The 72089-nt window shown below is 36.5% G+C and overlaps 1 protein-coding gene and 1 long non-coding RNA gene across 2 annotated transcripts; one reads left to right on the top strand and one right to left on the bottom strand.

The window, feature by feature from the left end:
* Positions 1–13597: 13597 nt before the first annotated feature.
* LOC136843730 (tigger transposable element-derived protein 1-like) lies at positions 13598–15116 on the top strand. The gene is made up of 3 exons (XM_067112369.1): positions 13598–14064; positions 14258–14879; positions 15048–15116. The coding sequence occupies exons 1-3, from the start codon at positions 13598–13600 to the stop codon at positions 15114–15116; spliced, it is 1158 nt and encodes a 385-aa protein (XP_066968470.1).
* A 27359-nt stretch (positions 15117–42475) lies between these two features.
* Positions 42476–43756, bottom strand: LOC136849239 (uncharacterized). Its single transcript, XR_010856278.1, has 3 exons — positions 43271–43756; positions 43026–43115; positions 42476–42541 (listed from the first exon to the last, which is right to left on the bottom strand). It is a non-coding gene; the product is annotated as an uncharacterized lncRNA (long non-coding RNA).
* Between the last annotated feature and the right edge of the window lie 28333 nt (positions 43757–72089).

Below are 72089 nucleotides of genomic sequence, written 5' to 3'. Positions count from 1 at the left end.
TTTAAAAGCTTATTTAAATAGAACTTCTAATAGAATGTCTGGCCCTCTTTGTTAGGGAGAATGGAGGAACTATTTCTTTAAAGGCCATCAGGCAACAAATACTGTATTTCATAAAGCAAGCAAACTCGGATTCAGTACCTAGGGTACATGATATTCGGGCAGTGGCCTCCTCCACTAATTATTTCCAAAATATGAAATTGATGACCTTAAAAAGTATACGGGCTGGAAATCACCAACAGTGTTCAAACGCCAGTATCTTAAATCTCTAGAGGCTCTTAAATACTCCACAGTGGCTGCAGGAAGTATTGTTCCTCCTGCCCTAGACTAGCTTATGTAACCTTAGTTTATCCTGTTCTTTATTCCTCTCGCCTGCTGCCTGGTTTACTCGCCATGCCTTCTAACCTTTAGGTCAGGCTCTGTCACAGCCTGACTCCTGACCATTTACATATTATGTTGTACCCCTTTTTGTTAGCCTTAAGTGTCTTGGTGTAATTAATTTTGTCTGTGCCCTATATTGTTAATCATGTTTTATTATTAATGCTTTGGGTTATTAAACACAGTAATTTTCTTATAGTTTTATTTAGCTCCATTAAGGTAATTCTTAGAGGGCTCTGGAGTTTTTTGTATGGCTGATCCTCAGTTATAATTTCACAGGGTGACACAGGTCAAGCCCAGAAAAGGGATTTTGACAAAGGAAAAAATCTATTTCTGGGGAAGACCTGTCATCTGTGACCATCCCCAGATCTCTTCCCCTTGAGTGGCATAACAAGCTTGGGGTGCTAACTGGAATGTTTACAAGATGGCGGCCGGGGTGGTGGTTGGCTGGGAGAAGAGGATGAGGTTTGCAACGGCTCCTCACTTTTCGGGGTTTTGAGATTGGAGAGCTTCATAGGGCGGAGGTCTGTGGTAGTGGCAACCACTCACCCTTTGTGTATACCGACACCATATAATGGCATTCGATCCGGGGTCGAACCCTGGCATTGTGTTTAGCTTTTTCTCTGGTATATTTAGCAATTTTATACCTAGAAATATGTGCTAAAAGGATATTTCACCCGGGTGACACAGGTCTTCCCCAAGAAATAGATTTTTCCTTTGTCAAAATCCCTTTTATGGGCCTTTAAATATATATATATATATATATATATATATATATATATATATATATATATATATATATATATATATATATATATATATATATTTATTATATATATATATATATATATATATATATATATATATATATATATATATATATATATATATATATATATATATATATATATATATATATATATATAAAGATAAAATCCACTTAAGGAAACAGAAACACTGGAGTGCTGCAAGGCCTTTTTGACGCTAGGTCCTTTACTTAGCGGACTGAAGAATTATAAAAGTATATTTGCAAAGAAAGCTCATATAAATGACAGACGGGGATTATAAAGGAAACAGATGTACCTGGAATCCAACACAATTGAAGAATTAGTAGATCTGCCAAAAACAGGATTAAATATTTAAGAGGTTTTACAAAGGATTAGGATCAACCGCTCAGAAGCAGGACAGGACAATTAAAAGATTATACAGGGTCGTGACTGACCACCTAAAAAATTTTAGTACAACAAAATAATTCTCTTTCTCTTTTTTTTTAAACAATAATAACTTTTGCAACATGAACATTTTTACAAAATAAAAATAATATTAAACATACGGATATACAGAAAATATATATCAAGTAACTAACTTGTAATTAAGTCAGTGACAGTGTTATAAATTTATCAGGTAAACAAATAAGTGAAAATGTTGTGAATGCGCCGGATATGGTTTATCCTTCTTTGTATCTAACAGACCCTCTGCTTTTAACGATTATGGAAGCGTCCCTATGTATATTTGAAAACATTGTGACATTCCTCAAAATCATATTGATATAGTTAAAGGTATCATTTATGGAGCTGCGAATGTTAGGCATGAAAGCAATTCCCTGCTCGCTATAAGAAAAGCTTGACCAACCTTAAAAAGACATAACAATCCACATCACAAAAGCTGATAAATCGAATAGTATTGTAATTTTAGATAAAGTTGACTACATATCACGTATGCAAGCCCTACCGGATGATGATACGACATACAAAAAACTAACAAAAAATCCCCTTGATCAAGTCATAAAAAGTTTCAACAGCACAGTGAAAAAAATCAAAGATAAAAAAGAACGAATAGGTCAGTTGTCGGTAAAATTTCCCTCGTTACCTTACTTGTACGGATTAGTAAAAACACACAAAGAAAACAATCCTTTGTGGCCTATTATCAGTACTTTTGGCTCAATATCATATAAACTTTCGAAATATATTACCAAACTCTTGTCTCCGTTACTTGGAACTATCTCAGATTCTCAAGTATATAATAGTCTAGATTTAGTTGATAAATTAAACAAAATCACTTTTTGCCCCACTGATAGATTCGTTAGTTTCGATGTTTGTTCTCTTTTACTAAAGTCCCTATAGATTCTATTTTAGAGTATCTTAGTAATGAATTAATCCATCATGAATTACCTCTACCTGTACGTCATATCATTTCTCTCACTAGGTTGTGCATTTGTGATTGTAAGTTTATATTCAATGGTGCATTTTACCAACAAATATTTGGTATGGCAATGGGCAACCCTTTATCCCCACTCCTCTCAAGCTTGTACATGGAATTCATTGAAAAACGAAATATACCTAATATCATTTATACTCCTTTAAAGTGGTATAGGTATGTTGATGACATTTTAGCTGTTTTGCCTGCTGGTATTGATGTAAATGATTTACTCTGTAATTTGAATAACCAGGTACCATCCATTAAGTTTACATTAGAATTAGAAAAAGACAATTGCCCCCTTTCTTAGATGTTTTAATACATAGAGAACCATTTCAATGTAAATTCAGTATTTATAGGAAACCAACCAACAACTTAACTTATGTCCATTTTTATTCAGGCCATCACCTCAACATCAAAATATCAATATTTTCCTCTATGTTTTACGAGCCTTGTGCATTGTCAGTCCCCAGTATTTGGATAAAGAAATTGAATACATAAGAAAATAGGGACAGATTTATATTATCCTTCATATATACTAGACATATGTTATAACAAAGCCTACAAAAAGTCTTATAGTGAAAGTAACATGAAGAAAGAAACCCTAAGAACATTCTTAGCTTGCCTTATTTTAGTGGTTTTGAAAACATTAAAATCATTGTTAAAACCTTTAACTGTAAACCTCGTTTTTTCTTATAATAACACACTCAAAAGAATGTTAATAAAAAATAGCGCTAAAGAAAACAACATAATATATAAAATTCCATGTTTGGACTGCCCCTGTTTTTATACTGGCCAATCTAGCAAAGATTTATATGTATGTATTAAGCAACATAAGTATTCAGTCAAAACTGGACAAGCATCCAATGCTATATTCATTCCTTTAAGTGAAAACTCTCACAAGATAAATTGGATTGAAAGTTCAGTGATCGCTATCGAAAGATTTCTCTTCAAGAAATCTATTGAGTCTGCTATTATCCAGCTTACTTCCAGTTGTAATTTTAATCTTAGCCCTGGCACATATTATTTGGACCCTTGTATTAGAAAAATGTTCAAGAATGACCTAAAAGATAAAATCACTAACTTAATTACAAGTTAGTTATTCATATATATTTTCTATATATCTGTATGTTTAATATAATTTTTTATTTTGTAACAATGTTCATCTTGCAGAAAGTTATTATTGCTTAAAAAAAAAAAAGAGAGAGAGAGAATTATTTTGTTGTACTAAAATTTTTTAGGTGGTCAGTCACGAGCCTGCATAATCTTTTAACCCTTTCATATCTGTATAGTTATCACATCACTGAGGGCACATGAGCCCCGATGTGTCTGGGAGCGCCGACAGTGAGAAAAATAATTATTTCGAAAATTCAGCAAAAATATAAATTTTATGCCAACAACGTTCATTTTGCTGTCCTTTTTTTCTAAATGTTTATATTTTATGGTGGAATAGTCAGAATAAGAGTCCCAGCCCTCTAAATACAAAAAAATGTGAGTTATTTAGAATAACGAAAAAAAATCTTTATTTATTTTTATATTTTCGTTCAGAACCCAAAAACTATGAATGTCAGGCGAATGAATTATTTTTTATGAGAAAGCCAACAAAATTCTCTAAATATCGACATATAAAAGAATGGAAAACGAATAAGTCCAGCTGGTGAAAAATTGATAGAAAAAGGGGAAGAAACAGAGCGCTCTGCCCGGCGATGGTGAGAATTATCGCTAGAAAAAGATTTTTTGAAGAGCCCTATCTCGGTTATTTTTCATAGAAATTACTTTGTAAATATACGAAAATGTAGAGGAAAAGTTGAAGAATAATGTGAGAGTCAAGAAAAAATGGCTTTGGTAACGACAACAGTTTCATTTTGACGTTATAAATTGATTGAAACGAAAAAAATGTTACCGTTGTCAACATTATCGTTCGTAGCTCAAAAGCTATAACAGTTAGGCGAATGGATTATTTTTATGAGAAAAGCCAACAAAATTCTCTAAATATTGATATATAAAACAATGAAAAACAAATAAGTCCAGTTGGTGAAAAAATTTATAGAAAAGAGGTAAGAAACAGAGCGATTTGCCCAGCGTATGGTGAGAATTATCGCTAGAAAAAGTTTTTTTTGAAGAGCCTATCTCGGTTATTTTTCATAGAAATTACTTTGTAAATATACGAAAATGTAGAGGAAAAGTCGTAGAATAAAGTGAGAGTCAAGAAAATGGTTTTGGTAAAAGCAACAGTTTTATTTTGACGTTATAAATTGATTGAAACGAAAAAAATGTTACCGTTGTCAACATTATCGTTCGAGCTCAAAACTATAACAGTTAGGCGAATGAATTATTTTTTTATGAGAAAGCCAACAAAATTCTCTAAATATTGATATATAAAACAATGAAAAACGAATAAGTCCAGTTGGTGAAAAATTTATAGAAAAGAGGTAAGAAACAGAGCGAAGAAACAGGCATATGGTGAGAATTATCGCTAGAAAAAGTTTTTTGAAGAGCCCTATCTCGGTTATTTTTCATAGAAATTACTTTGTAAATATACGAAAATGTAGAGGAAAAGTTGTAGAATAAAGTGAGAGTCAAGAAAATGGCTTTGTAACGGCAACAGTTTCATTTTGACGTTATAAATTGATTGAAACGAAAAAAATGTTACAGTTATCAACATTATCGTCAGAAGCTCAAAAGCTATAACAGTTAGGCGAATGGATTATTTTTATGAGAAAGCCAACAAAATTCTCTAAATATTGATATATAAACAATGAAAACGAATAAGTTCAGTTGGTGAAAAAAGATTATAGAAAAGAGGGTAAGAAACAGAACGCGATTTGCCCACCTATGGTGAAAATTATCGCAGAAAAAAACTTTTTTTGAAGAGCACTATCTCGGTTATTTTCATAGAAATTACTTTGTAAATATAAGAAAATGTAGAGGAAAAGTTGTAGAATAAAGTGAGAGTCAAGAAAAATGGCTTTGGTAACGGCAACAGTTTCATTTTGACGTTATAATTTGATTGAAACGAAAAAAACAGAGTTGTCAACACTATATCACATTTTAGCTCAAAACTATAACAGTTAGGAGAAATGAATAATTTTTTATAGAAAGCCAATAAAATTCCCTAAATATTGACATATAAAAAATGGAAAACGAATAAGTCCAGTTGGTGAAAAAATTGATAGAAAAGAGGGTGAGAAACAGAGCGCTCTGCCAACTGCCTATGGTGAGAATTAAAAAAAAATTTTTTTTTGAAGAGCCTCGTATCTCGGTTATTTTTCATAGAAATTACTTTGTAAATATACGAAAAGTAGAGGAAAGTGTTGAAGAATAAAAGGGAAAGTCAAGAAAATGGCTTTATATAACGGCAAAATTTCATTTTGACATTATACAAGATCAAACAAAAAAAAATGTTACCGTTTTCAACATTATTGTTCGTAGCTCAAAACTATGGTAACAGTTAGGCAAAATTATTTTTTATGAGAAAGCCAAGAAAACTTTATAAATATCGACATATAAAAAATCAAAAACACTTTTATAAGTCCAGCTGGTGAAAATTGATAGAAAAGTGGGTAAGAAACAGAGACGCAATACTATAAGGTGAGAATTATCGCTTATTAACATTTTTTTTGAAGAGCCCTTCCTCGGATTTTTTCATAGAAATTACTTTGTAAATAGAGACAAAAAGTGTAGAGGAAAGGTTGAGGAATAAAGTGAGTCAAGAAAAATGGCTTTGGTAACAGCAACAGTTTCATTTTTTGGGAACGATTATAAGCTGTTTTTGAAACAAAAAAAAATGTTACCGTTGTCAACATTATCGTCGTAGCTCAAAAGCTATAACAGTTTGGTGAATGAATTATTTTTATGAAAAGTTAACAAAATTTCTAAATATCGATATATATGATAATGAAAAATGAGATTTGAGCCTGCCTAAAATCCAGACATCTCTTATGTGATGCACTAACAAATTTCCGCTAGTTTTACCGTAAAAACTTTGCGAAGCATGTTGGAGACTGTTCTCGATTGAATTCATAAAACTGTATGTAAATAATTTCACACGTGTTTACCAGCTCATTATGCATGGTCTCTGACAAAGTGTGGCCTGTCAGGCCTGACGAATTCGATCAGCTGATGTCATTGGTGAGAATTTTACTACGCCATGGATTTGATAGAAAATGCGCAGTAATGGAACTAAAAAATTTATAGAAAATAGAGGATACCAAACAGAGTGTTTCCATTAATATAATCCTACATTTTATAAAAAAATAAGATACGAGAGAGAAACGTGAAAGGATCAGCTGATTTCATTGTGAAATTTACTATGCCATGTGATTGCGCATGCGCGTCCATATAGGCACTGCTTGCCTGGCGTGTCGATGCCTAGTTACACGGTCCAAGGTATCCTTTAAATATTTATTGAAACCACCAACTGTCCGAAAATAAAAAAATTCACCCTACCACAAATTTTAATTTAAAAAATGTCGGTGTATTTTACGTTCAATTACGTCAGTCAGACAAGAAGGGGGTAGGGGTTGCTCGAATATGACGCCAATTGGGAGAGGAAAGGGTTAATTGTCCTGTCCAGCTTCTGAACATGTTGATCCTAATCCTTTGCAAAAACTTCTAAAATATTTAACCCTGTTTTGGCAGATCTACTAATTCTTCAATTGTGTTGGATTCAGGTACATATGTTTCCTTTATAATCCCCATCTGTCATTTATATGAGCTTTCTTTGTATCAATACTTTTATATTTCTTCAGTCTGCCAAACATAAATTGTTTAGCGATCACAAAGGCCTTGGAGTACTCCAGTGTTTCCGTTTCTTCGTGGATTTTATCTTTATTTATATATTCATCAGCGTTCCATATTTTCAATGATTCAGTTAATATATATATATATATATATTTATATATTTTTATATATATATATTATTTCCCTATATATATATAACATATATATATATATATATATGTATATAAATATATATATTTATATATATGTATATATATATATTTTATATAAATATATATATATGTATATATATATACATATATTTATATATATGTATATATGGCCGATATATATATATATATATAATATATATATATATATATGTATATATATATATATACGTAATATATAATATAATTATATATATATATATATAATATATATAAATATATTATATAAAACCCTATATGTATATATATATAATATATATATATATATATATAACATATATATAATACTGTAGCATTCATGTATAAATATACATATGCATATCTAAATATATATGTACCCTAGCTGCCAAGGAAGACACTGAAAGATAAACATCCAATCTCTCTCTCTGTCATTCTGTCCTACTCTCTCCAACTTTCCCTCACTCTTTCCCTCTTTCTCCTCCCCTAACACCCCTCTACTCTCACTCTCTCTCCCTTTCCTGTTAAGATAGTTCCTTCAATTACATTGCCCAGTATTTCTGACATTTTATATGTTCACCCCTTCTCACACCCAAAATTCCAATCAGGGCTGAACTTTGACTTAAAATGGCATCAGGAGTGTCACTATTCATCTCAACAATCTTATAAACTATGGATTAGACACTAATATCTTTTGATTGTTTTCAATTATTTTTAAAAACACACTTCCCACCCCTAACTCCCTTTTTGTGCTAGGGATATCATACCACCAAAACCAGTATTCTTATCCAGTTACATGAAGTCCCGGTTATCGGGGGTTCCGTTCCAGTTTAGTGTGATCGACAACCGAGAAAATTAACCGAAAAAATCGGCAATAATAGCACTGGTCCCTGAAATAGTGGCGCCGATAAATCGGTGATCAGCGCTTTTAAGAGGCGATCAACCTGCCGATAACGATCAATGCCGATAACCGTTATCAGCGCTGAAAATCTTTACATTCTCGTTAGACAAGCACTGTAAAACCAAACTTCATTTTGCAACAAACTGCCAATAACCGGGACTGCCTGTAGTAAGTCACATAGTATACCAAGAAGTTTAACATGAAATTAAAAAAAAAAGTGTTTCAGAGTTATGCTGGAACACACACACATACATACATCCATTTTTATATAGGCAGTCCGGTTACAACGGGCTCAGTCAAGTACAACATTCGAACTTACGACGCCTTTCAAATATACAATATTCGTTAAAAGTTATTTCTTGGAAAACAACCCATGTTCTGGGTTACAACACCGAATGAACTGAAGAAATCACGATACTCTAAAATGGCATAATGGTCAAAATTTGGAGGTTTTTTTATGAAAAACTCAAAACAATGGTTTACATTGTTTACAAGACCCCAAATGATTAAAATTAAGGTTTTCTTACCATTATCGAATATTATTAAAAGTCTCCATTTTCAGCTTAGATTTATGGGAACAGAATCTTCATCGTAAAAAACGGACTGCCTTAGGTCCGGCCAACGTTTTATGGAGGGTTCTGTTCCTACACCTCAGAAATATTGTCAGCCAAAAAATCGTAGATGTTTGCAGCTGTTTTATATTAGTAGTAAACTTTTAAAAATCGAAAATGTGCGAAAATCATAAGAAATCAAATCAGAAAACCTTACTTTTAATGCTTTTTAACTGCATTGAAAACAATGTCAACTGCGCTTTGTTCAATTTTTCATAAAAAAAGCTCTAGCAAATTTTATTATTCTTAATTTTTAGAAAATATTTCTTACTGTCAGATCGGTGTTGTAACCCCGAACGTGCATTTTAAATTGGGAAATAATTTCTGATGATTATATTAGAAAGGCGTTTTAACCTTTGTTGTCAGCTGGACCAAAATCATTGCAAAGGGTAGAAAGTTAATGGTGTTTATTTCAGAGACAAAATAACCCTTAGTTTTAAGTCATTGCTTGCCTGTATGTTGTGAAAGTTGTCTCCGATATATATTGAATTAACTTTTCTACCTTTGGCATTTATATGGTCTTATTATTAGATGGAATTTTGCTTTTTTTCTATATATATATATATATATATAAATATATATATATAATATAAAATACAGGTTGACCATCAATCTAAAAAAGCGGCATCACTGGGACCTGGAGGGTGCTGGATTAGCCATTTATTAGGCTAGAATACACGAAACCCAGTAGCTAAGGGACCTCATCTTTTGAATTAAAATATCCCATAAATCAGTACAAGCTGGTTAATAAAGAAAGACAATTATTAAATATGCATAGTGCTCATGGTTATGATAATTCGATTCGCACAATATTTTTGAGTTTACGATGGGGTTAAATTAATAAACCGATGACACCCTCTAAAAACATTTAGGAAATATTTTTAGATTTCAAACACCTCAAGCAGCGAAGAGACCAACTTACAATAGACCAACTTCTTTTCCTCCATCTCTTTATTCCATCTTAGTTAAAAAATTAAAGAGAATGATAAAGTATTGTTAAAAATACCGTTATACTATTGCAAATGTGTACAGCCATGAACAACCGAATGTAACTGTTTTGCTATTATATATTTCAACCATTGTACAGTAATACACAATTACTGACTTATATTCAAAATGATGGTTAAGTACTGTACAATAGGACTGATATATTTTTACACTATACCTCTTCTCATTTGCTTTGGAAAAAGATCGGCAAAAATATACTGCTAAAATAACTTTAAGCTGTAATTGTAGCTGAAGCTGAGAAAACAATGTTCAAGCTGCTAACGACTATAAATTATCGTGCATCGGCAACATGGATGAAACTGACCGTAAATAAAACTCGAGAGAATTGTATTTTAATCAAAACTACGGGCATGAAAGAATACAAATTACTACTGTTTTCACGCCGATAAAAGATAAATGACGTAAATTCAATACATTATGATGAAATCAAGAGAAAAAGCGACTGGAATCTTGATTTTTTGTTACACAAAACAAACATTCCCCAAACAGCCAGCCGCGATTCCCACGAAATGTACATATATTAACGGAAAAAAAAGCTAAATTAATTTCACAATGAGACATAGCATAAAAAATATATTTTGAAAAAAACACTTCATGTATAACTTAAAATATCCTTGTCCCAAATAAATAAAGTATCCATATTCATTTATGCTAACTAGCAGCAAGAAAAGCACTTTGAACTTAGTTAAATCACGTGGATCTGAATAAACACTCACGAATCGATTCCAAAACAAAACATTGATCGCAAATTTACAATACAAAAGCAATATGAGAATATACCAACTGAAACAATGTACAAAGCATAACTTTTTAAAAGATCCATGAAAAAGATGCACATTCGTTATGTTGATGTTTGTATAATACTGTTAATATGTGAACAGAGTTCAGTATAATGTAGGCTAGACTACCAGTTTGTTGATGCAGCATACTGCGCCACCGAATCGTAGGCAGTTTTCCATTTAGCCTTTCCCAGGAAATTCTGAAAATTAGTGCGGAAACATTGGAAATTACTCTAGTCAAAATTTGTGCCGGATTACAATTGTTCCGGACTACTGATTGCCGGATTAGTGATGGTTAACCTGTGTGTGTATATATAGCTGTATATATATATATATATATAACTATATATATATATATATAAATATATATATATATATATATATATATATGTATTTGAACCCCAACACTATATATATATGTATATATATATATATATAAGATAATCGATATATATATATATGGAACATATGTATATATCATCTATATGCATATATATATATATATGTATATCCCCCTATATATATATATATAATATATATTATATATGATATATATATATATATATGGATGATATATATATATATATATATATATATATATATGTATATATATAATATATATATATAAATATGATATATATATATACCGTATAAACATATTTATATATATATATATATAATATATATATATATATATATATATATATATATATATATAATGTAATAATCTATGATCACTTTTACCAGACAAACATTAATTGTAATAGCCACAATGCCCTCTAACTTTTCAAAAGCAATTCTTTGCCCTTTTTGGATATGCTTGTAACTACGGCCCATGAAAATATCCAAATGGAAGAAATTGAAGAGCCTGTGAATCACCGGTCGCGGGAAGTGAACCCAACATTACCATATTCACAAGGAGGTCAAAAGCGTCGACCTGACCACGAAAGGATAAAAGTCTATTACCTCTTGTACATACATACAGTTTTTTAAAAAAATCGTTTTCAGATATATTTATCTGAGCTGGAATAGACCCATCCTCACCATCGAGTCATTGGCAATAGTTTTTATTGCTTTTCAGGCTGAAAAAAATATATATGTAAATATTGGTCACTTTACCAGACACATGTAATTCTAATAGCCACAATGCCCTCTTAACTGTCTAGCAAAACAGTTAAAGCTTTTTTGGATATGCTTGTAACTATTGTACAAAATATCCAACCGTCTGGTAAAAGTGACCAGTAGATTCTAAATATATACTTCAGCCTAAAAAGCAATAAAAATGATTGCCCACTTGGATACAGATGGTGAGGATGGGTCTTTTCCAGCTCTAATAAATATATCTGAAAACTTGTGACAGGTATATGTATGTACAAGAGGTAATACACTTTTATCCTTCTTGTGGTCAGGTTTTTAATGCTTACCTCCATTTTGAATATGGTAATGTGAGTTCGCCCGTGACCAGCTGTTCACGGGCACTTATTTCTTCCGTTGGATATTTTATGAAAAGTTACAAGCATATCCAAAAAGCTACAAGAATTCGATATTTTTTGGGTACTTGGCTATTAGAATTACATTTTCTGTAAAAGTGACCAGTAATCTACACACACACACAAACACACACACACACACACTATATAAATATATATATTTATATATAGTTATATATATAGATAGTATATATATATTTATATATATATATATATAAATATATATATATATATTATATATGTTGCATAATATATATAAATATTGATGTTATATATATAAGAGTTTATATGTATTATATTTATATATATATATATATATATAGGTATGATATATATATATATATGTATATATAAAATATATAAATATATATATAACCATATTATATTTGTTGTATATATATATGAAATGGTATTTTCATGTACAGTGGAACCCCGGTCTTCGACCGCATCAAACTCGACAAAATCGGTTCCGACACGAAATGCCGAGAAAACTTTGCTCCGGTTCCCGAACAAAAACCGAATCCGACCGACGCCAGACGCTTGATCCGACCCGTCGATTTAAACATATGATGTTTGTAAACAAAAGTGTTTTGGTAACGCCACCGCTAGTTGGCGTTGGCGTTCTTCCCACGCATTTAAAAGCACTTAAAGCCCACTCACGCTGCCGCTGCTGTTTGAAAAAGAAGTGCAGGCTTGTACAGGTGAATTTTTTGTCTCCTGCAAAATTCTACATTCTCTCGAATCATGGGTCCCAAGCCAGCCACAGCTGATAAGCAGAAGAGGAAGACTGTGAGGACTACTATTGAACTGAAGAAGGAGGTAATTGAAAAGTATGAAAGGGGCATTAGTGTGACTGATTTAGCGTTGGAGTATAGGTTACCCAGGTCCACCATCAGCACATTTTTAAAGAACAAAGAAGCCATTAAGAGTGCTAGTGTTGCTAAGGGGTTACGTTTGATGAAGCAGAGGCCCCCCGTAATAGAGGAAATTGAGAAACTGTTATTAGTTTGGGTCAATGAAAAACAGCTTGCAGGGATAGCGTATCTGAGGCCATGATTTGTGCGAAGGCCAAAAGTTTGCACACTGACTTGATAAAAGTACACCAGGTTCGGAGTACCGATCATGAGTTTATGGCCAGTCGTGGATGGTTTGATAGGTTTAAGAAAAGAAGTGGCATCCACAGTGTTGTTAGGCATGGGAGGCAGCGAGTGCTGATAAGAAAGCTGCAGAAAAGTGCGTGACTGAATTCCAGCAGTACGTGGATGAGAATGGTTTCGTATCAAACCAAGTGTTCAATTGTGATGAGACAGGCCTCTTTTGGAAGAAAATGCCAAAGAGGACCTATATTACAAAAGAGGAGAAGAAATTGCCTGGCCATAAACCCATGAAGGATAGGTTAACTCTACTGTTGTGTGCAAACGCTAGTGGGGACCTTAAAATCAAGCCTCTGCTAGTGTATCACTCCGAAACCCCCAGAGTTTTTAAGAAACATAAAGTTCTTAAAAATAAGCTGAATGTAATGTGGAAATCAAATGCTAAGGCCTGGGTAACTAGGCAAATCTTTCGAGAGTGGGTTTCTGAAGTGTGTGCCCCCACTATCAAGGAATACCTCGAAGAGAAAGGTTTGCCACTGAAAGCACTCCTCGTCATGGACAATGCCCCTGCCCACCCCCCCGACATGGAATATGAGCTGGCTGACGAGTTCAGCTGGCTTAAGGTCAAGTTTTTGCCACCCAGAACTACCTCACTACTCCAGCCCATGGACCAGCAGATCATTGCAAACTTCAAAAAGCTGTACACCAAGGCACTCTTCCAAAGGTGTTTTGAAGTCACCAGTGAAACCAGCCTAACACTTACTGAATTTTGGAAGGAACATTTCCACATCCTCAGTTGTGTTAGGCTGATAAATAAAGCATGGGCCAAAAGTTTCTAAGAGGACCCTTACAGCAGGCTGGAGAAACCTTTGGCCTGATGGGGCTCCTCTTAGGGACTTCGAGGGTTTTGATTCCCCAAGTCAGCTTGGAGATGACCCTGAAGCTGAACCCCTTCCTCTGCCTGACGCTGATGTTGAGGAAATTGTTTCTGTGGCAAAGTCCATGGGCTTGGAGGTGAGTTCTGATGATGTAGAGGAGCTGGTGGCAGAACACAACACGGAGCTGACAACAGAGGAACTCCAGGAACTTCACAAGGAGCAGCAGAAGGTTTTGGCTGAGGAGGTGTCTGAAGAGGAGGAGAGCAAGGAGGTGCCTACTACAGGCACTAAAGAAATCAAGGAGATGCTGATGCACTGGGAGAAATTCCAGGAATTCTTCGAGAAGCATCACCATGACAAGGCTGTAGTGAACCGGGCTATTGACTATGTTGACGACAACTTAGTCAATGTGTACAGGAAACACCTGAAAAACGTCAACAGCAGACGACCCTGTACAGGTTTTTTTTCTAAAGAAGAAAACCAGCCCGGTCCCAGTGCCAAAAACAGAGAAAAGAGGAATCTCCTGAAGAGCAGCAATCAGACTGTATGGAAGGAGATTCCCTTCCAACCAGTGATGCTCTCTCCATACCTCCTCTCACATCCATCTCCACAGATCCAGATCCTCATCAATGCCAAGGTATGGGCCCTACTGTCGTGGTTAAAAACTTTTATTAGTGTTTATAAATGACCTAGAGATACAGTACAGTGAATATTTATTCATGCAAGTTAAAGCAATGAAAGGTGCCATAAATACAGTACACATTGAGTTACTAACAGTACATTTCAATTTGTGTTTAATCCACAGGTTACTGTACAGTACTGCACTCCATTGAATGAATCTCCCAAAGCCATTGAGTCTGGGCTGTTCATCTGAGCTGTTCATGAGTGTCAAGGTATGGGCCATGCCGTAATAGTTGTTAAAACCTTTTAATGTTTATAAATGACCTAAAGATGCTTGTAAGATTAAGGCTTTTGTGTATTATTACAGCTCATAACAGGAAATGATGTTTCTACATGTTATTTTGTGTTTAATCCACAGATTACTGTGCAGTAATTGAGTGAAGTTCCTGGAGGAGTTCAGTTCTTGTGTGGGGGCAACTGTTCATATTCATCAACGTCAAGGTATGGATAAAGCTGTAGCCTACTGGTTGTGAAAAAGTTTTTAATTTGATTATAAGTGACCTGGAAATGCTTGTACAGTAAGATTAAGGATTCTTTTGTAGATTAGCCTACAGCTCAAACCATTTTTACATTTGATTTTGTGTTTATTCCACAGGTTTACTCTTCGTTGAATGAAAGTCCTGGAGGAGTTCAGTGCTTGTGTGAGGGGCAACTGTACATATTCATCAACGTCAAGGTACAGTATGGATAAAGCTGTAGCCTACTGGTTGTGAAAAAGTTTTTGTGATTATAAGTGACCTGGAAATGCTTGTGCATACAGTAAGATTAAGGGTTTTTTTGTAAATTAGCCTACAGCTCAAACCATTTCTACATTTGATTTTGTGTTTATTCCACAGGTTTACACTTCGTTGCGTGCAAGTCCTGGAGAGGAGCAGCTGTGTAACAGAGTGTACAGTACAGTAAATTTAAGAGTAGCAGTAGAACGTGTACAGTAAATAGTGTACAGTAATTTCAATTTAGGTGTAGCATTAGAACGTGTACAGTACTGTACATTTCAATTTAGGTGTAAGGTGTACAGTCCATAGTCAGTAGCAACGTACGTACAGTATTAAGTAGTGTTAAGTATACAGTAGTATTAAGTCTTATGTTTGTGCTAGTATTAAGGATTCCTTTGTAGACTAGTTTTAATAATCATTAAGTACTTACAGTGCAATAATAAAATGAAAAATGAGTTAATTTCTGGTTTTCTTGTTTATCCCTTTAACATTGCATAGTAACGGGTACACGACGGGGTAGGCCTCTTAGATTTTGTGATTACTTCTCTCTCCCTCAAAACTCCATATTTTTACCAGTTTAATATTGCATAGTAACGGGTACACGGAGGTGGTAGGCCTCTTAAGATTTTGTGTTGTCTATGTTGGGTTACTGTACAGTAACTTCCTCTCTCCCTCAAAACTCCATTTTTTTACCCGTTTAATATTGCATAATAACGTGTCGGGTACACGGAGGTGGTAGGCCTCTTTAAGATTTCTACTACGGTACATAGAAAAACAAAGCATCGGAGGTTGTCCACTGCTGCCAGGTGTATGATGAAGCAAAACATTGCTGGCTGTCTACTGTAAGACATTTGACAGTGCTGTACATTCAGACATTTGGATACACATTCTGTACATATGTAACAATAATTGATGACGAAAATTTAGTACATACAGTATGGTATTACGTACATACACTAATTTGTAACAAGTGCAACTGCAGCGCATAGGCTACAGTCTCATGTTGGTGTTTTTTTTTTTTTTTTTTTTTAGACAGGCGCACGTTTGCATTTCTGTAGCGAATGCAATGTTTACATGTGCTGTTAGTTAGTGAATGCCTTACGGTTCTTCGGTAAAGAAGAGCTTAGCCTGAGGTTAACTCAGAGATTCTGCTTACATACAAGGAACAGTCTCATGCTCGATTTTTTTTTTTTTAGACAGAGGCACCCTTGTGCATTTCTGTAGCGAATGCAATGTTTACGTGTGCTGTTCGTTAGTGAATGCCGTAAGGTTCTCGGTAAAGAAGAGCTTAGCCTGAGGTTAACTCAGAGATTCTGCTTACATACAAGGAACATTTTCATGCTCGATTTTTTTTTTTTTTTTAGACAGAGGCACACTTGTGCATTTCTGTAGCGAATGCAATGTTTACGTGTGCTGTTCGTTAGTGAATGCCGTAAGGTTCTCAGTAAAGAAGAGCTTAGCCTGAGGTTAACTCGAGATTCTGCTTACAAGGAATAGTCTCATGCTCGATTTTTTTAGACAGAGGCGCACTTGTGCATTTCTGTAGCGAATGCAATGTTTACGTGTGCTGTCCGTTAGTGAATGCCGTAATATTCTCGGTAAAGAAGGGGTTAGCCTAAGGTTAACTCGGGGATTCTGCTTACAAGGATATTTTATTGAAAAATACTTGTTAGGGTATCATAACATTTATTGAAAGATGTTTTTTCAGTGATTTTATACATTACAGTAGACTCTGAATGGAATTTACCATAAATTAATACAATCCTGAACGACACAATGTTTATGTAATTACAGTAGTAGCGATACGCCACCAGGACGGCGCCCTGGTTTGTTTACATTCGCGCTTTTTTCAAGCTGCCGATGCCGACGTAACTTAAGACTTTTTCTTAATTTTTATAACAGACTCTACAGTACATTCGAGCTTATTTTTAATATTATATTATTAATTTAATGTAATGACCAGGCTTGTTTTTCATTGTATCTATCATTAACAACAGTTTTGTTTGCACCGTTACAGTACAGTACTGTACATTCTGGAGTGCATATGGGCTGCCTAGCCTAGCCTGCAGCGCTCGGTCTACCACTGGTAGGCCAATTTTTTTATACAGTATGCATTTAAAACTGTAAGAAGACTTTTAATAAGGTAAGTTATTTAACTCTGAACTTATTTAATTGTAACGTGTGTAGTGTTTTTGTATAAAAGACAAGGTTGGAGTAGTGACTGGTGGTCAGAACGGATTAATCCATTTTCAGTTATTTCTTAAAATCGAAATTGATTCGAATTCGATAAAATCGAATCTCGACATTCCTTCTAGAACGGATTAGCGCCGAAACCGGGTACCACTGTATATATAAAAGCGGTCCCGGTTTACGACTAATATAAACAGATGCTTCTTTACTTATAACGTCAAAGAATTTCGAAAAATCGTCGTAAGCGGAAAATCGTCAAAAAATCGCCAAAAATCATAAGAAACCTTACTTTTAATGCTCTGGGTGCATTGAAAACGATGTAAACTGCATTATTATTGAGTTTTTACATAAAAACCTTCAAATTATGATTATTCTGCCGTTTTGGGGCCATATTTCTTCCGTCGGATCGTTTTTGACGACGCATTTTTCGTAACCCGAACATGCGTTAAATTTTGAAATAATTTCTGATGAATATATTTGAAAATATTTAAAACTCGGGAACGTCGTAAGTCGGAACTGAGTTATTTTCTACCTTGTATATATATATATATATATATATATATATATATATATATATATATATATATATATATATATATATATATATATATATATATATATATATATATATAAGCAGTCCCTGGGTTATGAAAAAGTTTGGAAAAATATACCGTAATCTGAGTTAAGGTGCTGTAGCTTTGGATCATCAGCCATAACCTGGAACTGATTTTTTATGAATATAATTGAAAAAGCACTGAAGTACAGATTGCCATAAGTTGGAGCCGAATTGAACCCAGGGACTACTACTACTTTATGATCTTATTAATCCCACTGTATAGCAGGGTCAGCCGCTGAGTCAACTTTCTCCATCTGTTTCTATTCCTTGCATCTTCTTCCCAGTCCCACCTCACCCATATCTCTCCTCACCACATCCATCCATCTGATCCGCTGACCCCACACCCTCCTCCCCATCACTGGCAGGTTCTTAGCTCTCTTTGATTGGTTCCCCTCCTCTCTTCTTATTACATTGCCATAGTATCTCAGATGAGCTTCCCCAGCCTTCTCCTTTACATTATATATACCACACATTCTTCTTATATCTTGACTCTCCCTCCTTTCCAGTAGTGATCCCAGTAGTGATATTTCAGTAGCCCATCTCACCAACCTCATCTCAGTTCTTTTCCAACAGTCCCTTTCTTTCCTCTTAAGTGCCCAAGTTTCTGCCCCCATATAATAGTACGGACCTGATAACAGTCTTATAAATTTTCATTTTGAGCCTTAATGGCCTTTTCTTGTCTAAAACAACTCCAGTTACTTCCTCCATTTTCACCATGCTTCTTTCACTCTCTGTCACTACTTTCAATACCTCCCTCCTCTGCTTCTATTGATCCCAAGTAGTTAAATTCATCGTTCTGTGTTAGCACTACCATCTTCCACTTGAATGTTACTTTTTCATGCCTTCCTTACTACTAATCATTAACTCTGTCTTTCCAATGTTCACTTTCAACCCTTTCTTTTCTAGGACTCCTTTCCATGCTAAAAACCTTTCTTGCAGTTCTTTTTCTGTGTCTTGTATAATGACTAAATCATCAGCAAACATCAGTTCCCTACAGTTCTTTGTTGTTCCCTAAATTTGATGTCAAAGTGTCTATAATGATGAGGAACAAGAATGGATTCAGAGCTGATCCCTGATGGAGGCCAAGCTCCACAAGGAATGCCTCAGTCTTCCCATATTTTGTCTGTACACTGGTTCTTGCCCCCTCATACATCATCTTCACTAACCTTACCAACTTCTCTGGTCCTCCTCTCTTTTTCAAACACCAATAAGCTACTCTTTTGTGGTGCATCACTATATTGTGATTGAAAATAATGAGTAAAATCGCCACAATAATGTAACTGATAAACTGTATTTTTCAAGATACAAAAAAATACAAAAAAGGGATAAAAACAAGGGAGCTTTCGACCGTTGGCTGAAGAGGACCGTTGCGCAAACGGTCGAAAGCTCCTTTGTTTTTATCCCTTTTTTGTATCTTGAAAAATAGTTTATCAATTACATTATTGTGGCTTTTTTACTCAAACTATTCTTCTCGGTACCCGGTCATACACCTTTTCAAGATCCACAGAACACATGTAAACTCTCCTGTTTCCTTCTAAATGTTTCTCTTGGACTTGTCTTACTATAAAAATAGCATCCACTGTGCTCTTTCCTTTCATAAACCCAAACTGCTGCTCATGTGTATCTATCAACTCTCTCAACCTCCCTTCTACTATTCTTTCTACAATAAACCCCTTATTCAATCTCATAATTCAAGGGATTTTCTGTGGAACATATCTGTAAATTATTCGTGAAAAATTCAGCAATTTTTTTACTTTTTTGTTGAGAAATATTCACTAATTAGTGTATTTTGATGTCATTTTCATGACTAAATACATTTAAAAAAAATTATTTACTAATTCTCAAATATTATTAAGATTAACCCTTAAACGCCTATTGGACATATCATACGCCGACTAAAATTGTCTGTTGGGTGCCAAGTGACGATAATACGCCGACTACAAAAATTTCAACCTTCGTCAACTTTGACTTGACCAAAATGGTCAAAAACGCAATTGTAAGCTAAAACTCTTACATTCTAGTAATATTCAATCATGTACCTTCATTTTGCAACAAATTGAAGTCTCTAGCACAATATTTCGATTTATGGTGAATTTTTGAAAAAAACATTTTTCTTATGCACGGGTGGTAACTCTGCCGAAAATTTCATAAATTCTTTCATCATTTTGTCGTAATTTTTGCACTGTTCTATATTAGCCGTTACATAAAGTTTTATATATGAAAATGTGCGCAATTTCATGTAAAATACAGCAAAATACAACCCATGGTTGTAGCTTTTATCAGTTTGGAAACATTTTCATATAAACCATGATAACTGCCAAAATTTCAACCTTCGGTCAACTTTGACTCGACCCAAAATGGTAAAAAACGCAATTTTAAGCTAAAACTCTTACGATCTAGTAATATTCAATCATTTACCTTCATTTTGCAACCAATTGGAAGTCTCTAGCACAATATTTCGATTTATGGTGAATTTTGAAAAACTTTTTCCTTACGCCAGCGCCAGAAATTCTTTCACACGTTGTCGTAATGTTTGCACTGTTTTCATATTAGTCGTTACATAAAGTTTTACATATGGAAATGTGCGCAATTTCATGTAGAATACAACAGAAAATAACTCATGGTTATAGCTTTTATCAGTTTTGAAATATTTTCATATAAATCACGATAACTGCCAAAATTTCAAGCTTGGTCAACTTTAACTTGACCGAAATGGTCAAAAATGCAATTATAAGCTAAAAACTCTTACATTCTAGTAATATTCAATCATGTACCTTCATTTTGCAACAAACTGGAAGTCTCTAGCACAATATTTCGATTTATGGTGAATTTCTGAAAAAAAAAAAAAAAATATGCTCTGCGCTGCGGTAAACTCGCCGAACATCTCAGAAATTCTTTCGTCATGTTGTCGTAATGTTTGCATCGTTTTACATAAGTCGTTACATAAACTTTTATATATGAAAATGTGTGCAATTTCATGTAGAATACAACAGAAAATAGCTCATGGTTGTAGCTTTTATCGGTTTTGAAATATTTTCACATAAATCACGATAACTAGCCAAAATTTCAACCTTCGGTCAACTTTAACTCGACTTAAATGGTAAACAACGCAATTGTAAGCTAAACCTCTTACATTCTAGTAATATTCAATCGTTTAACTTCATTTGGCAATAAATTGGAAGTCTCTAGCACAATATTTCCATTTATGGTGAATTTTGAAAAAAAACATTTTCCTTCGTCTCATGCTGGTAACTCGGCCGAACATCTCAGAAATTCTTTCGTCTCGTTGTCGTAATATTTGCAACGCTTTATATTAGTCGTTACATAAAGTTTTATATATGAAAATGTGCGCAATTTCATGTAGAATACAACAGAAAATAACTCATGGTTGTAGCATTTATCAGTTTTGAAATATTTCCATATAAATCACAATAGAAAAAATTCGACTTTTGGTCAACTTTAACTCGACCGAAATGGTCGAAAACTGCAATTGTAGGCTAAAACACTTACAGTTTAGTAATATTCAATCAATTAGCTTCATTTTTCAACAAACGGGAAGTCTCTAGCACAATATTTTCGATTTATGGTGAATTTTTTAAAAAACATTTTTTACATCCTGGCGTTACGAATTCATGCATCATTTTGTGATAATATTTTCTCTGTGTTGCTTTGATCGTTTTAAAATTTGTTATATACCAAAATCATCGCAATTTAGTGTAAAATTAAACTAAAAAAATATTAACCCATTAGCTTTAACCACTTTGCTTACAGCGCGATTTGTATACAATTATATAAATCGTATACAATTATATGAGTTTTTTTTTTGCTGTCATATATTCCAATATTTATATATGATAATGATATTTTTTTTCATTTCTGATGGTTGCATACTAAACTTCAGGCAATGACAAAAAAAGGAGGCAAAATGAACTCTTAATCTTAAAAACTAAGCGTGCTCACGATTTTTGAAAAACTTTTTTCCGCTTCGGCGCTAACTCACCTGACACCGCTGGCATACGGAGACGTTTTTTAGCTAAATAGGGCTTTGGCGTTAAAGGGTTAATAAGCTTAAATAATAATACTGTAAGACACAATACGTAATTCAGAGAGAGAGAGAAACTGGTTTTCTCCCCTCCATTCAGGATGGACCTGGACCTCATTAAAAGTGAAGATAGATGCTCAGAATTGATACTATTGAAATATTAAAATTATATTAAAGTATTATTGAAATTATATCAAAATGATCATATAAATGTTTCAGGATGATAGTATAACCATTTTAGAGAGTACATTTTATGATGAAATGATGACTTACAGTACTACTTTTCAAATATTAATTATAAGTTTAATAAGATTAAATAATAACACTGAATAATAAAAATAATACTTCTCACTCTCTTATTTAGACGAGAGAATTTTTCTGACGTAATATGGACGTATGTTTCTTTTGTATGGTAAATAAATGAGTTACCTAATAAGTACTAATTTTCAAATATTAATATTAAATAATAATAATAATAATAATAATAATAATGATAATATAATAATAATAAAATAATATAATATATTTTCCATGCATTTGTGTAGTAAATTATTTAACATTTTAAACGAACAAACAGTGATTCCCAATATTTTTTCTTTTCCTCAACTTGAGAAAGGAGGGTGGAAGGTAAACGTCAATTTACTTGACAGTTTGACGTATTGGCCAGAGGAAGAAGTGAGAAGTGTTGCCCTCAGAAGCTCAAGGTTTAAACCTTTGATATTGTAACGAATTATTCTCTCTCTCTGCTAATGTGAGAAATGGATAGATAGATAAACAGATAATTAATTCAGCCCTTTCTCTCTCTCTCAGGAAAAGATAAGATACTTTTTATGTGTGTGTGTTCATAGTGTTTTAAAAGTGTGTTCACAGTGTTTTAAAAATGTGTAGTAAAGGTAGACAAAAAAGATACTGTTTGTGTTTGTGTGTTCATAGTGTTTTAAAAATGTGTAGTAAAGGTACTACACATTTGGGAGACAAAAAACAAACATATAAATTTTTTTGTTGTCAGAGAGATTAAAGAGATACTCTCCATTCTCTCTCTCTCTTTTCTTTCTTTTGCCCCAGCCAGCCTTGTTAGATATACAGTAAGTTGAAGTGGTAACTCTCTTTCTCTCTACTTTGGCTGGAAGGCTTAGAAGTATGTATGTACTGTATATACTTTTAAGGGTACTAATATTTAAGATGACTTTGAAATTATATTTTAACCCTTAAACGCTGAGCTTCTTTTTGCAAAAACGTCTCCGTATGCCAGCGAAGTTCAGTGAGTTAGCTACTGAAGAAAAAAGTTTTTTTTCAAAAAATCACAGCACGCTTAGTTTTTAAGATTAAGAGTTCCTTTTGGCTCCTTTTTTTTACCAGAATGTTGCCTGAAGTTTAGTATGCAACCATCAGAAATGAAAAATATCATCATATAAAATACTAGAATATATGACAGCAAAAAAAACTCTTATATAATTGTATACAAATTTTCTGTAAGCAAAAACGGTTAAAGCTAATGAGTTAATTTTTTTAGTTGTATTGTACACTAAATTGCGTATGATTTTGGTATATAACAAATTGTAAAACGATCAAAGCAACACAAAGAAAATATTATCACAAAATGATGCATGAATTAAATGGCGGGCGTAAAAAATGTTTTTTAAAAATTCACCATAAATCGAAATATTGTGCTAGAGACTCCCCGTTTGTTGAAAAATGAAGCTAATTGATTGAATATTACTAGACTGTAAGTGTTTTAGCTTACAATTGCAGTTTTCGACCATTTCGGTCGAGTTAAAGTTGACTGAAAGTTGAATTTTTTTCTATTTATCGTGATTTATATGAAAACATTTCAAAACTGATAAAAGCTACAACCATGAGTTATTTTCTGTTGTATTGTACATGAAATTGCGCACATTTTCATATATAAAACTTTATGTAACGACTAATATAAAACGTGCAAATATTACGACAAAATGACGAAAGAATTTCCGAGATGTTCGCCGAAAGTTACGCAAGCAGACGTAAGGAAAATGTTTTTTTTTAAAAAATTCACCATAAATCAAAATATTGTGCTAGAGACTTCCAATTTATTGCAAAATGAAGGTAAACGATTGAATATTACTAGAATGTAAGAGTTTTAGCTTACAATTGCGGTTTTTGACCATTTCGGTCGCGTTAAAGTTGACCGAAGGGTGAAATTTTGGCAGTTATCGTGATTTATGTGATAATATTTCAAAACTGATAAAAGCTACAACCATGAGCTATCTTCTGTTGTATTCTACATGAAATTGCGCACATTTTCATATATAAAAGTTTATGTAACGACTAATGTAAAACGATGCAAACATTACGACAACATGACGAAAGAATTTCTGAGATGTTAGGCCGAGTTACCACACAGCAGACGTAAGGGAAAAATTTTTTTTTTCAGAAATTCACCATAAATCGAAATATTGTGCTAGAGACTTCCAGTTTGTTGCAAAATGAAGGTACATGATTGAATATTACTAGAATGTAAGAGTTTTAGCTTAAAATTGCGTTTTTTGACAATTTCTGTCGAGTCAAAGTTGACCGAAGGTTGAAATTTTGGCAGTTATCGAGATTTATATGAAAATATTTCAAAACTGATAGAAGCTACAACCATGAGTTATTTTCTGTTGTATTGTACATGAAATTGCACACATTTTCATATATAAAGCTTTATGTAACGGCTAAAACAGAACAGTGCAAAATTTACGACAAAATGACGAAAGAATTTCTGAAATTTTCGGCCGAGTTACTGTGCGGGCGTAAGAAAAAGTTTTTTCAAAAATTCACCATAAATCGAAATATTGTGCTAGAGACTTCAATTTGTTGCAAAATGAAGGTACATGATTGAATATTACTAGAATGTAAGAGTTTTAGCTTACAATTGCGTTTTTCGACCATTTCGGTCGAAGTCAAATTTGACCGAAGGTTGAAATTTTTGTAGTCGACGACGGTACGCCCACTTGGCACCCAACAGACAATTTTAGTTTTAGACGTATGATATGTCCAGTAGGCGTTTATGGGTTAATACCATAATTTCAAAGATTAATACAGTAATAGGATAATAATTTACGGTATATTTGATGTAGGATGATACTTTAAGTATACATTTGCATTTGAACTTTCAAGATATGCAGTTGTAAGCCTTTTTAGAGGGGGAAGTATCCGCAGATTTCAACTATTCGTGCAGGGGGTGTCCGAGCGCATCTCCTGCGAATACAGGGGGTTTACTGTAGTATGCAACAGACTTCAGTAAGAAGATGGCCAGGAGTCAAGCCTCTCAGGTCATGGCAGAAGGCCATTATGAGGATACTGAGGAGTTAACATTGGTGTGGTTTCAGCAGCAGACATGCTGGCATGAACATAGCAGTGCTGAGTTGAGGCTGAAGCTATGAAGTTCGCAAGCTTGAATAAGATTGTGGACTTTGAGACATCTGAAGTTGGCTGTTTCAGTTCAAAATTCAACATGCGATCTCCAAAGAAGACTCTTGGCAAAACTTTGGATTCTTCCAAGGAGGGAATAAGAGGAATTTCACCACATGTTGCGAGAGTAGATGGAAAGAAGGCCATGTTTTAGGGCACATCTTCAATGCTGATGAAATTGGTCTATTCTATCACTCCATACCCACTAACACCTTGGCTGATAAGGAAAGAATTTACTAAGTCGAAAGCTTTCCAAAACATATGTCTGTTTTTTTATGTGCAAATGCTACAGGTGGGCATCACTGCCTAGTTTTGTAAGGAGGTTGTTTGTCATCAGACACAAGACCTCAGTATTGCTAGACTTCGTGGAAGGCTTTGCTTCTCATGGACAATACACATGCTCATCCTCACACAGCACAATTGGTTGGGAATGAAGGTCGCATTAGGGTCATGTATTTACCTCCTAATACGAATGCATTCATTCACCCAATGAACCAATGATATTGTTGCAACAAAATGGCTATACTGGAGAAGTTCCTTAAGGAGGTGATGGTATTATTGGAGGACGAGGACAGGGGAACAGACACTGGAGAATTGTCACATGTATTCGCTGAAGTTGCCATCTAAACTTTGCTGATACTTGGAATCACATCACCAAAGAGACCATCAACCATGCCTGCAACCATATGCTGAAAGGCGACGAGGCCAAGATGGACATCCAGGGGTTTGAAGTCAACTAATTCCATGCTACACTCATGTCCGGAGGCGACGAAATTCTTGAGGATAATGTACAGGTGTGGCTGGATGACAAAGGTGGTGACCCTGGCTACCAACTACTCTTCGACAGCAATATAGCAGCTGCAGAAGATGGTGAAGAGGAAGTGGTTGAAGACAACAATGGCAAGGCTGTTCCACGATTGTCTTTGTACAAAAACATGTGAATGGCCTTCGCTAAACTTTTTTTGAGATGTTGGAGAATACTAACATGACCCCATCGACTTCCCTAGGCCCTTGGACACTGCTGCTCAATTGCAAGAGTATCAAAGGGTTGTCACTGCAAAGCAGAATCATCATTCATTTCATTAAAGTACCCTCAACGGCTGCTTCACATCCAAAACCAGTGCTCCTGAAGCCCATCACCATCCTCTTCTTCAGTAACTCAGTCCTTCAGCTTGGAACCACAGCCGAGTATGTCTTTTGCTACTTTCACTAATATGTGGAGCTCCTTCAGCCAAGAATCTGATGTGTCACTGGCCCACTTCAATGAACCTGACCCCCCTAGGCACCTCTACACCTGTTCCCCTCTAATCATGTCTCCGGAACTCGCAGGAAGCAGCGGAAGATGTTAGTCTCAACAACACAGTTGCGCTGGAGGAGGGGAGAATGACTAGTAAACATCCTCATAACTCCTTAAAACGTCCGCAAGAGCAGCGCACACAAGTAAGTGACAGACAGAGTATCTTTATATTTATTAATTTGTTTCTTTTTGTATAACGTAAAGGGGAAAAAATTACAAATACTGTACTGACTGTGTAACCTATTGTATTATGAGTTGGATAAGTGACAAAAGGTATTTACTTTTTTACGTACGATTTTTTTGGCAAAAAGATAAATATTGTATAACCCATCAAATTGCGTGTTGTGTACGAAAGAAAAAAAGGGATTACTTTTTTCTGTGTAAGGTATGATGTATTTTACAGTGTTTTATTTTACAGTGTTTGAGACAAATGACAATCATTGTATAGTCTACTGTACTGTGCATTACACACAAGAGAAAAGAGGGGGCTTGCTTTTTTTTCAAAGTATTTATAGAATTTATTACAAATATGGAAAAATAAGGCAGATAATTGCTTTTTGCATCAAATTTTCAGTTTAAAGTGTGACAGCTGTTGTTCATAAGCATATTTAGCATTTAAAGTTATATGGTATTGACAAGGTAGGGGGAAGAAAGGTACAGAGTTGCCCTTGAACACCCACTGATTTTTTTTACTTACCCTTATCCAGATTTTGCCCTTATCCCATAGTCCCTAGGCTCTATTAATCTGGATAATTGACAGATTACTTAATAGCTTTACAGTATGGCTTATTTTTCAACTGTATGTAACTGAAAAAAATTTTCTGTTCTACATGATGCCAAGGAATGGTACAACACTGTACAGCAGAGTAAACTACTGTACAAGGGAAATTATTACAGGCAGTACCCGGTTTACAATGGGGGTTCTGCTCTCGAAGGTGCGCCATAGCCGGAAAAATACCGTAAACCAGAACATAATAATAATGGGAATAAATGGTGTTTACGGCAATATAAGTGCTGTAACATTGGGTTACGGCGCCGTAAATCCAGTTAATGGCGTTGTGAGCCAAGCACTATAACCTGGTGACTCCCTGTATTAGAAGTTGCTTATTGCAGGGTTTACTTGGTACAGTGTAATGTAGTACTCTACAGTACTATGGTATGTACCACTGGTTTTGAGTTACTGCTAAGTGAAAATGCATGTTTTGTAGTGCTTTAGGCATAAATTTTTACTGTTTATTGTATGCAATAACATATAACTGTACATTACAATACAACAATGTGCTCTACAAGGGTTTTGTGGCATAATTTCCATTGTTTATTGTATGTAATGTATGCATGCCTGCACAAGCACACTTGAGTGCACTACACCAAAGTACGTACAGTGTTATCATTTAACGATCAGAAGGCTGTATACAAGCATTAGTATGTGGTTTTTACATCTACACCTTTATCTTTTAAAAGTTGGTCAAACAAACATGGGGTAACACTGCAGTTACATACATATTTACTAAGATTACATTAATGGTATGATAATTAGCTGTTGATTCTAAGGTTTAATTAAGAATATAGGAATGTTGATGTTAAAGTGTAATAACTAAAAAAAGGTATGTACAAAACTGTATGAATAAAATAAGGTTGGAGAATGTGACTTAGCTCTGACTTGCTTAGCTTCACTGTAAAGTTTCCACATCATAAATTAGCTACAATGTAATGATGAGCTGTTTACGAAATTTCATTAAGTTTCATTGTTACTGTCTGTCTGTACATAAGGGTAGAATACAACAAACATATGGTACTGGCGAATAAAAAATTACTACAAGCTTTGCTTTGCAGCTTTTAATTTAGGGTGTACATAATAGGCCCTCATACAGTATTGTGTTCTGTACAGTATTATCATCATTTGGTAGATGAAACCTATTCATATGGAACAAACCCACAGGGGCCAATGACTTGAAATTCAAGCTTCCAAAGAATATGATGTTCATTAGGAAGAAGTAAGAGGAAGTAAAGGAAAAGACAGAATGAAGAGATCCCACTTGTTAAAAGAAAAAAAAAAAATTAATAAACACCTACGTACATAATCTATTAAGATGCAAGAAGAATAGTATTAGGGTAGTAATGCATTGCATTTTCACTTGAACTTTTGAAGTTCCAACTGCAAGACATCCTCTGGAAGGCTGTTGCACAGTCCAACAGTGTAAGGAATACAGGACCTCTGGAACTGAGAAGTTCAACAGAGACACATTTACTGCATGTTTGTGCTGCAGTTCAGCGAATCTGGATGCTATCGGCGGATAAAGGGGATCAAGGAACAACTGTGAATGTGAAAGATATCTTTTGAAATACAATTTATGAAAAGTAAAGATCTCTGTTGAAATAGAATTTATGAAAAAGTAACAAACAAGAGACCATTCACCAATAACCCAAGTCACAACTGCTATTATTAAGAAACAGAAACCTACCACCAATAATCTCTGGCAGAAGCAGGCATCCACACTGGAGAACAGTATTCCAGTAAAGGAAGTACAGATGACCTACTGCAGGTTGCATTGATTTTATCACTGTTATAAATATATGAGGCCTTACGAACAATACCTAACTTTCGTGTGGCATTTGCTGTTTCTAAAAAGTTAGATGTGAATCAAAAGTTACACCTAGAATAGTTAAAGCTTCAGACTTAATCAGCAAAGTTCCATCCACCTGAGGGCAGGATGGGGTAGGAAATCTGTATGAGATCTGCTAATCAATAGTATTTTCATTTTACTGGAATTCAGCCTTATACCCCACCGACTGCACCATTCCCTGATCCAGACCATGTCCTGATTGAGGCTGAGGGCGGCTTCATTTCTCATAAGTGGAAACTACTACACCCAATCACTGGCATACTGAACACTCTTGTTTTCCATGCTTACAATCATATTACTTGCATATGTTAAAAATAACAGTGGACCAAGAACACTGCCCTGTGGAACTCCAGACACAGTATGTTTTGGTTCACTCAAGATCCTGTCCACAGCAACTCGCTGCTGCCTACCTGTAAGGAAATCTTGAAGCACTCCTAAAACATATCCACCCACTCCAGATTCTAAAATTAATAATAAGTGACTTTGTGATTTACTAAATTGAAAGCAGCACTAAAATCTATTTTAATTACTCTGCACTCAAAACCCTTATCAAGGTTCTCTTGCATATGGCATGTCAAAGTCTAAAAGAGCATCACAGGTACCCATCTGCTTCCTGTATGCATACTGACTATCAGCTAACAATCCTTTAGATTCCACAAACAGTACTTACTTAGTGCCTTATAAATAAGTTTTTCAGCAACTTTGGAGAGCACAGGGAGAACAGAGACTGGCTTATAGTTACTGTGGTCTGCAGATATGCCATTCTTTGGAATAGGTACTGTATTTGTGTTCGTCCACAAAGAACTACATTGACATAAAACTTTAAAAAATCTAGTAACCTTGGGAGACAACACACTAGAAACTTTTTTATAAAACAAAGGGAAGAAACCATCAGGTTCTTCTCCACCACAGTTATCAAGATTATCCAGAATTTTCTTAACATCCCTGGAGCAAAATGCCAACTTTGTAAGAATAGGTTTAGAATGACAAGTATCAGGGAGAGGGACATCCTCAGCTGACTGCCTAGCTTTAAAAGCTTGATGAAGAAGTTAAGCCCTTTCTCTAGGGCCAGTAACCAATCTACCAACAGCTGTTAGTAGTGGTGAGATAGAAGACAAGCCTAACCCAAAGACAGATGATGCCAATTTGGTCCACCACAGATGAAGCTGAGTAATTCCTTCAAGTTTCCTCTTCAAGGAATTATTGTAGTTTCACTGTAGTTTCTCAGCTGTATGGTAAGTTCTATCCACAGCTTGGGGAGACTCAACAAAAATAACAATTTTCATTTAAATGATTTTGTCTCCATGCGTTGTATTTGGTCTGTTTGTCATGGTAGGCTTGTCTACATGCATCATCAAACCATGGCTGGTCATTTAAATTATTAACAAATCCTTCTGCAGTCTCTCAGTATACAAATACTTAAATGAGAAAACAAAGCAAAACATCTGTAACACGTTATTTCACTTAGAGAGTCCATTTATACTGTACTGATCTAATCATGATAAAAATAGTGGCCCGCCTGGTTTTACACGTTTCACATTTCCACGGTTCACTTTGTCGCTGATTTTTGTGGAACACATCGTTCACTTGTCCGCAGGGAAATCTCATTAATTTGCAGATTTTTCTTTGGAACATCTCTAAAATGATCCCTAATTAGCTTTTTTTGTAGAGCAACACTATATATTCACTAATTACTGTATTTTTTCATCAAAATATATATGTATACTGAGAGAGAGAGAGAGAGAGAGAGAGAGAGAGACTGTGGTTTTTACATCGAAGTCTAAGCACAGTATAAATGGATTCTGTAAGTGAAATAATGTTTCACTGATATTTTGCTGTTTTTTCCATTAAAGTAATGTAATGAGAGAGAGAGAGAGAGAGAGAGAGAGAGAGAGAGAGAGAGAGAGAGAGAGAGAGAGAGAGAACTTAAGTGTTTATATTACATCGAACCACAGCAACTTGCTGGGGACGAGAACTACAGGCACTTAAAATGTAAACTATGGCTGGGATGAGAATGCTGAGACTTGCCTATGTATGAAATTCAGATTTTAAACATTTTTACGGTGATTACAGATGAAACATCGACAGTGATAAAATATTCTTGTGTGTACAGTGAATGCCCCGTATTCGCGGAGGATGTGTACAGTGAACCCCCTGTATTCGCGGAGGATGTGTACAGTGAACCCCCTGTATTCGCGGAGGATGTGTACCACAACACCCGTCCCCCGCAAATAGCTATAACCCGTGAATACTTAAAACCCCTCTAAAAACACTTAGAACTGCCCATTTTGATAGTTTAAACACAAGAAAAACCCTGTAAAAATGCTTATACCTGAGTATTTTAATAGTTTTATTACAAAAAGTGCATTTGTTCATGAAAATTATATGAAAATACAGTAATTAGTGAATATTTCTCAGTGAAAAATACCGCAAATGGGCGAATTTTCCGCGAATAATGGGTAGAGATGTTCCACAGAGAAACCCGTGAATGCGTGAGTCCACGAAAACGGGGGGTTTATTGTACTGTTATATGTGTGATAATCATAGTCAACTAAACTTGTAATGAAATATGGTACAATAAATCAGCCAAAGCAAAAAATATGGCGATGCTTCCTACATCGATCTGTCGTGAATTACTGGATTTGTTTATTACCATGTTTTTTATGCTTGTGGTACAGTAATTGATATTTTCATTAAAGAATATGTACAGTACAGTGCTGAGAGAGAGAGAGAGAGAGAGAGAGAGAGAGAGAGAGAGAGAGATATTACGTCATCACAGAAAACTTGCTACTGGAGCCTACGTATGAAATTTGGGTTTTAAATATTTTAATGGTGATTAGATCAATATAGTATAAATAGATTCTGTAAGTGAAATAACCTCAATAGATATTTTGTTACTTTTTCTCAGTATAATGATACTGAGAGAGAGAGAGAGAGAGAGAGAGAGAGAGAGAGAGAGAGAGAGAGAGAGAGAGAGAGAGAGAGAGAGAGAGAGAGAGAGAATGATGGCAAACAATTTTTTTATTAAATTTATGGGAGGTGGTGGGAACTAACCAGAAAATGACGTAAACCAAGAACTTACTGTAGTAAATAATTTTTTTTATCATAAATGTATTTGTACGTAATCACAAAAGTACTAACATGATGTAACAAACCTAGTATTCTGTTTGGATGTACATGTCCCATCGTTCTAAACTACCCAGGTATTTTTGATGCTCTGTACAGTACTAGTGCTATCCTAAAATATGAACCTGTACAGTAAATATTTCAAAATCTTACAAAGCAGAAAAATATCAATATAAGTAAAATGTACGCTCATTGCATTACAGTATGCACAGATCGATGCGCAAAATTATGTAGGCCAAAGAAAACATGCGTGTCTGAATGATAGAGGATACTTAAGAGTACCAGTTATAGGCTAGTATACTTAATACTTAATTTTGCAACATGACTTTGAAATGATATTAGGGTGTTCTAGGATGATAGTTTGAGGTATATTTTTTGCTTGAACTGTAAAGCTTAGCGATGAACAGTTAAAATAGGCAGTTATAAGCATTTTAGGTGTATATACTTAAGAGTGACAGTATTAACCCTTAACGCCGACTGACGATCATACGTCGATTTAAAATTGTCTGTTGGTGCCAAGTGGACGCACCATACGTCGACTACAAAAATTTCAACCTTCGTCAACTTTGACTAACCAAATGGTCGAAAAACGCAATTGTAAGCTAAAACTCTTACATTCTAGTAATATTCAATCATTTACCTTCATTTTGCAACAAACTGGAAGTCTCTTGCACAATATTTCGATTTATGGTGAATTTTTGAAAACTTTTCACGCCCGCTGCACCTCGGCCAAAATGTCAGAAATTCTTTTCATTTTGTCGTAATTTTGCACTGTTTTATATTAGCTTACATAAAGTTTTATTTATGAAAATATGCGCAATTTCATGTAAAATACAGCAAAATACAACCCATGGTTGTAGCTTTTATCAATTTGGAAATATTTTCATATAAATCTGATAACTGCCAAAACCTTTCGGTCAACTTTGACTCGACAAACGAAATGGTAAAAATGCAATTGTAAGCTAAAAATCTTACATTCTAGTAATATTCAATCATTTACCTTCATTTTCCAACAAACTGGAAGTCTCTAGCACAATATTTTGATTTATGGTGAATTTTGAAAAAACTTTTTCCTTACGTCCGCGCAGAAATTCTTTTCGTCATGTTGTCGTAATGTTTACACTGTTTTATATTAGTCGTTACATAAAGTTTTATATATGGAAATGTGCGAATTCCATGTAGAATACAACAGACGCAATTGTAAGCTAAAAACTCTTACGATCTAGTAATATTCAATCATTTAACTTCATTTTGCAATAAATTGGAAGTCTCTAGCACAATATTTTGATTTATGGTGAATTTTTTGAAAAAACATTTTCTTACGCTCTGCCATAACTCGCCAAACATCTCAGAAATTCTTTTGCCACGTTGTCGTAATGTTTGCACCTGCTTTATATTAGTCGTTACATAAACTTTTTATATATGAAAATGTGCGCAATTTCATACAGAATACAACAAAAAATAACTCATGGTTGTAGCTTTTATCAGTTTTGAAATATTTTCATATAAATCACAATAAATGAAAAATTCAACTTTCGGTCAACTTTAACTCAACTCAATGGTCGAAAAACTGCAATTGTAAGCTAAAACACTTTACATTCTAGTAATATTCAATCAATTACCTTCATTTTTCAACAAACGAAGTCTCTAGCACAATATTTCGATTTATGGTGAATTTTTGAAAAAACATTTTTACGCCTGCGCTGCGTTGCAATTCATGCATCATTTTGTGATAATATTTTCTCTGTTGCTTGATCGCTTTACAATTTGTTATATACCAAAATCATCGCAATTTAGTGTACAATACAAAGAAAAAAATACCATGTTAGCTTTAACCGTTTTGCTCACAATGTGATTTGTATAAAATTATATATGAAAATTTTTTTGCGCTGTCATATATTTGAATATTTATATGATAATGATATTTTTTTCATTTCTGATGGTTGCATACTAAACTTCAGGCAATGACAAAAAAGGAGCCAAAATGAACTCTTAACCTTAAAAACTAAGCGTGCTGTGATTTTTGAAAAACTTTTTCAGCTTCGGCGCTAACTCCCGAACGCCGCGGCATACACGGGAGACGTTTTTGTAAATAGAGGCTCGGCGTTAGAGGTTAAGAGAGTACTGTTATGTAAGGTTACTCTGGGTGTTTTGGGATGATGGTTTGGGGTGTATTTTTGTTTGAAAGATAATTCAAGGTATATTTTTGTCTGAACTATCAAATTAAGCAGTGAAATATTAAAATAGACAGTTACAAGCATTTTAGTTTAAGGGTATCGGCAGCCTGTAATTTTGGTGATATTGGCTCAAATTCGTGAAAATGAGTTATTGTCATATTTCCACAGATCTGGGTCCTGGCCATTGCCACGCATAAGATAATGTCGATACGAAGCTTTTTAAATGGTTTAAAGGCCAATTTAAAGGCCACAACCAAGTAGAAAATTAAAAGTCTGGTTAGGGGTGGTTTTACTATTTCATTTTGCACTTATTCTTCATGTATCTGTATTTCTTTTCGTTGCATTTTGTTTCATAAGCGGTACAATATGTTTTCCTGATAGAGATGGCAACTCTTCCCATGGGTGAATAACGCAAGCCAGCTGTCCCGAGAGAGAATTCTTATATTCTTTTTTATGTATTGTATGTTTGTTATTATCAGTCAATTGCAACAATTCCTCGGACTTTTGGACATCAGTTCTTTATTATATATATTACCAACATGCCAAAAAGAAATTTAGTAAGCGAAGGAAGCAAGCTCTGTAATATCAAAACTTATCTGGAAGCTAAAAGTATAAACACAGCTAATGTTGTGGCTTCTCATGTTGCCACAACCACGTGTGCTGAGGAGATGCCAAGTACTTCCCATTCACGAAGCTCCCAGTAAAATCTATTATTCCTTGAACAAATATATCAAGATGATGATGATGATGGCAGCAGCGACTTTGTTTTGAAGTTATCTGATGATGAGGAGGAGGAGGAGGAAGATAATGGCATTTTCAAGATGTAATTGCTGTCCCTGACGTAGCAGGTGATGTCGATGTTTCATCAGGAGCCAACCTAAGAAGTTTTTTATTGAGAAGTTATATAACTGAAAAAGAAGATCTTCTAAGTGTAAGCAATGATGGAGAAAGTTTCATTACCCTTGAGAGTTCTAAAAGACGCTTTTAGTTCGACGTATTGCGGGCAGTGTGACTGCAATATAACACTCAAAACTGATAAAAACAGTTTTGATGTTGACTTGAAACTAAAGTGTCAGTGTGAGGTGCCGTCTGTTTTTCAATATACCAAAGTGTAAGCTAGTGAAAGTGTGAAAACAGAACATATCGGTGAAACAACAGCTTCATTTATATATCAAAACATGATAAATGGGGGAGGCTTGGCAGCCTTGAATAATACTCAAATTGCCTTAGGTGCCAAACCTTTAGCAAACAGCACGTATGAACGTTATAAAGAGTATATTGAACGGATTGCTGACCAGACCTTCAAGGAATCCATGAAAGAAGTTGATAGAGCAATATTTGATTATTATGAAAGACTGGGGTCAAACCAGATGAACATGGTAATTTACCTATCGAGGTAATATATGATGGCACCTGGATGAAAAGGGGACATCAATCCCTATTGGCATAGGAGTTGTTACGAGGCTTACACTGGCTTTGTTCTTGATGGTGGAAGTTTCATTAAGATATGTAATTCCTGCAGTACTTAGCATGGATCATTAAATAAGATCATTAAATAAGAAGTTAATTCATGTGATATGGCGGGATGGGGTGTCCAAAATATTTTGAAGGCCAAACACATCTGAAAAGATCAACCCTAGCCCATAAAAATTATTAAAGCAAAAGTAATTTTGTTCAGTCAAAACATCCCACCTGTAAAACTCTCGATGAACAATATCATTAAATACAGACAACCACTATTCCAACACTCGTGGATTTTTAAAATAAATAAATAAATAAAAATAGATCAATAATATATATATATATATATATATATATATATATATATATATATATATATATATATATATATATATATATATATATATTGTTGCAATCTGAAATATATCCTAGTATGTTATAAGGCCAATGGCATAGGGGCCAGACTCCAGAGCCATACTATTATTATTATTTATAACACATTGTTGTTTGTTGTCATTCTGCAGAAACTGCACACAGCAGGTGTGGCTGATAATGTCTGGCCTTATTACAGTCAATTAATTGTATTTCTAATAGCGAAGATTACTCTCCACCTCGCTTATTTATTTTTTTTTTTTCTTCAAGCTGAAGAAACCCTCCCAGGAATCTAGACCTATGTAGCCTTGGTTATAGCCTAAGCCTAAGCCTAAGTTTTATCACAAAACTACAAAAGTGAAAGGACATAATAACTTTGAATTCATACCCCAAGTGCATCAATTTTTATCATTAGACTATGCTCTCTACCTAAATTTTTTTTTTTTCACTCCATCACAACGTTCTCTTTCTCACAGTTTCACCGTATCCAGACTGAAAGGTTCCACGAATCCGGGAGTCACAGTGAGCCAAGGGATTCATGCTACAGTAACATATTTAGTTTTCGTTCTGAAATATTATTGCTGCATGAAATATTTTTTGTTTTTCACAATAATGATAAAGATTCTACAAAACAAGTGACCAACTTTTCCTCATACACAGACATGTTTAAAAACACTTGTCCAGTACAAAATATAAAAGTGGCACCAGTTTTGTTGCATACTGTACTATGAAACAACTGTTAGGAGAAGGTGGAAAGTAAGATGGAAGAAAGTTAGTATGATGGCAGAGATTTGGATGCTTCAGAGGAAGGCATCTCCTGGTTTCAGAAGCTGTTAAACTGTTGGGAGTTATCTCCCTTTTTATGTTCTTTGTTATATGTTTGTATAGATTTTAGTCTTTCTTCTTACCTTTGGTTTCTTTTCGAGTGTCCTTCTTCAGATTTTTCATGAGATGATGCCTATCTTTGTATATTTATTCCTTTCAAGTATTGATATCTCTCAGAAGGCGATATAGAGACAAGATCGGGTAATTTCTTCACTTTAATTAGTACTTAGTATTATAAAGATCAGTACAAAATTAACAAGTTACAATGATGGAAACAAATCACTCTTTGAATCAGTCTATATGGGGAACATCAGCTAGGGAGATGTGCTCTTCCTTGAAGGGACACAGTTCTGAACTCTGCTCTCCTCAGAGGTCTCTAACTCGCCTAACCCTCAGAAAACTTGTTACCTGCAATCTCCACCTCCTTCTAGCCTTATTGGGAAGGATTAATCAGCAAGGCCTCCCCTTCAAGTAGCTGATTGAAGGACTGTAGTGGGTGTGATTCAAATCCTCTTAGAGGCTTGATAGGAGGTGATCTTAGGAGGGTGTGTGAAAGACCCCTCCCAAACATAATTGACTGGAGGTTGAAGAAGTACATCACTTGAGCCAACCCCAAATTCCTGGAACTTCACAAAACACCTTCCCAAGAAGGCGGGGCTATAGAATCAGCTGTTGTAAGCATTTAGACTGTGCTGACTCATGTTTTAAGGTTAGCTTCAATCGCGAGGCCATTATTTCACTTTTACGACTGTTTTTATAGTTTCAACACGTGATACTGCAATGGTTCATGTAAAACATCCCGTATTGGTAACACACACAACAGCATTTGGGGCGTTATCACTGTGTTCTTTGCCTATTGGCTTATTTCTCTCTCCTAACTTTTTCTTTCTATCTCTCTTTTCTATCTAATTTCCTTAATTTCCCTATCTATTCTACACCACAACACTTGCATGTGAGATCTGACTTCTCAAAGCTGACCATTATACAGTACCCAAGTCGTGACAAAAACTCGAGAAGTTGATCTCTGTCCTAACAACTGCGGCAATGAGCTCATCAGGATCAGCCAATCACACTGGTACTTCTGTAGACGTACCCACGCAACCGAGCTCAAGTAGAGATAAAAAATGAACACTCGAGTGAACCCTTGGAGGAGCAGTTGAGAGTCCGACACAAGTGCCTTGAACTAGAACACCGTCCCCACCTCAAGGGTAAAGAGGAGATACTTGCAGGAGGACCAATAGGTAGGTATTTAACATGTACATCCATCAAATCCCTGAAAAGCAAGAAAATGCACTCTCTGATGGAATCAAGAACAGAATGGACCATTCCATCTAGGATTGGTTCAGTGGGAAGAGGGGTAAAGACTCCCACAGTGCCTTCCTGGAGTATCACGTTCACCTCTTCCCACAGGGAGAGGTCCTTCCATAAGCCGGACACAAATATTTGGAACCAAACCAGAAAGAGGGTGAGGGATGACCAAGACTCTAAAGGTAGCAGAACCATATCTGACAGGCATCCACTCCCCATGCTTTTGCTCCAAGTCACTGCCAAACTTGCCCAATGGCTTGACAGGCACCCACCCTTATCAGTAGCAATTGGGAAGAACTGCCACACCCCCGACGTCCTCCATCTTCTACCGGGGTAGAAGTCTGGTTACCTCTATGAGGAGTCAAGGAAGTCTGGGACTCTCTGACCAAAGGGGAAGGGCCAGCCTGACCAGAGGGTTGAGGTGCAGTGCCACGCAGACCTAAAGGTCTTAGCCACTGCCTGGTGAACAAGCTGAAGCCTGTCCATTGCCGCCTCCCCCTCCCTCTAGCAAAGAGAATTACTGTATAATTATTTAGAAGATGAAACCTTTTCATATGAAACAAGCCCAGGGCCACTGACTTGAAATTCAAGCTTCCAAAGAATATGGTGTTCATTTGAAAGAGGTAACAGAAGGTAATAGGAAATACAGGAAGAAGAGATCAGTTATTATTAGTCTAAATTAATAAATAAATAAATGTGTAAATTATTAAAATACAGGATACTGTACTTGTTTTAGGGTAGTAATGCTTTGCATCTTAACTTGAGCTTTTGAGGTTCAAATTGCACATCCTCAGGGAAACTATTCCTCAGTCCAACAGTACGAGGAATAAAGGACTTCTGGAACTGATAAGTTTGACAGCAAGGCACATTTTCTGCATATTGGTGCTGCTGTTCAGCATATCTGGTTGCTCTTGGTAGGAAAAGAGGATCAGAGATCAATTGTGAATGTGAAAGATCTGACAAAATGCAACTTATGAAAAATTAACAAACAAGAAAACCATTCGTCGAGGGTCAAGTCATGACTGCTAATGTTAGGAATCTGAAACCTGTCACCATGAACCACTCTGTCTACAAGATAAATCTCTGGCAGAGGCAGACATCCACACCAGAGAACAGTATTCAAGTAAAGGAAGGACAAATGACCTAAACAGGTTGCCCTGATTTTATAAGTGTTATAAATATATGAGGCCTTACATACATTACCTAACTTCTGTGCAGCATTTGCAGATGCTTTACCTAAATTCTGCACAGCATTTGCTGATGCTTTCATTATATGTTTCTCAAAAGTAAGATGTGAGTCAAAAGTTACACCAAGTAGAGTTAAAGCCTCAGACTCATTCAGCAGAGTCCCATCTACTGGAAGGGGAGGATGGGGGTGGGAAATCAGTATTACATCTGCTAAACTAGTGTTTTCCATTTACTGGAGTTCAGCCTCATACCTCACGGCTATGCCATTCCTTTAATCCACTCCATGTCACTCCATGTCACGATGAGACTTAAGGGCAGCTTCATTTCTATGTTGGAGACTACTACATCTACCATCTTCAGCATACTGAACAAACTTGTTTTCCATATCACTTGTGTTGTATATACTGAAAATAACAGCAGACCAGAACACTACCCTGTGGAATTCCAGGCACAATAGGTCATGGTTTGCTCAAGATCCCATCAAGAGCAACTCACTGCTGCCTACATGTAAGGAAATCTCTAAGTAATCCTAAAACATATCGACCCACTCCAGGAGTCTGAAGTTTATAAATAAGCGCTTTATGATTTAATAAGTGGAAAGCAGTACTATAATCTATTTGAATTACTCTATGATATACATATGTCTTTTATGTCGATTTGCACATTGCAATGTACCAACTGGCAACTAGGACATACCATCTGACAACTATTACAGTAGAGGACAGGATGCATACTACTTTTGGAAGAACCTGGCTCAATTATTTACCATATGGAAACTGTTAAACTAAAGGATATACCATCTTGCAACTGTAAAAATAAAGAAGAGAATTCCAAGTGGAGTAAGCAATGGGATTATTAATCTTCAAAGTGAGAAGGAAAGGATGTCCTGCAAAAACATATCTAATGACATATGCATGAGCAGTTACAGTCTCATTATTTGTGGTCTGAGAAATCAAGCTGAACAGAAAAGATCCTCATAAAATTCATGGATGCCAAAAGGAGGTACAGCCTAACATTTTGAGAACATCATTTGCTTGACGCCATCAACCTGATCTGCTATTGTCTCCACTGACATTCCATCCCAGACTACAGTACTTATAAAAACTTCACTCCTTAACAATCATCCGGTGATTTCTGATGGAGAAGCAACTTAATATATTATAATCTCGAAAAATGAGATCTTTTGAAGCAGCACAGGCTATTTTATACATACACCTCTCCAAGAGATTGAAAAGGACAACTCTGAGCTTTCTACTATAACTTCTTTTTAATTTCCACAGTTACAGTCTGTAGTCTTTCACTCAAAAAAAGTAGGCATGCTCTTGGCATGGATGCCCCAATCATGCGTCACTTTCCTTGGAGACATTTTCAATCCACTGCAAACCTAAAAATCTGACTGATGTTCAGCAATAAAGCAGTGTCACAAAAAGATTGTGGCACTTAGGGCCAGAACTGTGTGCTAGTTATTATTTGTATATTCTTCATGAAAACAGAACCTTAATGCTGATGCCTTTGTAATGCATCTATGAAGAAACTGTGCAATATATGCAAGAAATTGTGAAATCCTGGAATCATAAGAATGTGACTACATTAATCATTCACAAAATAAGTGCTATTCAGTTACCAAACCAAGGAAGGCTGTGATTCAATTATCCTATTCAAGGCAACCATTTCCTTTGAAAGGGTTAACATAAACTTGGAGAGCTCCCATGTAAAGTCTTAAGATAAGCTGCATTTTAAAACAGCAGGAACTTATATGACCTAAACTAATCTTACGCACTTAACATACAATCTAAGAAGTGCATCTCAAAATATATCATCTAAATGGTAGTACAGTAGAGCAAAAAAATAATCATAATAATGAGGCAGATCTCAAAATATATCACATCCTAAATGATAGTATAGCAAAAAAATAATCATAATAACGAGGTAGATCTCAAAATATATCACATCCTAAATGATAGTATAGCAAAAAAATAATCATAATAATGAGGCTGGTGAGTACTGAACCCCATAAGTTGAAGTGTTATTTGTACCTGAAGCAATACTTTAAATGTGATGGTTCTTGAGATATTGTGGAACAGAAGAAGCAGATGTAGTTCGTGAATTTGGTCTAGGACCAAGGCCTTCCCCAAGATCAACGTGCATATCCTCTTCATGGTGTTGTTCGCTATAGATTTGCCGACCATGCCTTTCTTCTCTAATTTTACGCATTTCATTTTCAAATAATGTCTCCTTTTCAACCTGTAGGAAAAGATTAGGAGAGAATATCTATTACAAGAATATATGAAACAGTATGAACTATGCATGACTCTTTCACAATGCTACTGCATTCTTTGCTACTTATTCTTCTCCTTCAACTAAACCTGAAAAAGCATCTTAATTTCGGTTTCACAGTTAAATAACAATGTAGCACACCAAAACAAAATACTAAAACTCATCTCTATTAACTTATGATTGCTTAAAGGACTAACAATTCTGATTTTCAGTAACAAATGAAGAGAACTACAAAACCTGTTTTTTTATCATCAATTTCATAACTTAGGCTGCTGGAATGCCTATTGTTTTTATGGTTATGCATGTTGACACATTCTTGTCATGCAACTGGTTTACCAAAAATTTCTTTTAATTTTCCTAACCTAAAATTAAAACATTTTCAAACCAAAAAGAATATAGTACAATAACTTGAACACCTTCATATTTTAGATTTACAATCTAATATCCTTACCTTCCTCTCTCTCTTCATTTGATTCTTAACCTCAATTGGTATATCAGGAATAAGCAATGCAAGAGTACCAGTAAGGAAGAAAACAACGTGCTGGAAAAATACATAAGTTTATGTGATTAATGTATTAATTCTTTACTATTTATAAATGTACATGATGTAAGAGGAAATTGTATTAAAAATTATTACTGGAAAATGTAATGTATAACTATATCTATAACAAAATGTACATGCTAAATGTAACAAACCTCAAATATTATGATGAAAGAAAGGCGAGCTGTAGCTATATGCCAAAACTGTAAGTTAAATTCATATGCTTTAATTTCAGTGGGGTCATTTCTGTAGGCTTTGTAGTGGCATTCAGCTGGCCACTTATCTCTTGTTGGTTCCGCAGGCCCCATGTCTGTTTCATAATCTTTCGTGTAAAATACTGAAAGGGTTAAGAAATTTTTTTTATTTAATAAAATCTTCAAAGTTTTTATCACAGTGAGTGGTTACTCAATTAACCACTCAAATTAGAAACTAGCATTGCTTTCAAAACAGTCCAGACTTTTTCAAACTCAAATGAATTGTGGAACCTGAAAAAGAAGCTTTTAATATTCACAGTTTTAAAGCAAACCAGAGTATGTTTAAGGAGGTAACAGGAATGTAATTCATACTAAACAGTTCAACCAGATGAGCAAAATTTTGTCCAACAAATGACACTGTAAGTACTACGTGTAGCAGTTAAAAGCCAGGCTCTATCCATCCACTACTCTGTAAGTCTGCTAAAATCGCTTTTTTTAAGGTAAAATGCATTTTTCCTAACATACAAACCCGAGGTCCTTTACATATGGGGATACTTTTGGCGTAGCTGAACATACGCCACAAAAGACTTGCGCGGCATTAGTTGGTATCACTACCAGCTGGGCATGTGTTGGTAACTGTAGAAACCCCGCGGTTTAACCGCCCAGATTCACGCATTAAGCTTTCTGGTCTAGGGCAGGTGTGGGAAGCGCTGGTGGAAGTAACCTCAGGTAAAGGACCTCAGGTTTTGTATGTTGGAAAAAATGCATTTTACCGTAAAAATGCAATTTGTTCTACAAAATATAAACCCTCGGTCTGCATATGGGGACTCAAGATTCAGGGATCTTGAGTGGAGGTCTCTGAATGACACCTGGGGTAAGAGCCAGGGGGACATGGCCACTGGACCGAGAGCACCATTATGAGAACCATCGTGCTACCAGCCAGTCTACTAGACCATCCTTGCTGTGGCGAGGTTACGGTAGTAAGCGACCGCACAGCGAGGCAAAAGCCAGGAAGAACCATTCTCGATCACACTAGAGGTGAGTAGGAAACGTTGGGGACTAAGGACCAACATGAGGAATGGGTTTGGTAATTAGCCCGCAACCCCTTTCCCCGCCTTGCAGGGGAAAGGGGGGACATTACATCTAATGAATACCTGAAAGGTAACAAAGACAGGACACTCAAGTAATGAAACTCACCTGCATCAGACGTCTGGTTCAGCTTTGTACGGCCTAACTCTCTGCCCGAGGGAAGAAGGGTAGGATGATAGGGGAGGAAGGGGGAGCCAGTCACTCACCGTTCACGCCCACTCACTTGCGTACAATAGACAAGCCGCAACTCTGTCCCTACGGGAGCTGGGTAGTTACACCACTTGTTGAGCAGCCACCACCGGACCCAAGGAAAAAGTGTCCAAGGACCGATGGGTAACGTCTCTAGGGTAAAAAAAAGGTGAATGTGGCCTAGCATGACCACACCCCTGCCCTTAGTACCTGCTGGACCGACAGGTTCTTCCGGAATGCTAGGGAGGGCACAATCCCCCCGATTTCGTGAGCACGGGGGTGTAGAGGGCTGGCAACGTCCTCGCCAGCCGCTGCATATGCCTTTTGATAACCTCACGAAGCCAGAAAGAGATCGTGTTCTTAGACACTTCCTTCTTGGGGGTCCTGGTGCTAACGAAGAGTCGCCAACACTCAGGCTTGAGGTGCAGTGTTCTCTTCAGATAGCGCCGTAGCGCCTGTACAGGACAGAGCCGTAACTCATCAGGGTCATTATTTACAAAGTCACTGAGGGATGGGATCGTAAAAGACTCAAACCGAGCATCAGGGACCGTTGAGTTTTGAGTTTTCGCTACAAATTCCGGAACAAATTCGAGCATTACTGATCCCTACCCCCTCGAGTGTTTGACTGCAAAGGAATGTCCCTTCAATTCGCTAATCCTCTTCGCCGAAGCCAGGGCTAAAAGGAAGACAGTCTTGAGGGTCAGATCCCTGTCTGTGGCTTCTCATAGCGGCTCGTAAGGGGCGAGAGTAAGGCTCCGCAATACAAGAGACACGTCCCAATCTAGGGGCCTGAGCTCCCTGGGTGGGGGCAAGACCGTTTGAAGCTCTTCATCAGCAAGAACATTTCCAGGGATGATGAAATATCGATGCCTTTCAGTTTCAGGACCAAGGCTACAACTGACCTGTATCCTTTCACCGCTGAAACCGATAAGGGCTTTTCCCGACGAAGAAAGACGAGGAAATCCACTACCTGCTGAAGAGTGGCTCCGACTGAGAATAACCATCGACACCAACCACAGAAAGATGGCCCACTTACCTGGTAAACCTCTGGAGAGACTGCAAGTATCCCACCATTTCTGTCGATGCTCAGCGAGAAAAACCTCTCGCTTGCAAGAGATGGTGGATAACCTCCAGGCAAGAAGAGACAGGGAAGCCACGACGTGGTGGTACTGTTCTACGTGAGGCTGACGAAGCAGATTGTGCCAGAGGGAGTGTTCCCTTGGAACGACGGAGAGCAGAGGACAGCAGGTCTGGATACCAAATGGCTTCCGGACGCTTCGGGGCTACTAGGATCATCCAAAGGTTTGCGGATCCCAGCACCCGACTGAGAACTGGACGAAGGAGACAGAACGGAGGAAAGGCATACACTTCGAGGTTGCCCCACTAGTGTTGGAATGTGTCCTCCGCGGCTGCCCATGGGTCCGGTACGACAGAGAAGAAGGTCGGAAGCTTTCTGTTGTACCGGGTGGCGAACAGGTCAACTACCGCACGCCCCCACAGATTGAAAAGTGTGTCCGCTACAGTCTGATGGAGAGACCACTCGGACCCTACTATCTGATCCCGACGGCTGAGCATGTCTGCCAGGACGTTCCTCTTGCTCAGAATGTACCTGGCCGACAGGACCACCGAGTGGGCGACTGCCCATTGATGCACCTGCAACGTCAACTCATGAAGGGCTTGAGAGACAAGACCCCCCTGCTTGTTGATGTATGCCACTACAGTCGTGTTGTCGCTCATCAACGCTACCGAGTGTCCCACCAAACGATCCTGGAAGCACTGGAGACCCAAGAACGCTGCTTTCATCTCCAGGACGTTGATGTGAAGGTGCCATTCGTGACAGTCCCTGCGCCGCGTCCTTAACTCCTCCAGGTAGCGCCCCAGCCTCCGATCGTCTGAGAAAGAAGTAAGTCCGGGGGCGAGAGGACAGGTGTCCCTATGCACAGGTTCCTGTCGTCCAACCATGAGGCGAGATCGTCCCTCACCTCCTGCGAGATGGGGAAGAGAACCGACTGGGGCTCCCGGGACTGATCCCAGAAATCCCTCAGCCTCCACTGGAAAGATCGAATGTGGAGTCTCCCGTGCGGAACGAGTTTCTCCAACGACGACAGGTGGCCGATTACGACCTGCCACTGTTGACGATTGTTCTGTGTGATAGGAACAGCTACCTTCCTGGGCGTGTTGATTCGAGCCTGCGAGGAAGACTCTGCTTGCTGTGCGTGATGCTTCGCATGCCCAGGTATTGAACTTTCTGCTTGGGAATTAGATCGGACTTCCGAAAGTTGATCACAACTCCCAGTTCGTGACACAATTCGAGGAGACGATCCCTGTCCTGTAGCAATTGCAAGCGGGAGTTTGCCAGGACTAACCAATCGTCGAGATACCTCAGAAGACATATCCCGCGTGAATGGGCCCAAACCGAAATGAGGGCGAATACCCTCGTGAACATCTGTGGAGCAGTCGACAGACCGAAACAGAGAACTTGAACTGGTAAACCACCCCGTCGAGGGCAAAGCAAAGGTACTGACGAGATGACATATGAACAGGTACTTGGAAGTACGCGTCCATTAAGTCGACCGTCAGCGTGAAATCGTTCTCCCTGACTGCAGACAGTACAGTCATACTCCAAACTTACGTGAGGTAAAGTTCCAGAACCCCTCACACAGGGTGAATTTTCGCGTAAGTTTGGCATGGTCTCTAAAAATGCTAATAAATGCTTATTTCTAAAGTTTAAACACTAAATATGACCCTAATAATGCTCCCAAATTATTAATTTAACGTTTAAATGAAATTAAAGAAGTTGCATAATTTCATTTAAAGTTAACTAATATTACCCTTAAAAAAGAAATAAATGGTTGACATAAAAACTGAGATTTGGAAGAGAATTTCTCTCTCTCCCCTTCCAACCGATCTATTTTTAGAATCATCTCAACCTCTTTTTAACAACTTCTTTATTCTGCGTCTCTTTCTCTTTGTTCTGAAATGCTTTTTCATGAACAAACAGTGTTTTATATTTTGACTAATACAACTCTTAGTTATTATGTCTATGTTTTAGAACGTATTCGCAACACTAGCGCATTTACACTTCGTAGACGATACAGGTAAAATTAGATCAATTTAAACTATCTACTGTACAGGTAAAGATGGTACAGACCATGAACGAGAGAGAGAGAGAGAGAGAGAGAGAGAGAGAGAGAGAGAGAGAAGATAAGGGTTGTCCTTATAAGAGTGAAATTATTTATCAATTATTAGGAGACTGAGAGAATAACACATGAGAGAGTAGAGTTATTCTTACGTTAGATATCAAAGATGGAAATTTAGTATTAAACTAACTATTAAATGAAATTAAAAAGTTACTGTATTTTCATTTAAAAGTTAACATAATATTACCATAAAAAGAAATAAATGGTGTGACTTTCTCCCCATTCCATGATCTATTTTTAGAAGTCTTCTGAACCTCATTTTAAAAACATCTTTTATTCTGTCACTCTCTTTGTTCCTGAAATATACTATGTCTATGTTTTAGAATGGCGCATTTACAGTTTGTAAACGGCACAGGTAAAATTAGATCAATTCAAAATTATCTACTGTACAGTTAAAGACATGCAGAGAAACAGTGCTGCAATACGTAGGTTGGCTAACTTTGAACGAGAGTGAGAGAGAGAGAGAGAGAGAGAGAGAGAGAGAGAGAGAGAGAGAGAGAGAGAGAGAGAGAGAGAGAGAGAGAGAGAGAGAGAGAGAGAGAGAGAGAGAGAGAGAATTACAGGAAAAATTCGACCACTGATTAGCAACACTCCCCTTCTTGTCATGTTAAATGACATGTCTGACAGTTTTTGCCTTCACCTCCTCCTTACAAAAGATGAGGGAAGAATTTGTTTGTTCAAATAATACAAATTTTGTAATTACAGTTTTATTATATTATTATTATTATTATTATTATTATTATTATTATTATTATTATTATTATTATATGAAAATTAGTACTTATTATTAGGTAAAAAGTTGATTTATCATACAAATAAACATACCTGTATACATGTACCATAAAAATTCATCTCACTAAAGGAGAGAGAGAGAGAGAATTATTACTTTTAATAATATTTAATGTTATTTAATTTACACATAAAACTTGAAAACTTATAAATTACATAAAAAAATTAAACAAACACTTTTGCTGGGTTTCTCAGTGTTTGCAAATGTTAGAGAGAGAGAGAGAAATTATTACTTTTAATAATATTTAATGTTATTTAATTTACATAAAGCTTCAAAACTTATAAAATTACATAAAAAAATTAAACGTACTTTTGCTGGGTTTCTCGAGTGTTCGCAAATGTTCGTGTGTCTGAAAAATAGGTATGACCATTAGTTAGGTTCCAATGAAGAACGTGTCTGTGAATTCGTGCAACCCAGATCACGCAGGATTCAGTGTTACTGTACGTCGCGCCATCTCCATGCGTGAACGTGTCTGGCGAACGAAATGGTTCAGGGAGGGAGGTGATGCGGTCTCCAGCCGCAAGGGCCTTCTCCACAAGGAAGATTCTGTAAGAGCCCAGGGATCGATCCTGGAAACAACCGGTAAGCCCTTGCTCAACATCGTTCCGACCTCCTGAAGAAGCACTTGTTTCTTCAGGGGGTCTTGGAAGTAAGAATGAAAATGGACTGGAGTGTCGGTGAGGGGAGGCGGGGACACGAAAGGTAGGGAATATCCCTCCCAGAGGACATCCACTACCCAGGTCTCTGCTCCGTACCGCTGCCACGCGGCCCAATGGCTGGAAAGGCACCCACCCACTGACGGCAGCGTCTGAGGGGGCTCGCCATTCCTAGTGAGCTCCTCCCCCCTTCTTCTTGCCCTTACCTTTCCTTTTGGGGGGAACAGGTTGATGAAAGGAACCCCGTGGTTCCTTCCGAAGAGACGATGAAGAAGGGGGCTGGACTTTGCCCTGAGTGACCGTCGAAGCACCAGACTTCTTTGGGGCTGGGGTGTTAGCTTAGGTCGAGGACCTGGCCGCAGGACGAGTGTTGCGTGACCCCTTTCGTCGCTGCTTGGTGGACAAGGCGGTTGCGTTCATCGGCCTTCCGTTTGTCTACCGCAGCATCCACCTCCCCCTTGGGGAGAAGAAGGGAGGTGTGGAAGTCTAGAATGGACCATTTACTTAGCGATAATGCGGCTTCCGCACCTAGAGACCTGGCGATCCAGGACAGCACTGCGTCCCTTCTCTTCAGTACTAGGTTGGCCCATAGATTTGCTGTCTGGTGGGTGAGGAAGGAAATAGCCTTAGCCCCCGACTGGCAAAGACTCCTGAAGGTCGGATCCTCACCATGAGTAGACGAGGCTGCGATCCTCAACAGAGTGAAGGCCCAGTTGTCAAGCCAAGACACCGCCTGGAGGGCCGACAGAGCCGTGCCCTCCAAAGCGCTCATCTCCGCTTGTCAGAAAAACACATCCCGCCAACAGCTGAGCCGACGTGGCACCAGATGCCAGGCGAGTCAGCCCTGGTTCCACGACCTTTGTCTGTAGTCCACCTTCAGACCGAACGTAATATTTCTTCTGTCTCGGGAGAGGGGGAGGCAACAGCTTGGTAGCTCAAGACGAGCTAAGTGATGACGACTGCCCAGAGGCTAAGTTGTTCACCTGATTGAGAACGCTGTCTGCCAGAGGAGCCCACAGGAGGCCAGTCTAGACGAATGTTCCTCCAACGGGGTTGGAAGCGGTTCCTCCAGGCCGTTGTGCTGACGGATCAGCGCCACGACCTCTACGAATGCCCTCTGCATCTCCGGAGTGTCCGAGTCTCTCAGCAGGGGGCCCTCCGAGAGGCGGTCATCCAGGAAAGCCCCACCTGCAGGTGAGCCCGGGATCGATCCCTCATGTTGTATTGTACAATAAATTGCGGTGATTTTGGTATATAAAAATTTTAAAACGATCAAAGCAACACAGAGAAAATATTATCACAAAATGATGCATGAATTAAGTAGCAGAGCGTAAAAAAATTATTTTCTAAAAATTCACCATAAATCAAAATATTGTGCTAGAGACTTCCGTTTGTTGAAAAATGAAGCTAATTGATTGAATATTACTAGACTGTAAGTGTTTTAGCTTACAATTGCAGTTTTTCGACCATTTCTGGTCGAGTTAAAGTTGACCGAAAGTCTAATTTTTTCTATTTATTGTCATTTATATGAAAATATTTCAAAACTGATAAAAGCTACAACCATGAGTTATTTTTTGCTGTATTGTACATGAAAATGCACACATTTTCATATATAAAAGTTTATGTAACGACTAATATAAAACGGTGCAAATATTACGACAACGAGACAAAAGAATTTCTGAGATGTTCGGCCAAGTTACAGCGCAGACGTAAGGAAAATTTTTTTTTAAAAATTCACCATAAATCAAAATATTGTGCTAGAGACTTCCAATTTATTGCAAAATGAAGGTAAACGATTGAATATTACTAGAATGTAAGAGTTTTAGCTTACAATTGCGTTTTTTTACCATTTCGGTCGAGTTAAAGTTGACCGAAGGTTGAAATTTTGGCAGTTATCGTGATTTATGTGAAAATATTTGAAAACTGATAAAAGCTACAACCATGAGCTATTTTCTGTTGTATTCTACATGAAATTGCGCACATTTTCATATATAAAAGTTTATGTAACGACTGATGTGAAACGATGCAAACATTCACGACAACATGACGAAAGAATTTCTGAGATGTTGGCCGAGTTACACGCAAGAGACGTAAGGAAAAAAATTTTTTTTTTAGAAATTCACCATAAATCGAAATATTGTGCTAGAGACTTCCAGTTTGTTGCAAAATGAAGGTACATGATTGAATATTACTAGAATGTAAGAGTTTTAGCTTATAATTGCGTTTTTACCATTTCGGTCGAGTTAAAGTTGACCGAAAGCTTGAAATTTTGGCAGTTATCGTGATTTATATGAAAATATTTCAAAATTGATAAAAGCTACAACCATGAGTTATTTTCTGTTGTATTCTACATGAAATTGCGCACATTTCCATATATAAAACTTTATGTAACGACTAATATAAAACAGTGCAAACATTACGACAACGTGACAAAAGAATTTCTGGCGCTGGACGTAAGGAAAAAAGTTTTTTCAAAAATTCACCATAAATCAAAATATTGTGCTAGAGACTTCCAATTGGTTGCAAAATGAAGGTAAATGATTGAATATTACTAGAATGTAAGAGTTTTAGCTACAATTGCATTTTTTTACCATTTCGGTCGAGTCAAAGTTGACCGAAGGTTGAAATTTTGGCAGTTATAGTGGTTTATATTTCCAAACTGATAAAAGCTACAACCATATGTTATTTTCTTTTGTATTCTACATGAAATTGCGCACATTTTCATATATAAAACCTTATGTAATGGCTAATATAGAAAAGTGCAAAAATTACGACAAAATGAATGAAAGAATTTATGAATTTTTTTCGGCCGAGTTACATGCTGGGCGTAAGAAAAAGTTTTTTCAAAAATTCACCATAAATCGAAATATTGTGCTAGAGACTTCCAATTTGTTGCAAAATGAAGGTACACGATTGAATATTACTAGAATGTAAGAGTTTTAGCTTACAATTGCGTTTTTCGACCATTTCGGTCGAGTCAAAGTTGACGAAGGTTGAAATTTTTTGTAGTCGACGACGGCACGCCCACTTGGCACCCAACAGACAATTTTAGTGACGAATGATACGTCCAGTAGGTGTTTAAGGGTTAATACACTGTTCATAGAATCAGACAAGAAGGAATCTACCCTCAGGCAATATGACTCAGCAGTTAAAAAGTTAGCATTATTTCTGAGGGAATCTGAAGCTCAGGAAATGACCACGAACCTTGCAATCTCTTTCTTCAGATCATTATTTGAGAAAGGACTGGCCTCTGAGTACTATTACTACAGCAAAATCTGCTTTAAGAAAAATATTTTTACATGGCTTCAATATTAACTTTACAGACTCATATTTTTCGTCAATTCCTAAAGCATGCGCTCGTCTTAGACCAACAACCTGTCCCCACACGGTTTCCTGGTTCTTAAATGACGTACTTAAATTAGCATCAGACACTGATAATGAACTGTGTTCATACTCGAGTCTGTTAAGGAAAACGTTATTTCTAATTAGCCTAGCCTCAGGTGCTAGAATTTCTGAACTGTCTGCTCTCTCTAGAGAACTTGAACCATGTTGATTTCCTCCAGTCAGGAGAAGTTCTGTTGTCTCCGGATCTCAAGTTTCTAGCAAAGAATGAGGATCCACAAAATAGATGGTCCCCTTGGAAGGTTATTCCCCTTCCACAGGATCTGTCTTTATGTCCAGTTAACACTTTAAAAGCTTATTTAAATAGAACTTCTAATAGAATGTCTGGCCCTCTTTTTGTTAGGGAGAATGGAGGAACCATTTCTTTAAAGGCCATCTGGCAACAAATGCTGTATTTCATAAAGCAAGCAAACCCGGATTCAGTACCTAGGGTACATGATATTCGGGCAGTGGCCTCCTCCACTAATTATTTCCATAATATGAAATTTGATGACCTTAAAAAGTATACGGGCTGGAAATCACCAACAGTGTTCAAACGCCAGTATCTTAAATCTCTAGAGGCTCTTAAATACTCCACAGTGGCTGCAGGAAGTATTGTTCCTCCTGCCCTAGACTAGCTTATGTAACCTTAGTTTATCCTGTTCTTTATTCCTCTCTCGCCTGCCTGTCTCGTTTACTCGCCATGCCTTCTAACCTAAATTTAGGTCAGGCCTGCTTCACAGCCTGACTCCTGACCGTTTTACATATCATGTTGTACCCCTTTTTTGTTAGCCTTAAGTGTCTTGGTGTAATTAATTTTGTCTGTGTGCCCTATATTGTTAATCATGTTTTATTATTAATGCTTTGGGTTATTAAAACACAGTAATTTTCTTATAGTTTTATTTAGCTCCATTAAGGTAATTCTTAGAGGGCTCCACCAAGCTTTTGTATGGCTGATCCTCAGTTATAATTTCACAGGGTGACACAGGTCAAGCCCAGAAAAGGGATTTTGACAAAGGAAAAATCTATTTCTGGGGGAAGACCTGTGTCACCCGGTGACCCATCCCTGTATCTCCTTTCCCCTGAGTGGCATACCAAGCTTGGGGGTGCTAACTTGGAATGTTTACAAGATGGCGGCGGGGTGGTGGTTGGCTGGGAGAAGAGGATGAGGTTTGCAATGGCTCCTCACTTTTCGGGGTTTTGAGATTGAGAGCTTCATGGGGCGGAGGTCTGTGGTAGTGGCAACCACTCACCCTTTGTGTATACCGACACCATATAATGGCATTCGATCCGGGGTCGTAACCCTGGCATTGTTTTTAGCCTTTTCTCTGGTATATTTAGCAATACTTATACCTAGAAATATGTGCTAAAAGGATATTTCACCCGGGTGACACAGGTCTTCCCAAGAAATAGATTTATCCTTTGTCAAAATCCCTTTTATGGGCCTTTAAATATATATATATATATATATATATATATATATATATATATATATATATATATATATATATATATATATATATATATATATATATATATATATATATATATATATATATAAAGATAAAATCCACGAAGGAAACAGAAACACTGGAGTGCAGCAAGGCCTTTTGACGCTAGGTCCTTTACTTAGCGGACTGAAGAATTATAAAAGTATATTTGCAAAGAAAGCTCATATAAATGACAGACGGGGATTATAAAGGAAACATATGTACCTGGAATCCAACACAATTGAAGAATTAGTAGATCTGCCAAAACAGGATTAAATATTTAAGAGGTTTTTACAAAGGATTAGGATCAACCGTTCAGAAGCAGGGACAGGACAATTAAAAGATTATACAGGGTCGTGACTGACCACCTAAAAAATTTTAGTACAACAAAATAATTCTCTTTCTCTTTTTTTTTAAACAATAATAACTTTTTGCAACATGAACATTTTTACAAAATAAAAAATAATATTAAACATACGGATATACAGAAAATATATATCAAGTAACTAACTTGTAATTAAGTCAGTGACAGTGTTATAAATTTATCAGGTAAACAAATAAGTGAAAATGTTGTGAATGCGCTCGGATATGGTTTATCCTTCTTTGTATCTAACAGACCCTCTGCTTTAACGATTGCGTCGTCCCTATGTATATTTGAAAAACATTGTGACATTCCTCAAAATCATATTGATATAGTTAAAGGTATCATTTATGGAGCTGCGAATGTTAGGCATGAAAGCAATTCCCCTGCTCGCTATAAGAAAAGCTTGACCAACCTTAAAAAAGACATAACAATCCACATCACAAAAGCTGATAAATCGAATAGTATTGTAATTTTAGATAAAGTTGACTACATATCACGTATGCAAGCCCTACCGGGATGATGATACGACATACAAAAAACTAACAAAAATCCCCTTGATCAAGTCATAAAAGTTTCAACAGCACAGTGAAAAAATCAAAGATAAAAAGAACGAATAGGTCAGTTGTCGGTAAAATTTCCCTCGTTACCTTACTTGTATGGATTAGTAAACACACACAAAGAAAACAATCCTTTATGCCTATTATCAGTACTTTTGGCTCAATATCATATAAACTTTGAAATATATTACCAAACTCTTGTCTCCGTTACTTGGAACTATCTCAGATTCTCAAGTATATAATAGTCTAGATTTAGTTGATAAATTAAACAAAAATCACTTTTTGCCCCACTGATAGATTCGTTAGTTTCGATGTTTGTTCTCTTTTTACTAAAGTCCCTATAGATTCTATTTTAGAGTATCTTAGTAATGACTTAATCCATCATGAATTACCTCTACCTGTACGTCATATCATTTCTCTCACTAGGTTGTGCATTTGTGGTTGTAAGTTTATATTCAATGGTGCATTTTACCAACAAATATTTGGTATGGCAATGGGCAACCCTTTATCCCCGCTCCAAGCTTGTACATGGAATTCATTGAAAAACGAAATATACCTAATATTTATACTCCTTTAAAGTGGTATAGGTATGTTGATGATATTTTAGCTGTTTTGCCTGCTGGTATTGATGTAAATGATTTACTCTGTAATTTGAATAATCAGGTACCATCCATTAAGTTTACGTTAGAATTAGAAAAAGACAATTGCCTCCCTTTCTTAGATGTTTTAATACATAGAGAACCATTTCAATGTAAATTCAGTATTTATAGGAAACCAACCAACAACTTAACTTATGTCCATTTTTATTCAGGCCATCACCTCAACATCAAAATATCAATATTTTCCTCTATGTTTTTACGAGCCTTGCGCATTGTCAGTCCCCAGTATTTGGATAAAGAAATTGAATACATAAGAAAAATAGGGACAGATTTATATTATCCTTCATATATACTAGACATTTGTTATAACAAAGCCTACAAAAAGTTTTATAGTGAAAGTAACATGAAGAAAGAAACCCCTAAGAACATTCTTAGCTTGCCTTATTTTAGTGGTTTTGAAAACATTAAAATCATTGTTAAAACTAACTGTAAACCTCGTTTTTTCTTATAATAACACACTCAAAAGAATGTTAATAAAAAATAGCGCTAAAGAAAACAACATATATAAAATTCCATGTTTGGACTGCCCCTCTTTTTATACTGGCCAATCTAGCAAAGATTTAGATGTATGTATTAAGCAACATAAGTATTCAGTCAAAACTGGACAAGCATCCAATGCTATATTCATTCATTTAAGTGAAAACTCTCACAAGATAAATTGGATTGAAAGTTCAGTGATCGCCAGATCGAAAGATTTCTCTTCAAGAAATCTATTGGAGTCTGCTATTATCCAGCTTACTTCCAGTTGTAATTTTAATCTTAGCCCTGGCACATATTATTTGGACCCCTGTATTAGAAAAATGTTCAAGAATGACCTAAAAGATAAAATCACTGACTTAATTACAAGTTAGTTACTTCATATATATTTTCTATATATCTGTATGTTTAATATAATTTTTTTATTTTGTAACAATGTTCATCTTGCAGAAAGTTATTATTGCTTAAAAAAAAAAGAGAGAGAGAGAATTATTTTGTTGTACTAAAATTTTTTAGGTGGTCAGTCACGAGCCTGCATAATCTTTTAATTGTCCTGTCCCTGCTTCTGAACGGTTGATCCTAATCCTTTGCAAAAACTTCTTAAATATTTAACCCTGTTTTGGCAGATCTACTAATTCTTCAATTGTGTTGGATTCCAGGTACATATGTTTCCTTTATAATCCCCATCTGTCATTTATATGAGCTTTCTTTGTACACATACTTTTATATTTCTTCAGTCTGCCAAGTAAAGGACCTAGCGTCGAAAGGCCTTGCAGTACTCCAGTGTTTCCGTTTCCTTCGTGGATTTTATCTTTATTTATATATTCATCACGTTCCATATTTTGTGATTCAGTTATATATATATATATATATATATATATATATATATATATATATATATATATATATATATATATATATATATATATATATATATATATAATGTATATATATATATATATATATATATATATATATATATATATATATATATATATATATATATATATACTGTGTGTGTGTATAAATATACATATGCATATCTAAATATATATGTACCCTAGCTGCCAAGGAAGACACTGAATGATAAACATCCAATCTCTCTCTCTCTCTCATTCTCTCCTACTCTCTCTCCAACTTTCCCTCACTCTTTCCCTCTTTCTCCTCCGTAACACCCCCTCTACTCTTACTCTCTCTCCCTTTCCTGTTAAGATAGTTCCTTCAATTACATTGCCCAGTATTTCTGACATTTTATATTTCACCCCTTCTCACACCCCGTTCCAATCGGGGCTGAACTTGGACTTAAGGGCATCAGGAGTGTCAATATTCATCTCAACAATCTTATAAACTATGGATTAGACACTAATATCTGTTGTTTTCAATTATTTTTACGTCACACACTTCCCACCCCTAACTCCCTTTGGTGCTAGGGATATCATACCACCACAGTATTCTTATCCAGTTACATGAAGTCCCCGGTTATCGGGGGGTTCCGTTCCCGACAGTGTGACGACAACCGAAAATCGCCGCTAACCGAAAATCGGCAATAATAGCACTGGTCCCTGGTTAGTGGCGCCGATAACCGGTGATCAGCAGCGCCGATAAGAGGCGATCAGTGCCGATAACCGGTTATCAGCGCCGAAAATCTGGTTATCGTCGTCGTTAGACAAGCACTGTAAAACCAAACCGCCGGTAACCGAGGCTGCCAATAACCGGGGACTGCCTGTAGTAAGTCACATAGTATACCAAGTTTGGTTGAAATTACACAAAGTGTTTCAGAGTTATGCTGGAACACACACACATACATACATCCATTTTTATATAGGCAGTCCGCGGGTTACAACGGGCTCAGCTTACAACATTCCGAGCTTACGACGCTCTTCAAATATACAGTATTCGTTAAAGTTATTTCTTGGGTTACAACCCATGTTCTGGGTTTACAACACCGATTGAACAGAAGAAATATGGCTATAAAAATGGCATAATAGTCAAAATTTGGAGGTTTTATATGAAAAACTCAATAACAATGGTTTACATTGTTTACAAGACCCCAAATGATTAAAAGTAAGGTTTTCTTACCATTATCGATATTACGGGTTACGACAATTTTCAGCTTAGGATGCAACGTGGGAACAGAATCTTCGTCGTAGACCGGGGACTGCCTTAGGCAGGCCGCGGTTTACAACGAGGGTTCTGTTCCTACACCGCGTTGTAAGCCAAAAATCGTAGTAAGTGTAAGCTAAAAATCGTAGTAAGCCGAAAAATCGTCGAAAATCATAAGAAATCCAAAGAAAACCTTACTTTTAATGCTTTGGGTGCATTGAAAACGATGTCAACTGCGCTTTGTGATTTTCATAAAAAAAAAAAGCTCCAAATTTTTATTATTCTTACATTTTAGAGCCATATTTCTTCTGTCAGATCGGTGTTGTAACCCCGGAACGTGCATTGTAAATTGGGAAATAATTTCTGATGATTATATTAGAAAGGCGTCTTAACCTCGGAATGTTGTCAGCTGGACCATAAAAATGCCAAAAGGTAGAAAGTTAATGGTGTATATTTCAGAGACAACTGTCCCCCTCTCCAGGCAAGTCATTACTTGCCTGTCGAGGAAGAAAGTTGTCTCCGATATATATTGCGTTAACTTTCTACCTTTTGGCATTTTTATGGTCTCCTTTTATTAGATGGAATTTTGCTTTAATAGAAAATACTTATATATATATATATATATATATATATATATATATATATATACAGGTTGACCATCACTAGTCCGGCATCACTGGGACCTGGAGGGTGCTGGATTAGCCATTTATTAGCTAGAATACACGAAACCCAGTAGCTAAGCACCTCATCTTAGAATTAAAATATCCCATAAATCAGTACAAGTTGGATAATAAAGAAAAGACAATTATCAAATACAGGTAGTGCTCCAAGTTACGATAATTCGACTTTACGATATTTCGAGTTTACGATTACGATGGGGTTAGCAATTAATACCGGTACAAAAATATTTAGGAAATATTTTTAGAATTTGCCTGAGCGCAGGCAGCAGCTACAATCAATAAGGGAGAGAGGCCAACACAATAGAAAAACTTCTTTTTCCTCCATCTCTTTATTCCATCTGCTAGTTAAAAAAGTAAAAGAGAATGATAAAAGTATTGTTAGTAACGTTATACTCTTGCGTAAATGCGTGCCAGCCATAAACAAACGAACGGGAAACTTGTTTTGCTAATAATCATATCGGATAACAACTTTTGCTTGTATTTCAACCATCACGGTAATACACAATTAAAGTCCAAAGTTATGTTACAATTGGCGTTAAGTACTGTACAATAAGACCGATATATTTTTACACTATACCCTTATTCGCTTTGGAGAAAAGATCGGAGGGAAATATACTGCTACAGTAACTTAAAGCTGTAAGTTGTAGCTGAAGCTGAGAAAACAATGTTCAAGCTGCTAATGACCATAAATTATCGTGCATCGGCAACATGGATGCAACTCGACCGTAAATAAAACTCGAGAGAATGTATTTTAATCAAAACTACTGGGCATGAAAAATACAAATTACTACTGTTTTCACACCGATAAAAGATAAATACGTTAAGCTCGTATTATGATGAAATCAAGAGAAAATAGCGAACGGAATCTTGATTTTTTTACACAAAACATACATGCCCCAAAACGCCAGTTCGCGATTCCCTTTGAACGTCATATATTAACGAAAAAATAGCTAAATTAATTTCACAACAGAAACGTATTTAAGTTATACTTGACTTAAAAACACTTAGTATAATGAAAAATATCCTTGTCCCAAATAAATAAAGTATCCATATTCATTTACGCTAACTAGAAGCAAAAGCGCTTTCAACTTAGTTAAATCTGTGAAATAAACACCGGATATCGATTCCCAAAACAAAACATTGATCGCAATTTATAATACATAAGCAATATGAGAATATACGCAATTGGAAACAATGTAGTAAAACATAACTTTTTAAAAGATCCGTGAAAAAGATGCACATTCGTTATGTTGATGTTTGTATAATACTGTTAATATGTGAATAGAGTTCAGTATAATGTAGGCTAGGCTACCAGTTTGTTGATGCCACCAAATCAAGCGGCTTTGGCGAGTTAAGCGACCGGAAATTTGAAAATTAGTGCGGAAACATTGGAAATTACTCTAGCGAAATTTGTGCTGGATTACTGATTGTTCCAGACTACTGATTGCCGGATTAGTAATGGTCAACCTGTATGTGAATATATATATATATATATATATAATATATATATATATATATATATATATATATATATATATATATATATATATATATATAAATACACACACACACACACACACACACACACACACATATATATATATATATATATATATATATATATATATATATATATATATATATATACAGGAGTAAGTCCATCAGTTTCGACGGTTCCGACTTCGGCGTTCGAGGTGACAAACAGCTTTTCAAATATATTCATCAGAAATTATTTCCTGGCTTCTGACGCATGTTCGGGGTTACTGACGCATAAATGCCCGATCCGACGGAAGAAATATGGCCCCAAAACGGCAGAATAATCATAATTTGAAGGTATTTTTTGATGTAAAACTCAATAATAATGCAGTTTACGTCGTTTTCAATGCACCCAGAGCATTAAAGTAAGGTTTTCTTATGATTTTTGACGATTTTCGACGATTTTCCTGAAGACGATTTCCGGGTTAATTCTGAGGTCAGAAGAACGGAACCCCGAAAAATCAAAAAGACCATTTTGATATATATATATATATATATATATATATATATATATATGTACAATCCCTCAAAAATGTTCTGCAACACTTCAAAACTTTTAGGACAACAGCTTATAATAGAGACACCTGGCGCTATTTGGTAACTCAGTTATGTGAATGAAACAACTGAACACTAGTGGTGGGTCCAATAAATTACCTGCAGTTTCCTTAAACAGGGCTTTTTCTGATACTGCTTACTGTTGTCATATTTTTACTTAATTAAAGGATGTTACTATAATACTTCAGAGGTCATCGCTGTTTTTATGTTTTAATATTTTCATCTCCAACTGCCATCACTATCGTTGTTTTATCTCCTTCATATGTGTGAACTTTGTAGACATAGGCCTACGACTGTTATAAGTTGAACTACAAGTCTTATTAACATCAACAAATACGACTTTTGTAAATATTTGCTTACACATTATTATTAATCAAATTTTTGAATGACTAACCCTGTGTATATTGTGAACTAGTGAAACTTAATATAAAATATACTGAACAAGACTTAACAGATTTCATGTCCATTTTTTGTAATGCATAGAATATAATCTACTTTACAGACACACACACACACACACACACACACATATATATATATATATATATATATATATATATATATATATATATATATATATATATATATATATATATATATATATAAATAATGCTGTTATCATGCATAATTTCTCATTTCTTTCCTTGCTACTTAGGCCTATCATTTTGATGCCTCTTATGAAGTTAACCGAATATATAACGTCTATTTTTGTATTTCTTATCATCTAAGTTCCTAAAGAATTAAAATTAGCAAGAAGTTCAACATTAATTTAGTTAATGCTAAACGCCAGCAGTGAAGAAGACTAATATGCTCATCAGTGGAGAATGTCTCCTCCTCATCGCAAAAGATGACCCTTACAGAAATCATCGGCCACTGGATTATATTATAACAGAAACCCTAGCCTCTATTCTTTGTGTTTCGCTGATATAAAGTGTTTCTTGGCAGGAGTATGATGAAATAATATCTTGGTCTCATGTAGCCTGTTACGGATGGTTTGAGCATCAACTTGAAGGGAGAGCATAATGTTCTCTCTTTATAGCAACATCGGTTGCCAAGGGAGTTAGGCGGAGCTCCTTCAGTAATCATCCGATGATGATCCTTAACAGTAGTGCAACAATGGAGTCGTCCTCTACTTTTTACAATGAATTTATCATATTTACTCGTTCTCTCTGTTGTTGTATCCCTCTATACATGGTTGTTTTCTTTATGCTATGCTGCCGAGCAATATCTACAATAGACACATTAGTCTTATGCAAGCTAATTATTCTGGTGCGGCTGAGTCTGTTGCCCATCTTATCGGTGCAAGTGACGAGACAGTTTAGTTTAACTTTACTGCCCGAATGTGGAGTCACACAACAACATACGACATTATGAGATTTTTTCTTTTTTGTTTTTGACAACGATAACGGTTGAATTCATTCTTTCTTTATTTATATATAATTTCATTGATGATTATTCAATATTATTTTATTAGTCAATAAGCTTTTATCTGGATTCGAAATATAGTTTCCTCTTTGACTCTTTTGCCCAATCATCTGAAGTGAAATTTTTCAAAATGTTTCCGTCATTTTTGTAATATGAATTTTTCACTCACCATTTCTTTTATACTGCTAACCGTATGATTAATAACCAAAGTCGAATAAGAAAATTACATTTCCTTGTAAATATCGAAAGAACAAATTACTGTTAGGTGAACGAAAACTTCTGGAACATGTTGCAAAACATTTTTAAGTGTATATATATATATATATATATATATATATATATATATATATATATATATATATATATATATATATATATATATATATATATATATATATGTAAGGCAGTCCCCGGTTTCTGCCGGTTCCGACAATTACTGACGTTCGAGGTTTCTGTCCAAGGCTTTTCAAATATATTCATCAGAAATTATTCCCGGCTTACGATGCATGTTCGGGGTTACGTTCAGCGTCTCCAATCACGATCCGACAGAGAAGAAATTTGGCCCCAAAGCGGCAGAATAATCATAATTTTAAGGTTTTTTGATGTAAAACTCAATAATAATGCAGTTTACGTCGTTTTCAATGCACCCAGAGCATTAAAAGTAAGGTTTTCTTATGATTTTTGGCGATTTTTGGCGATTTTCGGTTCTTCTGTACACGATTTTGAGGTTACGCCCTCGGCGCAAGAAAAATGGAACCCCGTCGTAAAACGGGGACATAGCAAATATATATATATATATATATATATATTATATATATATATATATATATATATATATATATATATATATATATACAAGCATATTTGTCGTCGACTTACGACCTATGCGACTTCGACTGACTGACCGACCTATATTTAAATCTCGACAATATAATAATATATATAATAATATTTAATTTTATATTTTGCTAAAAATTACGATCAACCTGCTGACCAACGATACTTTTCCCGCCTCAGTGCGCTCATATCCGAGAGATGCTCAGCATTTTTGGGCAGCATTGTGTGTTTGTCATTGAAAATGGTAAAAGATTCATATTTTTGTAATGTATTTTGTATTTCTATTTTTGCAAATAAATCAAATGTAATAACAAATTACCGTATTTCATGGCTTATAATGAGCATGTCTGCACAGGGCACTTTTAATTTCAGCAGGACATTGAGGGAAAAAAAAAAATAAGGTTTCTAGCCTATGCTCATATGATTTTGGTAAGTAAAAACGGTAGTATTAGGTTATCACATGCATATTGTTTCTTACCAACAGAATCAACAAAAACATTAATAAAGAAGTTATTTACCATATTTATATTTATCAAAATATGTATTATACAATCAGCCATTTACTACGATCGAATGTTTAAGTCTGCTGCTGAAAGCTACCTCATAGGTTTACCAATAGATCCAACACATTCATTTGTAAACATTGTTTCTTATACCGCCAGAATCAACAAAAACATTAATAAAGATGTTACCTACGGTAATATGTTATTTATATCCATTATATATTATAAAAGTATGCAATCAAGGGGTAAAATTCAATAAATTAAAATGTTTCCTATGTAACAGCTCAAGTCTCGTGAGCAACTGAACAAATCCATGTTATTATTCTTAAAAGAGAATGCTAGCACGCCATTATTTAAGTATCAACTCAACGAAGCCTTGTTATTATGCCTAAAGAGAATGGTAGCAGGAATTGTCAACCACCAATTGATCGAAGCCATGTTGTTATGCGTAAAGAGAATGTTAGCAGGAATTGCCAACTAGCAACTGAACGAAGCCTTGTTATCCATAAAGCTCTGAGATAATCACCAATAGGTGGCAGCACACGTACTGTTTATATCTATAAATGTGGAATCGGCGATCCGCTGTAGACAATCGATAATGATATTAACATTTTAATGAAAATATCGATAATAACAACGTATTGATTATAATACTAGCAGTAGTAATTGTGGTGATGGTAAGTGTGATAATGATAAATAATTATAATAAACTTTGTTTTTAATAGGTTATTAGGATAATATTTACCGAATTTTACACTAGGCTACAACATCTAACGTGACGTTTCATGTATAATTTCGGCCAAAATTCTTAAATTTTGAGCCTACATTATGTACATAGGAAGAGGGGGATTTTTTAGGCCATTTTTTTTTGTTAAGAAAGTATCTTATACGCCATCAAATACGGTATGTATTTAATTCAAACCTATAAATAAACAAAAGTAAATAATACGTCATACGTGTAGCCGATTGCAATGAAAATGGCGGAAAAGAAAATGTAAACAGCCCAGACAGATGGTTTGAATGCCTACAATAAAAATGTTAAATACAGTAATAAAAGTAAGTATTAATCAAGGAGTTCAAGCATGATAAGATTTCATATGCTAAACGTAAAAATAGGTACTATACATGCACATTTTTTGGATAATATAAAATGTATATGTAGGCTAGTCATACTTAGGATATATGATGGATAATAAACGGTAGGTACAGAATACATGTACATATGTGGTTGAGTCGATTTTGACGAGATTGACTTCATCTTGCTCTGTCAGAACCTAATGTCATAAATAACCATATTCACGACTACCTGTATATATATATATATATATATATATATATATATATATATATATATATATATATATATATATATATATATATATATATATATATATATATATATATATATATATATATATTGACCATCACTAATACATCGTTGGGACCTGGAGAGTGCCGGATTAGCCATTTATTAGGCTAGAATACACAAAACCCAGTAGCTAAGCACCTCATCTTAGAATTAAAATATCCCAAAAAATCAGTACAAGCTGGTTAATAAAGAAAAGACAATTATCAAATACAGGTAGTGCTCGAGTTATGATAATTCGACTTACAATATTTTGAGTTTACGATGGGGTTAGCAATTAATACCTATACGAAAATATTTAGGAAATATTTTTAGATTTCACGCAGGCGCAAGCAGCGAGAGAGACCAACTTACAATAGACCAACTTCTTTTCCTCCATCTCTTTATTCCATCTGCTAGTTAAAAAAGTAAAAGAGAATGATAAAAGTATTGTTAGTACCGTTATACTCTTGCGTAAATGTGTACAGCCATGAACAACCGAACGGGAAACTGTTTTGCTTGTATTTCAACCATCGTACAGTAATACACAATTACTGTAGTTATGTTACAAATGAAGTTAAGTACTGTACAATAGGACTGATATATTTTTTACACTATACCCTTATTTGCTTTGGAAAAAAGATCGGCAGGGAAATATACTGCTACAGTAACTTAAAGCTGTAAGTTGTAGCTGAAGCTGAGAAAACAATGTTCAAGCTGCCCTGACTATAAATTATCATGCATCGGCAACATGGATGAAACTCGACTAGTAAATAAAAAAAGAGAATGTATTTTAATCAAAACTACAGGGCATGAAAGAATACAAATTACTACTGTTTTCACACCCGATAAAAGATAAATACGTAAAGCTTGTATTATGATGAAATCAGAGAAAATAGCAACTGGAATCTTGATTTTTTTGTTACACAAAACAAACATTCCCCCAAAACAGCCAGCCGCGATTCCCACGAACGTCATATAATAACGGAAAAAAATAGCTAAATTAATTTCACAATGAGACGTATTTGTTATATTTTGACTTAAAACACTTCATATAACGAAAAATATCCTTGTCCCAAATAAATAAAGTATCCATATTCATTTATGCTAACTAGAAGCAAGAAAAGCACTTTGAACTTAGTTAAATGCGGCGAAATAAACACTGCGATGTCGATTCCCAAAACAAAACATTGATCGCAATTTACAATACAAAAGCAATATGAGAATATACGCAACTGGAAACAATGTAGTAAAGCATAACTTTTAAAAGATCCATGAAAAGATGCACATTCGTTATGTTGATGTTTGTATAATACTGTTAATATGTGAACAGAGTTCAGTATAATGTAGGCTAGGCTACCAGTTTGTTGATGCAGCATACTGCGCCACCAAATCTGAAGCGGCGCACAAGCTTAAGTTAGCGCAGCGACCAGGAAATTTGAAAATTAGTGCGGAAACATTGAAATTACTCTAGTCAAAATTTGTGCCGGATTACTGATTGTTCCGGACTACTGATTGCGGATTAGTGATGGTTAACCTGTGTGTATATATATATATATATATATATATATATATATATATATATATATATATATATATATATATATATATATATATATATATATATTTATATATATATATATATATATATATATATATATATATATATATATATATATATATACATGATATATATATATATATATAATATATATATATATATATATATATATATATATATATATATATATATATAATGTAGAATCTACTGGTCACTTTTACCAGACACACATGTAATTCTAATAGCCACAATGCCCTCTTAACTTCTGAATTCTTGGCTGACTGACTTTTTGGATATGCTTGTAATTGGCTCTCTGACAAAATATCCAAATGGAAGAAATTGAAGAGCCTGTGATTGACTGATGACTGGAAGTGAACCCACATTACCATATTCACAAGGAAAGTCGCGTTGCCGACCTGACCACGAGAAGGATAAAAGTCTATTACCTCTTGTACATACATACAGTATACCTGTCGTTTTCAGATATATTTATCTGAGCTGGAATAGACCCATCCTCACCATCGTAGCCAAGTAGGCAATAGTTTTTATTGCTTTTCAGGCTGAAGTATATATGTAGAATTCTGGTCACTTTTACCAGACACATGTAATTCTAATAGCCACAATGCCCTCTTAACTTCTCGAATTCTTCGCGCTTTTTTTGGATATGCTTGTAACTACGAAGCCGAAAATATCCAACCGTCTGGTAAAAGTGACCAGTAGATTCTACATATATACTTCAGCCTAAAAAGCAATAAAAACGATTGCCCACTTGGCTACGATGGTGAGGATGGGTCTATTCCAGCTCTAATAAATATATCTGAAAACGACAGGTATATGTATGTACAAGAGGTAATACACTTTTATCCTTCTTGTGGTCAGGTCGGCAATGTGACCTCCTTGTGAATATGGTAATGTGAGTTCGCTTCCCGTGACCAAAGTTCACTGGCACTTCAATTTCTTCCGTTTGGGTATTTTCGTTTCGTTAGTTACAAGCATATCCAAAAGCGCCAAGAATTCTTTAAGTTAAGAGGGCACTGTGGCTATTAGAATTACATATGTGTCTGGTAAAAGTGACCAGTAGATCTACACACACACACACACATATATATATATATATTATTATGATTAGCAAGAATTCGCTAGCAAATTACCTCCCCCTCCTTTGTTGTTGTTGGTTGTTCATTTACTGCCAGCGGCCGATCGATAGACCATCTGTCTATCGACTTAAAAACAAGGGTTAAAAGATTAAAGCGCTCCCATTTTTGATAAAGATCTTTCCTTCGAGGCAAAAGTAATCTGGCTTGGGTGTTTCTCTTACAGGCCAAAACCTCCCCTGCGGGCAGCAGGTGCAATGAGTCAAAGCATCTGTGTTGGGCGCACCCCTGTCCCATAGGAGGATAAAGGCAAAAGCCCACGAGGTCTCGACACACACGCGGGCTGGAAGATATGGAGTGAACTTGTGAAGACGTCCTCAACACCTGGCCCCACCGATGCCCTTGCATCCTAACCACGTGGCCCTTCCCAAAGTATACTTCTCCTCGTGCCCTTCAACCGTATTCCTCGAGCCCACACGCCATTGCTTGGGTTTCGAGGAGTCCCCATGGCCTTGCCCCTTCACGGAAGCCCTTGCATCTCACCACGTGGAAGAAACTCGTCCTCGGAAATCGCAAGTCATCCACGGACCGCCTTCTACACGCCCCCTCGGGAAAATCTGCTAAGGTAAAGTGCCCTGGAAGAGCCCCATTTCAGTCACGCTTTTGTCTCGTAATATTTTCTTAAAGAGAAAGCCAGAAATCTCCCTTGTCTAATGTCCGTGCGCCTCTTGCATCGGCAGTATTAATTCTTTATTACTCCTTTGGCACCCTCAGTGCAGCTTCAATTCATTATTCTTTTGTCTATTTTCATTACTGGCGTATAATGTGCATATCTCTCATTTCAGAGGGATCCTATTTCGTGGAAGCTTCTCGGACCGTGTCTGGAATCCCCAGTTTCATTCAATCCCGTAGGAATCTCCTTCAGGATAGTAATCTACTTGAGTTCCTCTTTCCCGTACTGATATCATTTATGTAAATACACTCCTTTAAATTTGCCCACGTGTTTTACGTAATATTTCCCTCAGTAACAAGAGCCCTAAGCTCATATGAAATTCTCCTTTGTTTTCCTCCTTTTTTTACGTTTTCCCGTACCCACGAAGTCAGAATCACAAGGCTAAATTAACTTAAATTGTTGCTACCTGTCTCACAGAGCATATTTCAAACTAAAACCACGGAAAAACGTAAAAATGGCGACCTGGCCATAGATCTCGTTTTGCAGTTGCAGTTCCCCTAGTGTTGCTTTATTGCATTTGCAACTTGCCAGATCAGCTATTAGCAAAGCTAAGCTGGGTACGAGACAATTACGAACCTTTTGTGTAAAACCAGCACACAGATCCAGAAAATTCCACGTAAGTAATGTGTTAATCTTAGCAAAACCTTTTTACAATCGTGACTGTTCTAGGAATTAGAAATAGGGACGCATGTAATCACTGAGAAAAGAACCGCCGTATTAGATTCGTTTCATGCCTTTCAGGATAGGTAGTTAGGAAATAACCAGTGCTAACCATCCTTTGCTTCGAGGAATAGTCTGTGAAATTCCTCTTGTGTTAAAATCCTTGCCATATTTTTGCTTGAGGAATAGTGCGAAATAAATTCCTCTGTGATAAATTTTACTTCACATTTCGAATTATCGAACTGTTATTTGGCGCGAATAAAATTCCCACGTGGGACACACGAAGTCAGCTTGCATTGCTGAAATTCTCTCAGTGTAGTTAAATTCGAGTTAGGTGTTAGGAAAGCGAAATTTAAACTCCGCTTATAGGGAAAATTACTAGGCCGTTGTACTGTTATCCTCTCAGACGACTGGGAAATTCTCCGGAATCCCAGACGGTATATAAACATACGGGTTCATTCACCCAGAATCTAAAAATACCTCCGGTGTTGGCCAAACGACCTGCACCCCCCCCCCGCCCATGCCCGCGTGTGTAGCATTTTTTTTTTTCTCCCCCATTCATTTCCCAGCAAACATTTTTCTTTGGGTTTCCCGTTAGTAATTTCTAAGTCCTAAGGGACGAATCGTAATTCAAGTCCTAAGTGACTCCTAAAATTCTCACGTAAATGCGTGGCGAGAATTTCTCCAAATTCCAGTCCTAGAGACTCCTAAAATTCTCGTCGCACGTGGCAGAGAATTTCTCCAAATTCCAGTCCTCAGAGACTCCTAAAATTCTCGTCGCACGTGGCGAGAATTTCTCCAAATTCCAGTCCTCAGAGACTCCTAAAATTCTCGTCACGTGGCGAGAATTTCTCCAAATTCCAGTCCTTAGAGACTCCTAAAATTCTCGTCAGAGACGTGGCGAGAATTCCTCCAAATTCCAGTCCTCAGAGACTCCTAAAATTCTCGTGACGTGGCGAGAATTCCTCCAAACTCCAGTCCTCAGGACTCCTAAAATTCTACGTCGTGCGTGGCGAGAATTTCTCCAAATTCCAGTCCTCAGAGACTCATACAAAAATTCTCGTCGCGCGTGGCGAGAATTTCTCATTCCTGCGGGAACCCAAAATTAAGTACTTTTGAGACATTATATAGTGTAGTTCACACACATCTAAGCCCTTACGGGACTGATCATTCTAGTTCGTTAGAACAACTCCTTAACTTCACGCTACAGCCGGCCAAGTCCAGCGTGACAAAATCCAACTACGTCTTCGAGACGCATATTAGAATTCGTTCGCCAAGAACAACCCCGTCTTCCCAAGACACATCCAATTTTAACAAAAGTCTTCTCAGACATATCATATACCCATTATTTCAAGATGGCTAATACCAGAGCCCAACAAAACGAGGATTTCAAATTCTACATGTCCGCTGGGAAGGACATGGGACTATCGGGCAAGATCTGAGAGCATGGGTTCAAGAGTGGACGATGCCAAGGCGGAGAGAGCAAGAGAACGTGAAGAGAGAGAGAGAGTTCGAGTTGCCCAAGAGCAACGAGAGGCAAAAGAACGTGCAGAGAGGGAGAGACAACGTGAGGAGAGAGAGGGCAAGAATTGCCCAAGAGCAGGAGAGAAGGATAAAGAACGTGCAGAGAGAGAGGGAACGAATTGCCCAAGAACAACGAGAGGAGAGAGAACGAATCGCTCAAGAGCAGGAGAAGGATAAAGAACGTGCAGAGAGAGAGAGGGAACAATTGCCCAAGAACAACGAGAGGAGAGAGACAGAATTGCCCAAGAACAACGAGAGGAGAGAGACAGAATCGCCCAAGAGAAAAGGGAGGAACGAGAATGGGAAGATCGAGGCGACAGCGCCCACGAGCTCCAGATGCTAGAACGACAGCCCGCCACCCCCGCCCCTGCCGCGGGGATGAGTGCCCTCAGCCAAGCTCACTTCGTTCATGCCAAAATGGACCGAGTCCGAACCTGAAGTATGGCTTGAAAGGGCGAACGAGTCCTGGAGTGCTGCGATCTCTCCCCGCGGAACTCTCCCTTGTTCTCACTAAATTCCTGGGCGGAAAGGCCCTCGTTGCCTACCACGCCCTTCCGCCGACGATCGGAAACTGGGAAGCCGTCGCCAAGCAGTTCTGGCGTGCGAGATTACCCCAGCGGTGGAGGAGGCGTTGGAGAGAGCAGCCCAGAGAAGCAGGCCAGACTTGGTCGATTGGGCGTACCATTGAGCGGGCGTTGACAAAATGGCTCGATTCGAAGCGCCACTAACACCGCCGAGGTACTCGGCGGTTTAAATTCGAGCATTTCCTGCGCTCGCCCCTCCTGCCCTCGCCACTCATATAGTGGAAAAAGCCCCAGCAACACTCACCGAGTGTTGCGAATAGCAGATATGTGGGAAACCCACCACCCTCAAGAAGGATCCATGGGGCGGAAGATAAATCCCCGTCCCTCCTCGGAGGTTCAAATTCCCACAAAAATGGGAACTCGGGCAAGCCCCTAGCTTGCCATTATTGCAAGAAAACAGGGCATTCCTCCGAACAGTGCCGAACAAGAAACCGGCTCCTCTCTCTCCCGGAAAACCGACAAATAACTCGCCTGCGCCCTCCACAGGGGCAGCGCGGAAAGAGACAGCCAGACCTTTTGCACGGCGTGCAAGGTCTATAGCCATTCTCCGCATGGGCAAAATGCCCACGCAATAATAAATCAACTACTCCCACCGTCGCCTTGGCCGTCACAGATCCCCAGTCATTAGGCCCTCCGCCGAAGGGCCTGTATACGTGGCCCCTCCACGAGGTAGCGAGCCCCGCGCCGAGTCACTGCTTTCGAGGACCGGGCGCACAAATCTCCCTCATCCGGAGGGACAGAGTTCCCCTACGGAGCTATCGTCAATAGGCGAAGACTGCAAATCACGA

Source organism: Macrobrachium rosenbergii, chromosome 2 (assembly GCF_040412425.1).
Source record: "Macrobrachium rosenbergii isolate ZJJX-2024 chromosome 2, ASM4041242v1, whole genome shotgun sequence".
NCBI lineage: Eukaryota > Metazoa > Arthropoda > Malacostraca > Decapoda > Palaemonidae > Macrobrachium > Macrobrachium rosenbergii.
Note: the sequence above shows the minus strand (reverse complement) of the source record. Positions and strands in the feature narration are given on the sequence as shown.

Excerpts from the sequence above, each read along its gene's own strand:
- LOC136843730 (XM_067112369.1), top strand. The coding sequence starts at position 13,598 with ATGCCAAAGAGGACCTATATTACAAAAGAGGAGAAGAAATTGCCTGGC. Across the intron at positions 14,065-14,257 it reads ATTGCAAACTTCAAAAAGCT|GGACTTCGAGGGTTTTGATT; the intron begins GTACACCAAGGC and ends GGCTCCTCTTAG. Across the intron at positions 14,880-15,047 it reads AGATCCTCATCAATGCCAAG|GTTACTGTACAGTACTGCAC; the intron begins GTATGGGCCCTA and ends TTTAATCCACAG.